General features: G+C 31.5%; 7 protein-coding genes across 10 annotated transcripts; 1 reads left to right on the forward strand and 6 right to left on the reverse strand.

Moving 5' to 3' along the window:
* Positions 1-385: 385 nt before the first annotated feature.
* LOC113855369 (clavaminate synthase-like protein At3g21360) lies at positions 386-1,870 on the reverse strand. The gene is made up of 2 exons (XM_027486991.1): positions 1,187-1,870; positions 386-954 (listed from the first exon to the last, which is right to left on the reverse strand). The coding sequence occupies exons 1-2, from the start codon at positions 1,783-1,785 to the stop codon at positions 594-596; spliced, it is 960 nt and encodes a 319-aa protein (XP_027342792.1). The 5' UTR covers positions 1,786-1,870; the 3' UTR covers positions 386-593.
* A 319-nt stretch (positions 1,871-2,189) lies between these two features.
* On the forward strand, positions 2,190-12,889 carry LOC113854786 (MMS19 nucleotide excision repair protein homolog). Of its 2 annotated transcripts, XM_027486002.1 has the most exons (20): positions 2,190-2,304; positions 2,405-2,467; positions 2,619-2,673; positions 2,976-3,073; positions 3,645-3,803; positions 4,134-4,193; positions 5,225-5,413; positions 6,003-6,056; positions 6,257-6,343; positions 6,467-7,181; positions 8,697-9,076; positions 9,264-9,337; positions 9,572-9,677; positions 9,815-10,668; positions 10,911-10,986; positions 11,132-11,243; positions 11,638-11,714; positions 12,139-12,219; positions 12,466-12,545; positions 12,647-12,889. In XM_027486002.1, the coding sequence occupies exons 1-20, from the start codon at positions 2,233-2,235 to the stop codon at positions 12,678-12,680; spliced, it is 3,426 nt and encodes a 1,141-aa protein (XP_027341803.1). In that variant the 5' UTR covers positions 2,190-2,232; the 3' UTR covers positions 12,681-12,889. The 2 variants fall into 2 exon arrangements, 1 of the variants encoding a protein (XP_027341803.1); XR_003502797.1 differs by lacking the exons at positions 10,911-10,986; positions 12,139-12,219; positions 12,466-12,545; positions 12,647-12,889.
* Positions 12,890-13,511: 622 nt separating this feature from the next.
* LOC113854787 (histidine-containing phosphotransfer protein 4) lies at positions 13,512-14,883 on the reverse strand. The gene is made up of 6 exons (XM_027486003.1): positions 14,827-14,883; positions 14,348-14,478; positions 14,172-14,240; positions 13,930-14,001; positions 13,671-13,743; positions 13,512-13,562 (listed from the first exon to the last, which is right to left on the reverse strand). The coding sequence occupies exons 1-6, from the start codon at positions 14,881-14,883 to the stop codon at positions 13,512-13,514; spliced, it is 453 nt and encodes a 150-aa protein (XP_027341804.1).
* Positions 14,884-17,400: 2,517 nt separating this feature from the next.
* On the reverse strand, positions 17,401-20,755 carry LOC113854834 (transcription factor MYBS3). The gene is made up of 3 exons (XM_027486090.1): positions 20,360-20,755; positions 19,190-19,398; positions 17,401-18,725 (listed from the first exon to the last, which is right to left on the reverse strand). Exons 1-3 carry the CDS (start codon positions 20,625-20,627, stop codon positions 18,192-18,194), a joined length of 1,011 nt encoding a protein of 336 aa, XP_027341891.1. The 5' UTR covers positions 20,628-20,755; the 3' UTR covers positions 17,401-18,191.
* A 3,139-nt stretch (positions 20,756-23,894) lies between these two features.
* On the reverse strand, positions 23,895-30,015 carry LOC113856130 (NADP-dependent malic enzyme-like). 3 transcript variants are annotated; one of them, XM_027487813.1, is made up of 21 exons: positions 29,854-30,015; positions 29,560-29,630; positions 28,919-29,196; positions 28,330-28,450; positions 28,167-28,241; positions 27,649-27,800; positions 27,409-27,514; positions 27,240-27,305; positions 26,865-26,960; positions 26,679-26,750; positions 26,490-26,573; positions 26,305-26,403; positions 26,013-26,060; positions 25,842-25,895; positions 25,658-25,756; positions 25,476-25,565; positions 25,307-25,384; positions 25,139-25,213; positions 24,955-25,045; positions 24,314-24,442; positions 23,895-24,224 (listed from the first exon to the last, which is right to left on the reverse strand). In XM_027487813.1, the coding sequence occupies exons 2-21, from the start codon at positions 29,587-29,589 to the stop codon at positions 24,136-24,138; spliced, it is 1,932 nt and encodes a 643-aa protein (XP_027343614.1). In that variant the 5' UTR covers positions 29,590-29,630; positions 29,854-30,015; the 3' UTR covers positions 23,895-24,135. The 3 variants fall into 3 exon arrangements, with proteins under 3 accessions (XP_027343614.1, XP_027343613.1, XP_027343612.1); XM_027487812.1 differs by lacking the exon at positions 29,854-30,015 and adding an exon at positions 29,727-29,826; XM_027487811.1 differs by having other exon boundaries at positions 29,560-29,910.
* Positions 30,016-34,332: 4,317 nt separating this feature from the next.
* LOC113856484 (ABC transporter G family member 35) lies at positions 34,333-44,905 on the reverse strand. The gene is made up of 23 exons (XM_027488315.1): positions 44,705-44,905; positions 44,025-44,388; positions 42,445-42,654; positions 42,208-42,292; positions 41,918-42,077; positions 41,456-41,532; positions 41,314-41,367; positions 40,752-40,842; positions 39,751-40,052; positions 38,956-39,554; positions 38,358-38,518; positions 38,166-38,272; positions 37,921-38,074; positions 37,663-37,815; positions 37,376-37,548; positions 36,959-37,291; positions 36,564-36,854; positions 36,394-36,477; positions 36,170-36,303; positions 35,855-36,082; positions 35,584-35,755; positions 35,232-35,486; positions 34,333-35,137 (listed from the first exon to the last, which is right to left on the reverse strand). The coding sequence occupies exons 2-23, from the start codon at positions 44,375-44,377 to the stop codon at positions 34,862-34,864; spliced, it is 4,452 nt and encodes a 1,483-aa protein (XP_027344116.1). The 5' UTR covers positions 44,378-44,388; positions 44,705-44,905; the 3' UTR covers positions 34,333-34,861.
* A 13,242-nt stretch (positions 44,906-58,147) lies between these two features.
* Positions 58,148-58,750, reverse strand: LOC113856006. Its single transcript, XM_027487631.1, has one exon. It carries the CDS (start codon positions 58,748-58,750, stop codon positions 58,148-58,150), a length of 603 nt encoding a protein of 200 aa, XP_027343432.1.
* Positions 58,751-63,172: the final 4,422 nt, after the last annotated feature.

Consider the following 63,172-nt stretch of genomic DNA (forward strand, 5'->3'; position numbering starts at 1 on the left):
AACATCTGTGCCTTTCAGTAAAAATTGTCGGATTTGTTCTGTACTATGCCTCTACATTTCTCCTTGCTTCATTTGTAATTGCGTGTTCGTTAGGTTAACCAGTGCAAGTTGCAACTGGTTTCCGGGGCAATGTCGTAATATCTGTTAAATTGCTGATATTGGCAGTTCTTAGGAACTCTCCTGATTCCATGAGCATCTAAAACACGAGAGCCTCGCTGATCCTATTACGATGGATCTATATCCCCATGATTGTTTATTTAAGGTAAAGTTGATTTGTCCATTTTCTACTGTTATGTTTTATGGTTGGGGACAATATATTTTTCACCACCCAAGAAAATTGAAGACCGTCTAGCTCAGAGTCAAATCTAACAACAGATTTCGCTAAAGTGACCAAAATCTAACAAGACACGTCTTTCTTTCTTTCAGGAGGAATCGGTGGGAAGTTACTGCATTTACAACCATAGAAGTACATACATAACGTAATGGTGGCAGTTCTGCACTACTTGTACTAATTTGTCTCGACCTTTTTATTTATCAGATTGGAAATATAAAAAATATTTCAACACTAACACTGTAGTAATATGATACAAGGGTTACTTGACAAGGGAAGCTAGAACCCTGCGAGGTGGATGAAATGATCTTCTGGAATGAAGTACAGCCCAATTATCAATGAAGAGAAGGTCCCCTTTTTGCCAAGGAATGGCAACAGATTCCTCCTCCAATATGTGGAGACAATCATAAACTATGTGAGCAGGTAATGCCTCCCCATCCCCAAACGTAACAGCCTTAACAGGATCATTCAGTTCATCTTCCCAGCCAGTATAAGCAGCCACCATGCTATTAAACCATATCTTCCGTTTTCTCCTCTCATCATACTTCACACCAGGGATCGGACCCATCACTGTCTTCACTCCATCTTCCAACCATTCTAGCTTCATTCCCAATTTAGCAGCCCTTCAAAATCAAAAAACAATTTTTATTTTATTTTTCATATAAAATAAATAAATAAATAAATTGAATTTTCTATTGCAAGTGCAAGAAGTTATATTAGAAATAATTTTTATTAAAAAATATAGCATTTAATAATCTTAATACATTGAAATTTACAACTTTTAATATAAATTTACTATCCTGATCAGAAAAATGATAAATAAATAAACAATGGGAGATTTTGGATGAATTGCACCTTTGTTGAGCGATGGACTTGTCACTGGTCAAGAAAGTTGACTTCCAGCCACGGCCAATGGGAGAAGAGGGGTTATCGTCTTCTCCTAAAATCCTGGTGTACAACAAACCATGCTTCTCTAGTTTCTGGACGAAATCAGGGTACTTCTCCTTCATCCTTTCATATACCAAATGGCTAAGAACAATGGGGGTTTCGCCCCCACTCGCAGGCTCCACTTCGCAGAAGAAGAACAATTTGGAAGGGAATTCAGGAACCTGAGCCATCTCGTGGTGGAAAGGGATCTTCTGATCGGGTGGGGATTCATTCGCGGTGAAGACGCGCCCCACCACGTTGGTTCGAGGAGCGGCGCCACCCACGTAGGGAAGCTCATCGTAGTCAAAGGCTTCGACGACGTCGTTGAAGTGAGATGCGGTGGTTAAGGGGAAGCCCCTGAAAAGGACGGCACCGGATTGGAGTAGAAGTGATTCGATGAAGGATTTGTTGGTTTTGATGGAGTGCGTCAGAGGGTTCGCAGTTGCGGGAGACACTACTGCAGGGAACGGAACTCCGTTTACAAGCTTCTGCTGAGGAACTTGGATTTCCACAAATGCACCTTCCATCTTTTTTCTTTGATAACTTCACAACAACACAACGCTACAAATTCAGGGTCATCTTCCCCGTAACGTAACCATCTAGACGGAAACTGCGACCAGGTTCAACAGCGCCACTCAGTGGCCCATATCACTTCATGTTTGGGCCCATATATTGGGCTGGTTTTCTTCATGCATGCTTTATTAGTCCAAAAATGAAAGAATTATGGACCCGGCTAAAAACAACACGAGGCCCTTTCTGATGCAAAACAAAAACAATTGTAGAAAATTATCGTAACTTGGAAGAATATAGCCTATAACTTAATAAAATTTTAAAAGAGAAAAGTGAAAAACATGTGTCAGTGGGGACCGCGGGGTGGAGCAGTGCATCAGCTTCTTAAACCCTACACACTAACTACTTTATTGTAGTGTATCTGTGGATTGTGATTGTGAATTCTAAACCCTCAGTTATCTCCCATGGCGGAAACCACTCAATTGACTCGCCACATTGAGTCCTACGTTGACTCCTCTTCTTCTGCTGCTCACCAGGTAACTTCCCTCCATTCCTTCTCCTTACTTGTAATTCCTTCTTCCCTCCCATTTCAATGATCCACGTTGTTGCTTTGCTGATTGCGCTTATGCACTACAGGCTGCAAGTTTGGACGCAATTGCCTGTCTCGTAATCGCTGACGCTTTACCTCTGGAAGCACTGGTACCTTTCACTTCGCTTTCTCTTATCGTCACTCCTTTTCTTTTTATCCTAAACAACCAAATTTACAGAAGTATAACTTTCCATGTATTCGTGCTTGCTTATTTTGTGTCTTTGCTTAACTTGTCTTCGTTTTTCCTGTTTCAAAATTTAGGTTGGAGAGTTAGGGATGTATTTGACCACTACAGATAACGTTGTACGCGCAAGAGGTGCCGTATTTATTTATTTATTTTAAAGCTCAAATCATGAACAAGGGTAGTGAACCGAACAAAATTGTGATGAATTATGTGTCATTAGGAGGTTATAACCGATGTTGCATTTGATTGAATTTTCTCGAGCTTAAATTTATGCTAGTTTTGTACAAATTAACATTTATATAGACAGAGACAGAGGTGTTCTCTAATCGTGCATTTTCATGTATTGGTGTCATTTAGATAGTATGTCTTTAGGGGAATTTGGATTATCTTCTTATTAATGAATATCTGAATGTCTCTTGGAAACATTTCTTCAGGAATTCTTCTTCTGGCGGAGGTTCTTACTCGTATTGTATCAAAACCACTTGGAAGTGCAGCTATACACAGCTTGGTTGAATTCTTCAAGGACAGACTGGTCAGTACGAATATTTCTTCTGCTGCATGACTTTTTAAAGTTCTTGGTTGTGACTTTTTCTAAAATTTTGTTCTATCTTGTATCTGTCACCCGCTTTTTTATTCCTTCTGTTTATTCCTGCAATTCCTTCTCCATTCCTATTTCCATATCATTGGGATTTCATTCATGGTCCAAAGCTTGATTGGAATCGGATTGAGCTGATTTCATGGTGGAGATTGAGGGGCTTGAACTTGATGTTATGTTTATAAGCTTTAAATTACCAAGACTCTTCCTTACGGATAACATACTGAGGTTGCATAACTTTGTTTCATTTATTAATTTGAAAAAATTCAGATGTGTGATTCATTAAATCAAGCTTGATAGTTTTCTTAGTTGTCTCAAGTTTTGACTTTTGATATTTTATGAAACTTTATGCACATTGAGCCTTGAGCATTGCTGATTAAACAGGATCCTTTTGCATTTTGACTTTACAAAAGTGTCGTGATTGGTGATCTACGTTCTCTTTTATCATATCCATTTTTCTCACTAGATTTTCTAATAGCATAAACAATATAATATTATTTATTATCAGGCAGATTGGAGAGCAGTACGAGGTGCACTATTGGGTTGCTTGGCGCTGATAAGGAGAAAAAGTGTTGTGGGTACGGTAACTTGTAGTGATGCCACAGCCATTGCTCAGTCTTTTTTACAATACTTGCAAGTTCAATCTTTAGGACAGTTTGACAGGAAGGTAAATCATTTTTATGGCCAAAAAGCCAATAAATTTAAAGCTTCTGCTGTACTTAGAATTATCCCTAATCAGAAAGGACATTAAAAATATTTTTGAGAGAAAGATAGTTTCATAAAAAGAACTCTGTTAAAAGTAAATATAACCACTTGGAGCAATTATATATTGGCTTCAATTTTCTTACCAATTAATCTGACTCTGACTGTTTATTGTTATGTTATGGTAAATATTTTTCTATGCAGTGCTTCTGTAGTTCTTGCCCTTTTCTGATTGCATTTAGGCTATATTTGCTTGGCATCTCATCTTTATACACTCTTTGTTTCTGTACTGCAGCTATGCTTTGAACTGCTTGATTGCCTGCTAGAACACTACTCTGATGCTGTTACACCGCTGGTAGTCCTAGCTTCCCTAAACTTCTATATAGCAATAAATAAAGCTAAAAGAGAATGAATGTCGTGAACATTTATTATTCTGTTTGATGATATTTAATGTCACTTCTTAATTTCAAATGTATTTTCTGATGTTGGTTTTATTTAACACAACTACTTCCCTTTCTTCCTGCTGCCACTTCTCTGTGCATACAATATATATAACCTGCGAGTTTCTCAGCTATACCTTTAGCTGAAGACAGCATAGTTGTGAAGCTAATGTGAGTGGGACTAGTCTATACAGCAGGTTGATTAGTGTTGTGGTATCTCATATTTTATCACCTTGAGTACTTAAGAAACATCATGTAGATTGTCTATGTTGAGAAGAATTACTTCGTTTATTATATGTCCCTTTTCTTCTCTTTATAATAGCAAGTTAGATCAATTTTTGATTTATGTGTAACTGCACAGATCTACTTCCTACTCTCAAAAGTTTCATTGCAATCCCATTTTGTTATACAATGATTGTTTTCCATGATTGAATATTAATTCATGTTTTTAAAATATGAATTATTTGTAATCTTAAAGACTTTTATTTGGAGTGTGTTTGTGTTATGCTTATTTTGGAAAAATAATTGCTTTTTTTCCCCTGCATTGTCCTGAGAGAACTCAAAAAATTCTCCAAAAATATTTGTTCTCAAGCATACTTGTAGTATTTTAAAAAATATAAGTGTATCTTTCTTGTTTTACTTAACTTGAGGTGCATATAGTGGAACTCAATCTATTGCTTTTTTGTATACAAGTAAATATTATTAGGGGTATAAAATGGTGATGTACAAGGGCAGAGGATAATATATCCAGCTAAAAAGAATAAAAATATGATGGCCAATATCTGACTTACATTCTGTTATCACAAAGATGTAATCTATGTAAGCCAGCTTTTACTCATAACTATCTAAAAGACTTTACAGGTTTGCTGCTGATACCTCTATGACATCAATGGGCTATCTTTTCCCCTGTAATCTAATAACTTATTGCTTCTTTGCTCTATTGTAGGGGGAGGACCCTATTTATGGGATTTGTGAAGCCATAGATGCTGAAAAAGATCCAGAATGTTTAATCCTCGCTTTTCATATTGTTGAATCTTTGGCACAATTATATCCTGATCCATCTGGTCTACTTGCAAGCTTTGCTAAAGATATTTTTGATATTTTAGAACCATACTTTCCCATTCACTTTACACATGTAAGCTTAATCTTTCACATATCTTTCTCATTTAGCACCTTCCATTTATATGTACTGATTTCTGTGCATCACTTAAGCATGTATGTTTCAGACACTTGAAGAATTTGGTTGGTGTGAATGCTTGTAGACCTATTTTGCACTTATGTTGCCATGCCATGTTATATTGATGATGGAAGACTGTAACAGGATGGACATTTTTTGCGTAAATTTCTTATTAAACTGCACTATGCCTAATTCACTCTAATAAGCTTGTTTGATAAAAGGGGGGTTGCCCAACTCTAATCAGTAGTATTTTGGTTATATTCTTAATGTGGAATATCTTAATAAACCACCCTTACATCCAGTGTTAGACATTTGAAGTTTGCAAAATTAGACATTTGTGGGTGGTTTAACATTAAAATTGGATAAGCTCTAATACTGTATTAGAAATGAACCTAGCTTAACTCACTCCTAAAATCTATCTCAAGGGGAGAGGATTGTCCAAGTTTTATAACGAGTATTTTGACCATAATTTTAGCCAGTAAGGGACATCATAACATATCTATTCTCACTTTGTATTATTTATTTGTAATCTCTGTTTCTTTTCCAGCCAATCAGTGGAGATACTCACTTGCTAAAAGATGACTTGTCAAGGTCTCTGATGGTATGTTGAACTATCATTCAGATTTTGTGGTGATTTGCTTTAAATAGTTGACATTGTCTTATAATTAATCATTTAGTCTTTGATGTGAACCTCTGGAATTTTAAAATTATTACTTCATTTTCATTCTCACTCTTGCTCTCATTTTTTAAATTCAAAAAATTGCTTTTATAATATAAGCTAATTATTTTACTTTTCTGCAGTCTGCATTCTCTTCTACTCCTCTTTTTGAGCCATTTGTCATTCCTCTGCTTCTTGAGAAACTTTCTTCTTCCCTACATTCAGCAAAGGTTGGTATTAATAATAGATTATCATTTTATTTTTTATGCTAAATTATCTGCATAAACGCCTGTACACTTTTTTAAAAAAAAAAATTTAATCAGTCATATTTTTCTATGTTTTTCTGCATTCAGATTGATTCTGTAAAATATCTTAGAGCATGCTCTTCCAAGTATGGAGCAGAGAGAATGGCAAAATATGCTAGGGCTATTTGGTCTGCATTAAAAGACACCATCACTACCTATTTGGAGGAGCCAGATTTTTCTTTTACTCTAGCACCCATAGAAGGTATTGGCTTTCCAGAGAATGAAATTGTGATGGAAGCTCTGTCCCTCCTTCAGCAGCTTATTGTGCAAAATAGCAGTTTGCTAGTTAGCTTGATAATTGACGATGGCGATGTCAACATTATTATCAACACCATTGCCTCTTATGAGATATATGATGCTATTCCTGTGCAAGAAAAGAAGAAACTACATGCTGTTGGTCGTATTCTCTTTATTGCTGCCAAGACTACCATTTCTTCTTGCAATGCAGTGTTTGAAAGTCTCTTCTCCAGAATGATGGATAATTTGGGATTTTCTGTTACTAATATCGATAGCTTGGCAAATGGTGATACTTTTCCCCCTTTGAGAGTTAAGTTTGGATTCCTTTATCTCTGCATTGAACTACTTGCAGGATGCAGGGAATTAGCTGTTGCATCTGAGGAAGCAGCACTGCAACATGTTTTTGAGCATGAGACATTTTGCACTATGCTTCATAGTTTTTCAACTCCATTATTGAATGCCTTTGGTTCAGTATTGGCAGTAAGTGCTGACAGATGTCTCCTTGATCCAGATATATACGTTGGAGGTAATTGCTCTTTTTTATTTGAGAAATTTTTTTCCCGTAAGTACTCACTCTTAGTTTCTTTTCCATAATTTTCATCATATTTTGTTCAATTTACTCTGAAATAGCTATCTATGAGAATGTGTCATGAAGTGATGATGTTTTTCTATTTTTGATAAAAGATATAAGTTTTTAGAAAGATGGGAAAGAAGCATATTTGGAGAGGATAAGAAATCCTTCTAACAGAGAAAAATAGCAGCAAGCCAGAGTGGCTCAAAAATGCAGCAAAGCTTTCCAATCTTCATGTCAACAAAGCAAATCCATAAACCCAATCCCATACCATTACAAATCTAAGGTAAAAAGGAATTTTTAAAAATACAAAAATTCCTCTCAATGAAATAATTGTAAAAATTGCGCACTGGCATAAAATCAGAGCCTCCTTATTGTTGTCAAAAGTCAAAACTCAACCTTTGCAATGTATCATGAGAAACTGCTCCAAGATGAAACAACTAACTTGGCAATATTCCTTAAAAAAATAACTATCTTAAATTGCAAAATAAACAGGCTACTGTTTCTGAGCAAGAACATATCACATAGGGGAAAAAGGTGATATTTTTTATGTGATTAACCCTATGAAGTCTCTATGCAAAAGAGTTGACAGTGGAGGGAGTTTTGGATTTCCACATTGGTTTGACAAGGAGAAGACTCTGATAAATAGTTGAGTGAATCAAGTGTTGGAAAATCAATTATATGAGAAAACACCAAAAGAATCCTCTGTTTCTCCTTTCTGGATTGAAGAATAGGCAAGTATAAATCAAGGAGAAGCAGAAGATACTTTCCCACATAATGAACTCCTAGTGTATTACTTATGTGGCCTTAATTATGCCTTGTAAGTTGATTTTAGCGTTTGTCCATTTGTTCTGTATTCAAAGAATACACTTAGATAGGTCATTCTTCCTTGGCTGAACAGAACAATATGTAGTCTGTCAACTCTCAGGCACGTATTCAGTGTGGATTTACCCACTTCCTTCTGAAGCAGTCCATCCTTTGAAGTTGTACATTCATAATTTATCATGGCCTGGCTGTATTAATTATTACCTATTTTCTATTCGACATAATCCATAATTGGTGGTGCATATTGATGATGTACTGAAGTTAAAAAGAATAAGTTTTCAATTTTTTAGTGTCACTTCAGAATCTGATTAATTAATTTTGATGCCAAATTCTTATTATTTAGTTTAGGTGTATAAAATCAGATTGCTGGTTCTGGCAGATTGTTAAACTAAAATTATCTCGTTTTCATTTCTGTAGACTCTATTACGTTTAAATCATTAATTAGAATTCAGAACAAAGTTATAATAACTTGAGTGTTCAGGATTTATGTTTATGTGTGAAATGTATGACCCAAAAAAGTTATAAAATATCCAGGCATTTACAATTTATTATGTGATGCACATTTATTATTTGAATCATGATTTTGTGAGTTTATAATTTCTTCACATTGCTGAATCCTTTTTTATTGTCGGTACTGATATGCAGTGAAGGGTTTGCAGATACTTGCTATGTTTCATTTAGATGTTTTTCCAATACAAAAATCAATATTCGAGAATATTTTGAAGAAATTCATGTCAATTATCATAGAGGATTTCAACAAAACAATATTGTGGGAAGCAGCATTGAAAGCTTTATTTCATATTGGCTCATTTGTTCAAAAGTTTGATGAGTCTGAAAAAGCTATGTGCTACAGGAGTTCTGTTGTAGAAAAAATTGTGGAACTTCTGTCTCTGGACAACACTAATCTGCCTTTTTCACTCAAAGTGGAAGCATTATCTGATATAGGCATGACTGGAATGAAAAATATGCTGACAATTCTTCAAGGTTTGGGAGGAGCTGTATTGGCCAATCTATCTAAGGTTTATGTATGTATATAACTTCAACATTCTATCTGATCCTTTGAAGGCATCTTAGAATATTATTTCACTTTTAGAATGTCCTCAGGTTTATTTTGTCATTGGCTGCTGCAACATTTTTGCTTGTCGTCCTTGTATTATTGTGGATTTAAATTTTTGGATGTGATTGTAACTTTCTGCCATTTTTTTCATCTAGGTCCATAGAAATTTAAGGTCTTCAGAAATTGCTCTTCAGCTTTTGGAGTGCTATTCTTGCAAGTTGCTCCCATGGTATTCAACTCTTCAGGGCTTGTATATTATATTCATTTTGCTGCAACTATTTCAATTCTCTTCGCTATGATATGAAAATACCTGATATTTTGTATTTGAATTAAGGAAGAGCGGACTAGCTTTCAGTTTGTCTAATATTACCAATATAATGCTATTCTCTGTGCTAGGAGCAGGGAGGATTAGCATCTGACAAAATTTCCTATTAATCTGATTGTTTGAATTGAATCTGGGCAGGATCCATGAAAATGGAAGTTCAGAGGATTTTGCAGTACAATTTGCTATGGACATTTGGAGTCAAGCAGGAAACTGCATGGATTTCAGTGCTCCATTTGAGGAAAAGGTTATATAACCGTGACCCTCATCTATTCCTTAAATATTTTATGAATATAATTAAAATCCTGAACTTTTTATTACATACTTGCAATTAAATATAAAATTCAAGTAGTAAATGATCATTTTTTCTATTTTGTGCTTCAGGTTCTTCTTGATGCAATGATGAAAGCAATGAAACTTTCTGTTGCAAGTTGCTCTATAGAGAGTCAAAATCTTATAATTCAAAAAGCTTACAGTATACTATCATCGCATACCAACTTCCGGCTTAAAGAAGTGGAAAGATTACCACTAACTCCTGGAAAATATGACATTTCCCTTAGAGATGAATGGATACTTTCATTATTTGCATCAGTAGTTATTGCAGTTTGCCCCAAAACACACATTCCAAATATAAAAATACTTATGCATTTATTTATAATAACCCTCCTCAGGGGTGTTGTTCCAGTTGCACAGGCCTTGGGTTCCATACTTAACAAATTTGTTTCAGTATCCAACAGTGCAGAGAACCCTAGCGATCTTACTCTGGAAGAAGCTCTGGATGTTATATTTAACACAAAAATATGGTTTTCTAGTATGAGCAATGGAAGTAATGGGAATGAAATGGTTCTTACTAAAATATGCCTGGGCATTGCAAATGATAGGTTGCTTCAAATCAATGCCATTTGGGGGCTCTCATGGATTGGAAAAGGTTTACTTCTGCGCGGTCATGAAAAGATTAAAGACATCACTATGATTTTTGTGGAGTGCTTAATATCAGCCACAAAGACTGCCTTGCCTTCAATCAAAGATTCATTTGAAAATACTGAAAAGCAGATTCAGGATCCTTTAGTAATGAAATGCGCTGCTGATGCTTTTCATATTCTTATGAGTGATTCAGAAGTTTGTTTGAACAGAAAATTTCATGCCATAATACGGCCTCTATATAAGCAACGATTTTTCTCTTCTATGATGCCTATCTTTCAACAGTTGATTACAAAATCTTATTCTTCACTGTCCAGGTAGATTTATTGTGTTCTCACTCAAAATAAAAACTATTTTTTCCTCCTAGTGGCATTTGTCAGCAGCATATTTTTATTATTTTGATGCCATATTGACTAGAATTGTGTACAAGGTCCCCTTATACATACAAACACTGCAGTATTGCCAATTTGCCAATGAGCTGTTTTGACTGAGAGTTTTGCTTTTGTCCTGTCTCTCGCTCCCCAACAAATGTCTAACCTGCTGTTTTGCACAATCTCAGATCTTTCTTGTATCGGTCTCTAGCGCATATCATTTCAGATACTCCACTGATAGTTATATTGAATGAAGCTAAAAAGGTTAGTTTGAGAAATTTTAAACTATTAGCAATTACATATCTTCATTTATCAGACTAATTATTTTCTTTTTCTATCAAAGCATATTGTGTTGGGCTTTCTTGATCAACCAGTTTTAATTCAGTTAGTTCCCTGGCAAATTTTGCAGCTCATACCAATTCTCCTGGATTGCTTGTCCCTGTTAACAGAAGATACCCAAGATAAAGATATCTTGTATGGTCTGTTGCTGGTCTTATCTGGGATATTGACAGAGAAAAATGGTAATTATGATGTTTATAGTACTTAATTTTGTATTATCTGAATTTATAGGGTTAAGACATAATGGTTTAGTGTAATTTGAATTTATTTTCCTTTTGTTTCTTTTTATGATTTATTTGCGGGAAAGAAATTGGTTCATTGTAAGGATCAATTGTGATTTAATAAAAATTTTCACAAGGATAATCCACCATTACACTTGTTGCTAGATTCTGGTCCAACATCTGGTATTTGCAGTTACTAGTTTCCGGAACCTTGCTGCACTTGGCTTTGTATAGCTTCTACTTGTGTTTTCAATTGTGTTTGGGACAAATTTGATAATGATAATGTTATGTTTGGCAAGAAGAACGACTAATCTGTAGATATACTGTCTTATGTAAACTCTATTCATGCATGCAGGACAAGAAGCTGTCACTGAGAATGTACGTATTATCATCAGTTGTCTGATTAAGCTTGTGGACTACCCTCATAAAACGGTATCAAAATTTAGCTATAGAAGTTATTTACTGCCTAAATTTGCTGACTTGAGTTGTAAAGGAGCTTTATTCCCTGTTAGACATGCCAGTTTCTTTCTTCTTCTTCTTCTTTTTTTTTTTTCTGGTCTGGGGGTGGGGAATTTGTGATGGCAGCTTTCAGTCCCGTCCATTTAGCTACATATCCTGCTAGCTACTACTTGAGCTACATTTCGAGGACAACATGACTGTTCGAATAGTCTAGACATGTTGACAATTGTAGACTCATTCTAAATTATTACTTGCAAAGGGTTTCTACTGTAGAATTCCTGCCAAAACCTTTAGACTCCTCTCATCACTTTGTTGTCATCTTATTGTCTAGAGTCTAAACCAATCAAAGTCAAAAATAAAAATAATGTTAATGGTAGATTTCTCCTTATTTGTGCAGCTTGTTCGAGAGACAGCTATTCAATGCCTCGTTGCCTTGGCTGAGCTGCCCCATACTCGTATCTATCCTATGAGGACACAGGTTTGTCATGCTTTTAGCTTAAAAGGTTGATTTTTAGTTGTTGACAAATATTCTTTTTTATCTTTCTATCATGACTTGAATAGAATGCTCTTCTGCTTTTTTCACATTCCATTGTGTTCAATGCTTTGAATCAACGTGTTCAGAGATATATTGTGCGAGTTATTGACCTGTTTTGTATTTTCGATTTTTTGGAACATGGGTGTTAAACGTCTTTTTCTTACTCTTTATGCTTTTCATATCGATTAGGTTCTACGAGCAATATCGATGTGTATTGACGATAGAAAGAGAGCCGTTCGCCATGAAGCTGTCAAATGTCGGCAAGCATGGTTAATACTTAACTGTTTTGGGAATATGTACAAACAATTTTGTTTGGTCGAATAACTGTTGTACTTGCTAATTTGACTTATCTTTGCTTGACTTTTGATAGGGCATCGATGTCATCCAGGAGTCTTCATTTCTGAAGTTCAAAACCAACTTCCAAGGCTTCTGGAAATGCTTTTGAACCTTGTTTTCTGATAGAGATTCTTTCTTCAGATGGAAAATCTGAAATTTTTTTAAATCGTAGATAATAACTTGTAAATATTGTAGGTTATTAATCTTATTGTGCACATCTATATCTGCGTTAACGACTAATAGGTGATAGTTATCAATTTGGTTGTGGATGATGTAAAGGGACAATATTTTTTTATAATTAAAAAATTTAAGTTTAAAATGTTTAAAACATTTTACAATAACAATATAATTTAAAAATAAAAATTATTTCGATATTTTTTTATAAACTAAAACAAAGGCTTTTTTGAATTAAGAACAAAGTTCAATGTTTTTATTTAAAACTTGTTATCCGGGCGAACCGTGTATTATATAGCTTGCATGAAGAAAGGACGAGTTTAATACGTACTACTATTTTTCAAACTACAATAAATAAAATGATGTAAAGAGTTCCACAAGGTTACGAAAAATTTGGTTTAGACAAGGTTTGGCAGACAAGCATGTGCGTCTTTGTATTTTTTGGTAGTATTTTGTCTTGCACATTTGTTCTGTTCACTTTGGGTAGGGATGTGACCCATTTTTCATGTTTTAGATCTTTTAGATCCCCCAAAAAATAAGTAACTGAGAATTGCAATGACATTGCCTTTAATTTGATGGAAAACAGTTCTTCTGTTGCAGTAGTAATAAGAACTAAAAAGCTTTAGAGCAGGTTTCCTTGAACATTTGATAACTAAACAAACATTGGAAGCATAATAATATCCCCAAATGGACAGTGTTGCCCTCAATGCACATTCGTAAACTCTTTACTTGGGTCGAGATGATGTCTCAAGGGGCCCAGCTTGTCGTCTAGCCAACTGCACAAACAAAGGAGCCCAATGACCCAAAAATCAAAAAGGGGCGTTTAGTTTTCCACACGGCTAAAGACAACAAATTCACATGCAAAAGTCGCACTCTATGGTCACCTGAAAATAAGCTTCAAGTTTCTTTTTCAGTGTTTCATGTTCTTTCTTCAGTTGTTGGAAGCTCATCTTGCATCTGTTTATTCACACGCAGCGACAGAACTATCAATATTTAGGACACTAACAAATTGAGTGTCTGGAATTTTATGATCCAAAATTCTACACATGAATGAAATGGTAGTTATTGAGAAAAATAGAGGACGCTTGAGGAAATGCTAGTGTGATCGTTACTGAATGAAAAATAGAGTGAAAGCTAGATTACCCTTTTGCATTTCCTGCCCTGCAATATTCCCTAAACACAACGATTTCTGCTGTCACCTTTTTGGCTCCAATGCTACAAACCCATATCGAAAGAAAAACAATCAAACCATTAGGATTCATTGTAATAAACAAAGCCAACACAGTATGTACTTGATGATATAATATTTCACTCGACGCAACTTATTATTATTACTTTTGTTTTCTCTCTTTTTACTTATGGATGGATTATTCAATTGCGTTTACCTTGAGCTGCTTCCATTAAGCCCGTACATAATTCTTTCCATCTTGTTGAAATCAAGTGGATTCTCCTTCCTGCAACAACCACAGCACCCAATAACACCAACATAGTTTTAAAAAATAAAAATTGAAGCAGAGAATGTAAAGAAAATGCAAAGTATGATGAAAATTGATTAACGTACAGTATCTGCTCCAAGTTCGAGATATTCCCAAGTGATTCGCGGAAGTAAAGGGTCACTATTTTCTCAACAAAATCAGGATTAGCGTCATCCTGTAGTTGTTCCAGTTGGCTAAACTGATCATTCAGAAATCCCTGTAATGGATAAGTATTTGAAATCCCATGATCAACTTGTAACTAAAAACATTATTTTGTATTACGAAATCAATAAATATATATGTGACATTCACGTCTACTACTAGTACTAACGTTGCTGTACTATGCTAACGAAACACCGTGTCATGACTGTTAACAATTCTGAAGTGATCATCCATTGCCATTCTTTCGTTTATTCCTTAATACCCTTAACAATGACGTATTCATCATTAAGACGCATTTCACAAAGTAAAAGGCTGAATGTATAACTTATGGTGTGTGGCAATGGAAGAAGGTGAAGATCACACATCACATGCATAAAAAATGTTGTTAGAATTAGTGAAGAACCTTATCAAAGAGGGACTGTTTCATAGCATTAACCTTGCGTGACTGGTTTGTGTCCATTTTTTCAAATGTAAGAAAACACAGACAATAAAGGCTCGAAATGTTATTGCTGTTGCAGGCCGAAGTGGAAACGCATGAGATGGAAGTGGGGATTGGAGGAGTTTTTATAGCAGCGAAAAGGTGTCCTACGTGTAGGAAGTAGGAAACAGAATATGATGGATTCAATAACGTGAAGAGGGTCACTTCATACGGCACTGTGAAGGAGACTGCAACAGTATCCTCACACTTGCTTTTTCTTACCTTTTGTATTTTCGTTTATACTTACTTTTTTTTTCCTTCTTTTTTGATTTCCTATTGCATTATTTATCTCATCTCTATTTTCTCTCTTTTTTCCTTTTTTTTTCTCTTTACCTTTTTTATCTCTTTCTTACCTACATTCATTTCACGACTCTAAATGGGAGTGTGAAAATATCATTGTTTGGAGGAGTGTCATGGATGGTAAATGGAACAAAGAAAACACACGTTTTACATTTTTCCACACTTATTTTAGAAAGGGTGATGATATTTTGGCATTTCTTAAAGGGGTATTATTTGAGGGTAAAAAAGAAAAAAATAAGAACGGGACAACCAAAAAAGAGTAAGAATGAGATGTAAAAGAAAGAAAATGTGAAAATATTATCATTGTTTTAGAAACTTGAAGGGGATAGGAAGAGAAATGAGTGAGCTGAAATCTCTTCTTTTCAACTTTTATCCTTGTTCCAATATTGAAAGATGTGGATAAGAGGGAAAGTAGTTTATTTTATCCCCCTGAGTATAACAGTATATTATTGATATTTTTCTTTCTTTCTCTTTATTTATTAAAATTTCTTCACTCTCCTTCTCTACTTTCAACTAAGTTAATTTCATGACACCAATTTACAGAAAAAAAATTATAGTAATACTCACAAATAATTTACAAATAAAACATTACTAGCATGAATCGAATTGAACATGCGTCAACCCCTAATAATTAAGTAAAACTTGTTAGCTAATATTTTGTTCAAGTAAATATGCACAAATTGATGGATTACGTACATTTTTAAACAAAGAAGATAGAATGATAACAGCTGATTTAACAGTTAATAGAAGGATTTTTCTAATCTAAGTAAAGATAAAAAATTATATTAATACATTTTTATTAGAAAGAAAAAATTCATAGTAATTCAATACATTATTACTTTTAAATATTATAATTTATAATAAAAAAATATGTATATAATTTCTTATCTTATATAATATTACACCAATATAAAAAATTATATACTTTCATCAAACATATTTAATAGGTAAAGTTAATTTCACTACTTTTACATGACAAGTGTCACATTGTCCATGATTTATATAGAATTAAATACTAATAACTCGTTATTCAAGAAATTAGATTATTTAATTTCATTTTTGTTTAAACAAATTTTGCTTAAATAAAAATAAAATTTTTTACTTTTCCTTCCTTCCCAACTCTCCTCCCTTCAACTCCAACCTCCCTCCTTTCCCTTCAACTCTTTTTAAGTCCCCTCTCCGAATTTTTTCATCTCCTCTTGTACTCTTACTCTTACAATTTTTTTTAAAAAAAATTGATTTTTACTTAAATAAAGTGAATTTGATTAAAAAAAAAATGTTGCGTGAACTAAAATGAATTTAGATATTAGCCAAATTGAATGCAATGATGCAATGGTGAAGACAAACTTGAATTTCGGTTGACTTTTCTACTTGTTTCTATTATATGTTTAGAAACATTGGCTTGATTTATTAATTATCAACGTATTCTGTTAGTGATTCCCAAGTCTAGAGAACCATAGAAAAATGAAAATACTAGCTGTAAGCTTCCTAATTGAAGGAAAGACCATTTGAATGTACGTTAACCTGATAATCTAACAACTTGAAATACATGTATATATCACCGCAGATGCTACAAAAACTTCTCCAACAGCTCTCTTATTGACTAATTAGCATTCTGTTTACGCTATTAGAGTTAACAAGGAAGGGGGAAAATGGGAAAAAAGTTAACACGGAAAAATTTATTGACAGAAAATTTACATCAATGTCATTTCTTTCTCCACAATTTCAGCAAATCAAGATGTTTTGAAGGAGAGAGGTGTGTTAAAGAAGAGATACTCTTTCTATTCTTTCTTTATTCCGAATCCCTTTGTAAAAAGAGTTAAAAAGTCGAATGTCTTGGGTGGGTGAAAGAGGATCACAATCTGGTTTCTCTGTTTTTTCTCTAGTCTGGCAGATTGTTGGTTTTATTTTTTAGTTTTTTTTCTTATCACTCTCTCCTATTTTGATAAGAATCCCACCATGGACAATGCTCAATCTCTATAAGAAACTGATATGTACCATATCAACCAACCCAAATGCAGAATCATTGGTACCAACGTGACCGAAAGAAAAAAGAACAGACAAGTTTACCAAATAAGTACTGCATTTGGCAACATATGATGATTGATGACTTTAAAACTGTCTTTAGAATAAAATTCAGATGTCTTTTAATCAGAAATTATTTCGGCGACGGTAAACTAAAGACTTAGCATAACAGTAAAAATCTCAACACATTCATGTTAATTTTTATACCAGAAAACTTAGCCTTCATCTCCTGTTTCCTACAGCGAGGAGGATCCAATTACATTGAAAGGGACATGATTGCAATGCATAGTGTCCCAAATGAATTAGCTGCTCACAGGACCTGAAAAGCACATCAATTCTTTTCTTTTCTCATCAAGAAATGTGTGCTGATATGAATAATTCAAGCCTGTGGGAATTGATGCGATTATGAATAGGTTAGACAAGGTTGCTTTCTTACTTCTCAGTGGATTTGGGAGGTTATTCTTGTCTGGAAGCATCAACTCTCCTAAACATCTTCAGAATCCACTCTTTGGAAAAACATTGTTGAAATCAACTAGGAATCTAGCATGCCTACTAAAGGCAATTTTTGTTCTGTCTGCCAAACTTTTATTCAAATGCACGAGACAGGATCCTTGTAGCAAACATGGAAAACAGGGAATGATAGGTTATTCGGCGCCCCCTGCTTTAACTTATTTTTCTTTCTTCTCTTGTAAGTACTTGGTGAAAATTATATCCAGACTCACTCTTTATAAAGAAACCTAGAGGAACAGGGACCTCTTGGTGAATATTTGATTATTGAAGCTTTCATTTGTTTACAGTTAGAAAGAATGAATATTTGCCAAGAATTAATCTAACCTGAGCTACATACCACCACATAACTTCCTACAAATTGGAAGATTAAAAAACTAGGGCTCAGAAGGAAAAAAAAGGTATATATGATAGTACAAATGAAAAGATGACCAAAAGAAGGCCTGCTGTCTTCAAGTTCAAACCGCTTGAATTGGATTGTTCTTGCCACTGTTTAAATCTGAACTGCCAACTGGAGCATTTGCATGGAATGCTGACTGCCTTGAGGGCTCCCCTAACAACTTTAAGGAAAGTGGGGAAGGCTCTATGTCAAGTACTTGTTTGTCCCCAATGCTGAGATGCGACATTCCCACAAGTTGATCAACATTCACAGGTTCCTTTGGAATCACCGGGATTGGCTTGAGGACCTGATGTTGGGATTTCTCTCTTCCATTAACTGCTTCAAAGGGAGCTGCAATTGATGGCCATGTGGAAAATTGAACAGGTAAATAAGCAGACATGAATCCATGATGTGCCATTGGTGTCAGTCCATTTGATCCCATCGTAGTTTCATTGGCCTCTTCCATCTTTTCTTGAGAAGTAGTTTCCATGGGTTCAAATTCGGATTTAAGGGAGAGATTTAGTGAAGGCTGTGATTTTCCATTAAAGGGTTGTGAGTTATCGGATGGTGGAAACAGCACTTGTTCTTCTGGCACCGAGGGTGGATCTGAAGACTGACATGTGATTGAAAAAAGTTAGCTAAAGGAAAAAATGCAGATAAAAATTCTACACGACTCATCAAACATCACTCACAATCAATGCCCAGCTAAAAGAAGGATGATCCCATTTGCTTTCATTAGCAAACAAAGGTTTCTGTGAATGTGTCACACTAATAGAAAAGTCTGTCTAAAGCAGAAACCAGTGTCAACGTGCCAAGAAATCCAACACGATCAAGATGTTATCAAGTCATGATATTCAAGCCAAACACATCAAGGTATTCTCCAAAAGTAACATGACATGACATGTAATCAAGAAACATGTAATGGGAATAACAAAAATTTTTAAATTGCTTATAAATTGGAGTTCATGTATTAGCAACCGTGACACTAGTTTGAATTTCCATTTTTTATGAGACAACATATATAGACAAAGGATGTGTACACAATAGTTGGATTAGATATGATAAATGAAGACCAACCATGTCTGGAACCATGTCAAAAAGACTGGAACGTCTCTTTCTCCTGGTAGCATGACTCTGCCGGATAAAATACTTTTGGGCATGACTTGCTACTTGAGTAGGAGTCCTTGATACCACAAACCTACGTGCTATCCCACGCCAGTCTCCTTTGCCCAGCTTCTGGAGACCAATTAAAAACAGCCGATGTTCTTCTTCAGTCCATGGAACACCTAAAACACATAAAAGTATGAATTGAATAAAGCAATCCAGTCAGCAAATACAAAAGGGTACCTAGCTTGCTTAATGCATCAGCTGTACTGAAGAAAATACAATAATCCAAAACAGCAACTAATATCCTTGGAAACACGTCAAATGCAGCACAAAGCTAAGAGGCTGAGACATAAAAAAAAAGAGTTAACAGGTAGCACCAACTCTGTATTAAGGTGTCAAGCTGAAGATGTTCCAAATATATGTAGCCTGTTTGACATATTTACAATAAACTTGAACTCGAAAAAACAGCTAAACAAACAATGCTACTTAAACTAGTTAAGTCATCCAAGAACACTGCTTTTTTCTGGTTTTAAGACAAAAAGGCAATTTGATTCAAGCAACAGACTCTTTTGAGTCTAGTTTTAACAGATTCCATGAGGCAGAAAGGCCACTAATTTTGCACGTTTACTTTTGATGATAATTTCTCACCCGAAATAAATTTAAAGAGGTCATGGTAATGTATCCGAGGTAACAGATTCCATGGAAGAATGCATAATCATCAATAAGATTTAAAACCAATGTAAACATTCCCAAGTTAGCGACTACAAAATTCAAGCTGCAGTGCCATAAAATGTAGGGGGGGAAAAAACAAAATAGAAAAGAGAAAAACATTAAGAGAAAGAAAAAATCTTATTTTGATAAAAACATTTATAAACTGCAACAAATTCACAACACAACCATGGTAAAACAATAAAGCCCAACTTGAGATTAAAGACAGATATAACACGGCAAACAAAATGGGCTACTACCGTTAACCACCAAATTGTTTTTCATTTCCATCGAGACCCAAACTTTGAAAACAATCTCAAATACGAAGTTTAAAAAATTAATAAATATCACTTTCGAGAAACAAAAAAAGAAATGCATAATATTAGAATCGTTAAAATATAAAATAAAAAATCTAATATTTCTTCTTCATACCTTTTTTTCTTTCTCCGCGGCGGTTAGCGAGGGTGGACATATGAGCTGGGTCATCGGACAAATAGGCGTCTCCCTCATGAGGCAGGTCGAAACAGGGTGAACCTGGATTGGAGGAATGGTTGAGGTTGCCCATGCTTGCACTTTTCTTAATTATGGATCCATTTCCTAACCTAACTCCGAAAAGCTTGACTCCTCCGCCGCCCCCTCTTGTGGGACACGTTCGGGAGTTGTGTCCGTTGTTGCTGCAGTGGGAGCACCGCCGAGTCATGGCGATCCTCCGCGTGACTCGGTGGAATACGGTTGGAGGAGGATAAAGAAGGAGAATGAGGATGCGATGATATATAGAAATGGGATTATAGATTGAGAATGAACCAACGGAAAACAAAAGAAAAAGAAAAGTGTGCATGTGTTTGCTTAATTAAGGTAAATGAAGGTGGTGGATAGTTTCGCCACTTTTTATTATCTTGGGGCTATTTCCGGAATTTCACTCTAGTCGAACGCGCTGCATCGCTCATTTCTTTCTTTGCTTCAAATCGCTCTTCAACGCGTTTCATATCATTTCCTGCTTCCTTCCATGCTATTGCTCCCACTTCACTTTATCAACTTTTTTATTTAATTGCATCTTCAAATTTTTTTTTATATTTAAGTAATAATTATATATTCAATCCTTATTTTTATCATTTTTTTTTTAGAGATCATGAATTTCTTATTAAAAATAATATTGTTTAAGTCAAATACAGTTATTATGTATGATAGAATTCTTTCTTTGAATTTTTAATATAATCATATTTAATAAAATTAAAAATTAAAATCATAATTTAAATTACTTCATTTTCTTATTTTTTTAATATTCTAAGCTAAAACACGTAAAATAAATAAATTCATAAAACTTAATCATGATGTCAATTTGTCATATAAAAAAAAAACATAACGATGCATTTTCAGTTAAGAAAACAAAAAAAATTAAAATAAGAATTCAAACTTTTACATTTTTTTATTTTTCCAAATTAAATTTTATTTTTATTACTCTTACTTTTCTTTTATTCTATCAAACAAAATGTTAGATCATCACAAATAACGAAAACAGACAAAATTCTGCCATGATAGGAGCACACTACTTAATATTCTTTTATGTCATTCTCTATCTATATTTTTATTTATCACATTCAATTTTAATACATTTCTTCAACTGAAAATTATTATTATTATTTTAAAAATTTTCTTTAACCTTTTCTTTCCTCTGTATTTACTTCTTATGGTCAAATTTTGACTTGACTTTACCGTGCTCACTGTAGCGAAAAAATTTAATAGTTGGTTTGATATCCATTTAACAATTAAGATACAAATGACAAGAGATTAAAATAAAACAATAAACTGTTTCCTAATTGTACTTAAAAAAGAAATAACTTTTTTAAATAGAAGGAAATCGGTTAGTATTCTAACAAGACGTTACTTTTTAAAGATAAATAAAATTTTAAAGTTATTATTTTTTATTTTTATATCTAACGATTCATTATTGTAAACAGTTTTTCATTTTTATAAAGTTATTATACAATTTAAAATAAATGAATTATCTTATTTTTCATTTAATACATTTAAATATAAATCTTATTTTATAAAATTAATGATAGTAATAATTGATTGTTGACATAACTGATTATTAAAATATTTTTTATAGTTATTTTAAATAAATATTTTATTGATTCGTAAAATAAGATTAAATGACTTTTAAAGAGAAAAAGTGTTGGAGAACAAACGCGGATACAAATTCTATCCTCTAATGGATATTTATCATCAACTAACGTGACATGTATATTATTTTTTTGTGTTTGCTCATTATCAAATATTTTTATGGTTTTATGAGTTTTAATTATTTCCTTTTTATGGTTTTATGAGAGTTTTAATTATTTTTCTTTTAATTAAATAACTACATTTTCACAAATTTTTGTTATAAAATATGTGTTCATAATTCTGACATTTTAAACAAATACTACTTAACACATGTTTAGATAAACAACTATCTTGTTAAAAACAATTCCATCCAAACATTTATTACAAGTTTCTGTAATTTTTATAAAAATTCATATGTTGGTACTTACGTTTTTTTCTTTTGTAAAAAGAAAAATATTATTTCTGTTAGTCCTACCTTTTTTAATTGTGTTTATTTCTATTTAAACAAATACCTTTAGTTTAATATTTTATTTTTTATCTTACATCACTCTAAACAAAAAAGGAAAGAAAATTATTAGATTGAGGTGAACGTAAAAACAAGAGTGTGTATGGGATGGATTTATCCTTATCTTTACCTTACTATAAATATTAATAAATTTTTCATTTTTGGTTTAGATTGGTCTTAGAATAAAAAAAAGTTATTAAAATTGAACAGATGTTTTACATGTTGAATTGGATTGAAATTTTGTAATTCTTTGTTAACTTTTTTAAGGGATATGATTTTAATTATTATTTTTCCCTAATTCAACTGTTCACTGTAAGCCCTTTCAGTTTATGGATCAGATTCATTCAGTCGACAAAACTGTAGGGGCCAGATTGCTCGTTATCTTAATAATATTCAAGAAAAACATCAGCCACTAATAAAATATGCTATCATCATCATTGTTAACCTAATCATGTATCTTCGGTCTTTAAACCACTGTTGGTCTGTTGCATCAGCTCTTCAAAAAATACAATAATCCAATACAGCAATTATATGGAGCTTGTCAACTCTACTGCAACACAAAATAAAGAGACTGTAATAGCACTTATAGGTTGGGTTGTACTGTGACAGATGTGACCAAACGGGATTAGAATCTGATATCCGATTATATGAATAAGACTAAAAAAAATTCATGTAATTGAAAAATCCCAAGTAACACGTGATATTATCCACTTCTTGTTACATTTCTTGCTTTTCTAGCCATCTAATAAACATATTAGAGACAGTCATTGTAAATATTATCTTCATTCCTCTGGCTTTTGTATATTATTCTCTATCTTTAAAATTAGGTAGCGAGTTCGGATCATGTAAGGATATCGATAGGGTGCAAGTTTTATATAATATTTCATCATACCCATCTCTTGTTGGATAGAGACTAGAGAGTAGAGAAATCAACAGTGATTTAATTCCTTATTTTTCACGTGACAAATAAGGGTTGTGTTTTTTCTCTTTTTATCTTTCTTTCTTTTTTTCGTCCAAACTTTGTCTTTTTACCTTCGAAAAAATGTTAACACTATACCTTTATTATCAAATAAATTTCGAGTTAATCTCATTAAATAGAGAATACACTGAACACATAATTAAACAAAATACATAAATTTCACTTAGTAATAGAACATGTGATCCCTGTAGTGACCTGTTTGTTTTTAAATAACTTGATTAGCGATTCTCTTATATTATTTGCATCGAACCAATTAACATAAAACGTGCTCATGCTCAAGGGGGTTGGCCGTTGTGACTTTAACGTGCAATCTTTGATTAAACGTACGTTCCGAGAATAAAAGATTGATCATACAAGCACTTTCAAGCATTTATGTATTTAAAATGCTTCATTTTCTAATTATGATTAGTGTCATATGATAAAAAATTTATAGCATAACACAAATTTGCAAACTACCTTATAGCAGTCCAACTACCAACTACCAACTACCCACACCGTCCTAACTAGCCCACCAATACAATAATTAGAAGAACAAGAAAAAAAATTAAAAAATTGACAATAAAATGATTTGATGATAAAAGCCGAAAAATGAAAAAGAAAAAAATGGGGGCTATTGTGACTTCACCGGTAGCTTCTGTAAGCTGGGGTATACATACAGCTCTCAGCAAACTTAACCAAGTCTTTGGGTTGAGGAAGGCGAGTGGCCAAACCTGAGAAAAACCAAAACTCAATTATATAACAGCTCTAAGGATATATATAAACTAAAAGGGTAGCAAAGGAAAATAAAATAAAAACTGACCAAGCTCATAAGCCTTAGCAGCAACATTGGCAGCTATGTGTGCTGAAATCTTTCTGATGTTGGTGAATGGAGGGTATATGAGTCCCTTGTCGAAGTTCTCCTGTGTCACTTGTGCAGCCAAAGCTTCCGCTGTTCCATTAAATAATATCACATTAATCATCGTATCAAAAACCATGTCAACAACATTGGCAACCGAATGTACTTGTAAAATGTGTACTACTTAATAAAATTGAGAATTCCAAAGAATTTAAGTAAATTTTAGTAAACAAGAAAAACAGGCTCTCAGAGTCGAAAACGAGTACTCAAATTTAAAAATGAAAATAAAAACGAAAGCTAATTCCCTTCTTAATAAAAACTTTGGGCGTATTTCAATGAATTTTAATATAATTTTTTTTATAATGTCATTCAATTATGGAGTATCACGTCAACAAAACTTCTTGATTTTTACAATAATTAACATAAAATAATATTAACAATATATTCTAATTAGTTGACGGGTGTAAAATTTTTTCGTAAATAATATACCAAAATTAGTCTCTATGTTTATATCAAGATACAGAAAATAAGAGTTTAATTTTGAGGTATTACGGGCGTGAAAATTTTAATACTGTTAACTAGTTAAAAAAATGTTGGGCACTTACAGGCAGCCAGAAGCAGATCGTCGTGCACTCGAATGGTCCCAGACATTATTAAACCAAGACCGAATCCTGGGAATATGTATGCATTATTGGCCTGATCAACAAAGGAACATAACATCCAAATTAGACCTTAATTCACACGTGAAACTTTTCATGTTTACTTAAAATCTAAAGGGTTTATATAGACCTGGCCAGGCACAAACTTTTTCCCTTCATGCTCAACTGGGGCAAATGGGCTCCCACTTGCAAAAATGGCACGTCCCTGATGATGATGATGCACAAAAATAAAAATAGTTAATATAGTTTAACGAAAGCTTAAATTCTAATGCAAAAAAACAAGTTGAGTCTATTTTACCTTGCTCCATGAATAAGCTTCTTCAGCAGTACATTCTGATTGTGATGTTGGGTTGGAAAGAGAAAGAATAATAGGTTTCTGCAAGCATTATCATGTAATAAATTGCTTAGCTTATGTGGACATGAAATTCATGGTAGGTACTAGGTAGATAAATAGATTGAAATAGTACCTCATTAATAGAGGCCATAGCCTCAACCACCTCTTTAGTGAAAGTTCTCCCTTGTCCCGATGTTCCAATCAACACAGTTGGCTTAATTTGCTGTAGAAGATTAAGTCGAAAATGTAAGAAAATTGAAACTTCTGCGTTATGTGGGTGTATGGGTATGCAATGAACAGAAAGATCGATCATACATTAACAGCATCAACAAGATTTTTAACAGGTTCATGTTCATGAGCCCAGGGCTTCTTAAAATGTTGGAGTGAATCTTTACGGGAACTGACAATCAACCCCTGCAAAAGTAGGTATAGAAGATTAATTAGATGGAAGATGGAAATGTATTTCATACATGAAGAGCTAAATTGGATTTTACACAACCTTCGAGTCCACCAACCAAATATTCTTGCGCACTTCCTCCAGTGGAGCATTTGTCTGCATCAATAATGGTAGTTTCTCAATAACTCTAAAATATGTGTGCAATGCTCACATAACATTTCTCTCCACCATCCACAAAAAAAAAAAATGCAACACTCTAAAGTAGCTAGCAACCTGTTTTGATGTTTCAAGTGCTATGAGTTCTGCTATTCCAGTGCCAGCCTGTGCAATCACCAGACAAAACATTTAAGCCATAATTACAAAATTGAAATTGATTTTAAAAAATTAGTTTTAATCAGTTCTAATAGGCATCGTCAAGTAGTTCCACTTTCTTGGTTGAAAAAGTGTATTATTTAATTCTTCTTACACCCCCCTCTTTCCTATGTTTTAAAACTGATTAAACACCTCCTTACTTCCCCAAGATTGATGATGAACTGCACATGATCCCAGAATTACACGGACTCACCTCTCCAGCACCAAGGAATAAGAATCTGTGGTCAGCTAAGTTCCCCCCAACCAATTTCAGAGCTGCAACTAGTCCAGCAAGGACCACAGATGCTGTTCCCTGGAACAAGGTAGATTCAATATCAGAGCTAGTTATATGTAAAGTTATCAAAGAACCCGAATTCATTGTTGAAGACAATAATTTACCTGAATATCGTCATTAAAAACCAGATGCGTCGATCTATATTTTTCAAGTAGATCAAAAGCATTGTGGTTTGCAAAGTCTTCAAACTAAATACAAAACATAACAGATACAGAAAACCAAAAAATTGGAATTAGTGAAGACTGTGCAGTCCAATAAGCAAAGAAATGACGTCTCCTAACACTGCTTAATACCTGAATTAGGACTTTTTCCCCATAATTTTGCTTGATTGCCGTCATAAATTCATGCATAAGTTCAGCATATTCCTGGAATCAAAGAAGTTAGAAGAAAGAAATATTATAGTATATTACAAAATTGGAATGGCAGAAATCAAAAATAATTAATTCCACATGACCAAGCAAAGAAAACAAATCATGAACCTGCCCAGTTGCTCGTCTTTGCTTTAGCCCAATATATAATTCATCATTCAGCAACTTCTCATTGTTTGTACCCACATCAATGGTAATAGGCAGGCACTGAAACAATTTTAAAGATACCATTATGGATGTAATAAGAAATGGAAGTTACATCATGCACAATCAATATTTTTAAAACTAATGAACAAATGCCAGGTACATTTCTTAGTTTACAAGACATCAACTCAACTGGAAACCTACAATACTATTCCAACAGACAGCAGTATATAAAACATGATTTGCTGAGTATCTTTTAATTTACTTCATAAACAATGACATTGTTGTAAGTTGATGATATGCATAATTTAAGGTTTATCAAAATGGACCAAATATACTTACAGCGGAAGGACGAACTCCTCCAAGTGCCGTGTATAAAGAGAGTTTTCCCACTGGTATTCCCATACCCTGAGAACAGAACATAGGTCACCAAAGGAGAGACTACAACATCAGATCTTGCGATTCAATTATAACTGTTATTAATTATATAAACAAGTATAATAGAAATTACCTGACAACCAAGATCCCCAAGACCCAATATCCGTTCTCCATCAGTTACAACTATGACTTGAACGTTCTTCTCAGGCCAATTCCTTAGCACTTCAAGAATCCTCCCCCTTTATGTTTAAGCCCCACCCAGGAGACAGAGGAACAATAAAATTAACACAAACAATAGATAAAATATTCAATTGAAAGTAAACATCTACAGAGATTTCTAGGAGGAGAAAAGAGAAGTAAAAGGAAAACTAACTTTTCTTTCAAACTTATATAAAGACCCTGAGGACGCATAAAGATGCTCCCATATTTTTGGCAAGCCTCACCAACAGTTGGAGTATAGACAACTGGGAGTAATTCTTCAACGTGATCAATAAGAAGTTTGTAAAACAGCCTTTCATTTCTCTCCTGCAATCCAGAAAATAATAAAGCAAAAGCATTGAAATCCAATCCCAAAATTTGCCAATCATACCATGCAAAGAAACTTCCACCAAGATACGATTTTACATTAAAGATGACTTTCAAAGTTATAAAATAAAAGCATGACCAAAACCGAACACTAAGAATTTTGGCATCGTTCAAAAAGCAACTGTACAAGTGTGATTGCACACAATGACAGATGGGGCAACAGAAAAATCTAATGACAACGGATTTTTCTTTTTTACAATGCACATGGACAACCAATAAATAATGTTAAAAACGAAGCAGCAGACCAAGGTCCAAAACTGTATTCTTTAATATATTGTTTTTAGAACATTGTTCACAGGGTCACACCTGAAGATCCATCATTGCCATGTACTTCTGCAGCGGAACTTGATACTGGCGTATGTGCTGGATCATTTTCTTCACCTGCCATTAAAGCAGTAGTTTAATTGATGTTGGATAAGCACATTCACAGTCTAATTGCCTTGAAAATTTATATAGTCAGATAGTTAACCTGAGTTTCTTGAGGAATAACTGACGGGGGAAGAAGACCGCGCAAGTAGTGGGCATCCCTCTCTTTTTCAGTGAAGGCCAGCCCTTTGTTGAAGTGGGGATCTCGCAACAACGTATAACCACTAAAAAGCAAGAAGCAAGTTAAAATTAAGAATTTGCATAATAAATCAATCCTCTCTGGCTATAGTTCTGAAAGTAGCCCATCAAATGCATTATCGTCTATAATTGAAAAGTAGAATTGCACTAAGCCATTCAGAGCATCATATTCAACCAACACAGCAGCAAAATACAAATACAACGGTCCAGAAGATAAAGGTGAAAGGAATGCAAACACGTAAGATGATTAAGGACATGTAATATTTATCCGTCACCAAACCCATTTAAGATCTCCCACAACGCACAATAGAAAAAAAAATTGCGCTTCATCCATAACACCAAAACTCGGTCATTCCAATTTGGAAAATTAACCCAACTCAGGGAGTGGCAGAGACAAGCATCCAATTCGAATCTAAACTCAAGAGTTAAGAAATTGAGCATCAAAGTCAAAAACAGTTGAACTGGTGATAAGATTAGAAGATGAAGAGGCTCACCTAGCAACAGAGACATTCCACGGAGTAACAAACTGATCCTCCGTTGCCCTATCCTCGCCGTACACATCCTGCGGGCCACCGGCGGAGATCGGGTTATCGTCCACGTCAGCCACCGTCGATTCCTTTCTTACTTCTTTCAACGGAGTCTCCATCACAACGCTACCGTTTCTATCACTCGACCTGCTGCTACTTGGGGCCATACACACCACCCTGAAAGGACTTGCACGCTTTCTCTGCGCATCACAGAAGCTGTTGCACCCACCCAACCCTGAGTTGCTCTGCGTAAAAAGTTCACAACAAAGGAAGGAGGAGAAGAGAAAATATCAGCACCCAGATAAACAAATCAGCTAATCTCATCGAAATCAGAAGAAAAATCAAAATTTTCACGGCTGAACAAGTAACCCAGAAACTTGGTCAATTTTTACCGACTCTGGATTCTTGTAGTGATAAGTTGTGAACAGGACAGAACAAGACAAAGCCATCTTTGTTTTCTGATTTAGCAGCAGGAAATGGAAGATGCAGGAGAATATAAAAAGGGGATATGGGAGTGAGTTTGAAAATCCTTTTAGTGCAAATCTGGTTAGATGACGTGAGAAAAAAAGTGGATTCAAAAGATGAGTGAGAAATAAGGTTGAGATTACCAGGAAGGTGCATCTGGTGGAGGAGATCATGATGGCGAAGTGAATGCGAGAAAGAGAGAGTCCTGCGGTCGCTGAATCAGAAGGAGAGAGAAAGAAATTATAAGAAGAGAGAAGGAGAGAGATACAGAGAGAGAGAGAGAGAGAGTCTTCAGGGAAGGTGGCCTTGCTTTTCTCTTGAGTTCTTTTTCTCTGTCTCTCCGTCCCTCCCTCTCCCTCTTTACCTGACCAAACACAACTCACACAAGAGAAGAGAGATCAGAAGCAACGTGAGCAAAATACTTCTCTGCAGCTAACCTTAAAAAGGGTACAAATGCATGAACTCATTCTCTCTTGATATTACCGAACTACCCTGGACTTGTTCAAAAAGTAATTCTCTTGTTTTTAATAAATATATTTCCAACAACACACACCAAAAAATCTGTGGGGCCTTCCCTGTGGCAAACGCTTGCTTTTCTTAAATAATTTACTAAATGTTACAAATTTATATGCTCTGCTTTGTTTTGAGGTTAATCAATGGATTTGATTTTTTTTAACAATTTTAGATACTTCTTTAAATATTATTTTAAGAGGTGAGTATATAAAAATAATTATATTAATAGTAATTATTTAAATATAAAAAAGATTGTGGAAGTGGGGTGGCCTGTGGATGTCATGTCATTATATTGACATGTGGCCAATGAAACAGAGTTAAAAGGTTCTCTACAACTACGATGTTGGAAAGCTCAGTGGAGATCATTGTGAGAGTTGTTTGAGACCGTAAGATCATTTGGATCCTTTGAGATTTACACGAGAGAGTGTCTGTTTTCATAAGACTTGGGTGTAAGATTCAATCACCAATTCTTGCACCTGTCGGTAACTTGTTTGGGTTTAGACGCCCCTCCGTGTAACAACAAATTGATGTCCCGTATTCTATTACATCACAGTCTTGTAGTATATCTCGCGTTTTGTGTATAAGGAATTTTTTTTTACATGTCTTTTATAATTCACATTTCTTACATTTGGTGTATACGACAAGTTAAAGTATAGTAGTGATATCTTATTATTAAAAATATTAATGTTATAGAATATAAAGTAACATGCGTATAAATGTGTATTTAGTGTTATTCTGTTCCAATTTGTCTTTGTACGATGGTTGCTTGAACCATGCCAAGGAAAAATGTCATTTATTTTCACCGTGGGTCGTCTTTAATCATATTTTAATATTTTATGACAAGTTATAATAAAATGAAATATAAACTACATGGAATGGAATGAAATATAATTAGTAGAAACTTTAAATTAGATTATAGATAACAGAATGGATTTTTTTACTGGTGAAAAAATAATGAAAATAAGGAATAAAAAATTATAATTTTGTTATTTTCACATTACCCTTTCATGAAATATGCTAAACTTTGACATCACTCCTAAAATATAATTTGATCAATTTAATTTAATTTTAATATTTTCCTACGTGTCTGAACAGTTCAACTCTTCTTTATTTGTTGAATATTCTATTGTTTCATTCTATTCTATTTCTCATGTTTTTCCCATAAATCCAAAAGGATTTGAGAGAAGTGAAAGCTCCAATTCCAAGCAACCTGAAAGGCTGAGAAACAGAGGCTGGTTTTGTGGTGCATTGGATAGATAGGTGTTGGCCATGACCATGTGGGGATAACAATATGGTGGTTGAGAGTAGGCCACCATATTTAAAGAGTACATACAATGTTAAGGTGCTTTTGCCTATGTCTTCTATTTGCCAAAGTGGTCCATTAAAATCACCACAAGTATAATCTATGGATATGGACAATTTGGTTATACTTTGTTGTAAAATGTGTAGTTTTTATCACAATTCGCCGACAATATTGCCAAATAGAAAACCATCATCCCTGACAATTTAAGAGTTCAAAATATTAGTAACGGGGAGACTATAAACTTTAATTTTTAAGCACTGTAAGCACAATTAAACCTATATCCAACTATAAAAATTGAATGATGTAGTGAAATAATTGAGGTCGAAATTAAATTCCATGACTAGATTAATTTGGGTCTAAAATTTGGTGGCCCCAACTAGGATTTGTGTTAACCACAGAATTTTGGGAAACTTGGTAGAGCATTTAATCGATGGTGGCATAATCTGTTGATATTAATGTCATGTTTCGTTTCAACGTCCAACCAAAACCTCAGGCCATTTAGGCACCACACCCACCCACAAGCGCATCAAGCCATACCAACCCTCTTCCTTTGATTAACAACGCGTTAATGCCAAGGACACCCCAAAAGATTTATATGTTTCACTATAAATAATCGGTATCTTTCTAATTACAAAATTAATATATAGTTTTTAGTAAAAATATGTTGATTAAGCATTGAAAATACTTTTAATTTCTTATTTAGTACCTACATTTTCAGATTTTCCTAAGAAGAGATAGAATGATGTTAACATTAAATTTCAGAATCTTTCTAAACATATAAAATTGTTTTTTTTTATTATAATATCATTTATTATATTTTGAATCTTTGATGTAATAAACACTTGTTTTTTTAATTATTATTATTATTATTTGATCCTTAAAGTTAGTTTTAAAAATTAATATTAACTCTTTTAATAAATGTTTACATTATTATAGTTGACACCACTTCTTAATTAAAATTAAAATTTAATTCAATGAATTGCATGATATAAATTATTAAATACAACTTCAATTTTAATAAAAAAAAAATATTTAAAACTCTTACATCTAAAACACCTAAATTTTATTTGTTTGAAATTGAAAGGGTAACGGGAAAGAGATGGTACTGATATTTGCCAAAGCTCACACGGATTTTATTTGATTAAATAATAATTTTATTACCTATAATATTACATAAATTAGCTATTCAATTAACGATATTCTCTTAATTATAATTAACGCAGAACGGATTTTACCATAAAATTAGTATAATTAATATTTTTATAAACATTTATATTTTACTGTAAGAGTTGTGTTTGCAGAGGAGTATGGTCATCGTCTCTCTTGATTCTTGAAATTAAGAATTTTTTTTTACGTGTCACTTAAAATAAGCTAAAAATATACTCTCCAATATAATTTTTTATTAATAATTAAATTTTATAAAAAATTAAAAAAATATTAATGTATAAATAAAAATAAAATAAAATATAGTCAGTTTTATGATTTTAATAAATTTTAACTAATAATAAAAAATACATTAAAAAGATTAACGCTTTTGAAAATAAATTAGCTTTTGAAAATTGAAAGTGAAGAAGGGTCTAACCAAGTGGTGGTAGCCACTAGCTGTAGTAGTTCGGTAGGTGGGTGAACGGGACAAAAGAATGCATGTGCGTAAACAACTTTTTCCTCATTGCAATTACAAAAGGGTTTAAATGTATTTTTATTGCTTATACAATTTTTTTATCTAGTCCTGTATTTATTTATAAATATTGTAAATATATAATCATAGTTTAAAAAAAATTTATATCGTAAATAAATGAAAATTTGATGATTTTATTAAATATATATCTATGAAAATATATCTGTTTATAATTTTTAATATTTTGGTGGGTGAGGATAATTTGAAAACTGAACATAAAGGGTATTAAAAAATAATTTTTTATCGATGATATCATGTTTAACGATTTTTATAATATATTTTTTAAAAAAGTAGTGTTTTAAATATAATTTTGTGGGCAGGGATAAACCACGTTCTGGTCGCCGCGTCCTGAAAAACGTCAGAATAGTGGGCCATAAGCCTACAACTAAGTGCACACCACACGCTTTTGCCAATTCAATTCCCTCTTTTCGAAGGGCTGTTTCGGAAAATTATTTTAACCACTAAGTCCGTTCACTGTAGTAATTTTGGTTTTTATGACAGACCAATCTTTTTTCTGTAATTCCTTTGATATTTTTTTTGTAAATTTCTAAAGTTTTTTTTATGCTACGGGTATCATTTTCTTAAAAAAATTGTTTCATTTCAATAAATGTATTGTATAAATCATGCAAATTTAACCTCATCAATTTTTTTTAATTTAAATTCTTAAGTTCTTTTAAGGGGCAAAAAGTTAAAAAAAAGGGGAGGGGGAAAAGGTATGAAATAAGTATTATAAATAATACATTATCTTGTGAATAACATGACTGGGCTGATATTGAGCTGGGTATTGTTGTGCTACATGTTGGGCACAACCTTTGCTTGACCCACTAGCCTAACCTAAGTTCTTTAGAATTATGTTGATGAAAATGATCTAGCTCATCCACATCATAAATGATAACTATTATTTGGTGATTTCTACAACCCAATCATTAGCGTGTCACATATTTAGGGTGCAAGAGTTTTTTAAGTACTAATCCTAAGAAATGTTCTACACTTTCCATGGTTGCAATGCTACAAAAAGTATTTTTCATGTTCTATAAAATCACTGAAAATCTGATACCTCCCGTTCTACATCCCTATATTTTTAGCGCACATCACTTTGTATGTACATGTAACTTTACTTGTCACGAACTGGTTCTTAAATCGCTCAACTACCTTTTGTTGAAAAATGATTTTCTTTTCAATGTTTGTAGCAAATATTACATGGTAAAGGCAGCGAAATGTCTAATGTTATTGTCCACTAAAAAACAATCACTCCCAAAATTGGTGTTATACTTACTGTTGGCACATTTATATTCTCCTCAATCTCAGAGTTTCACCGTATTATGTCACCAAAAATTGGTTTTCTACTTCTTGTCTTATTTTCTTTATTGAGAGTCTTTTGAGTAAAAAAATTACAGTGCCATACTTTTTTTTTTCGTTTTTGAATGTACTGCCTAATTATAATAAATGTTCATAGAAGGTAAGGTAGTTTCACTAACTTTTCATAATCTCAAGGTCAAGAAAATTTGGATAAAAATATTCTTACTACTTCTACATACGCATGTAACATGGTGGGGAATACTAATAATTTTTGGAAAGGCAATAATTATTTAACAAAAAGGGAAAACGCATGTGTAAAAGAAAACAAACCATGATAAAAGATAATTGTAATGCTTATTAGTCACATTCAAAGGGTTAATAAGAATGAAAAGGATTAAATTACTTTTAAAATAGCAAAAAATATAATGATAGCAATGGTAACGAGATAATTGTTGCAAAATTGACTACATAAATCAACATGATTTATATATACTAAATGACCCTCAAGACTTGCTAACAAAACTATCATGGTGGTTTATAATCAAATATAAATTTTTCTATCCTTAGATATACAGATACATAAGGTGCATTCACTAGAAAAACTTGTAAGAATAGAACTCCATATTTCACTAATTTACCCTTTTCTTCATTTTTATCTTGTTTGGAAGTTGAGTACTTTGATGCAGAAGGCAAATACAAAAGCAAAGAAGACAGTGAAACCAACCAAAACAGCAGCAACTGGCCCCATAAAGTCTGGTTTAAACCCGTAATGATCTTCGATATATTGCTTAATAGGAATAGTTTGATTATCCAAGCCAGGCACACTAATGCGGACCGTAACATCTCTATACTGTGAGACAATTAATCCATAAACTGTCCATGCTACAGGACAAATCCAGTAATACCAAACCCACCATTTAGGAATTTTCTGAAATGAAAAATTTGGTAAAGCAATTATATTAGTTAGAATGACAAGTAGTTCTTGTACTAATGCAAAATAACCAAACTAGAATGCTACTTACTGGTCTTGGAATAAAGAAACCAGAGAAAAGATTAAAGAGTCCATAAAATGCTGCCCCTAAGATTGATGCCACTTGGTGGTTTGGTGTAATAGAAACGGTCATCATCCCATAATATGTGAAATACAAGAAGGAGAAAAAACTGATAAAGAAGAACCAGAAGAATTTGGCAACTTTCCATTCGAAGCTCACCATAGCATACACTATGAATGCGAAATATATAGTTTCAGAAAACACATATGGGATTTCAACAACAACCTACAAAAGAAACAACAGTGTCAACACAATAAGCAATATACGTTGAAATTAACAAAGCACCATAATTTATTTTATAAAATAAATTATATCCTTTAACCTGTGCAAGGGCATAAGGTAAAGCAGAATACATTCCAGCAGCCCTTTCACGATAGAATACTGTTCTCTCAATGGCTACGACTGGTTGAACAGTTTGGCAATTGTTAACACCAACAAAAAACACAGAACCATACAGTGCTCCAATAATAGTATTTAGATCACTTGAGTTTTCCCTGTAAAAATATGATAAGAAAAGCATTAGCTAAAATGTGAAGCTAAATGTTTAGAGAATGATATTATATATCTATTCACCAAAAGAATTAGTTGCAAACCTTTTCTTGCCAACCCTCCAAAATATTGTCCCTACCATGAGAGCTGCAGCCAAGGTGAAGAAACATCTAACAAGGTTATAATCTGGACTCCTCCAATAAGTCAACCATTGCTTCCACAGACAAGATTTGAATTGTTCCCAAGTGGATTGAGAGTACTGAGTGGGGAAATACAAGTCTTTTGCTCCTGCAGGAGGTGTGCTTAACTCTCTTATAAGAGCTTTATTTCTCCTGCACGTAATATTGTATGTTAACTCAACCCAATAAAATAAGTACAAAATCACTTAACATTGGTATCATAGTTGTTTGTAGACATACTGGTACAAAGAAGATGATTTGTAGTATTCAGCAAAGTCCATTCCAAGCCGAACTTCAGCCGCTATGGAGCTCACCTCTAACATCCATGTTGCTGGGTTGTACTTATCCTTAATTTTTGAGACCCCTGGGATTGCCTGCGATCAAAGGGTTATGGAATCAGATGTAGAACTTGAACCCTTGTTACATTATTTGATCAAAAGAATATAATCAATTTGTTATGATACCTCAAAATATTCTATAATCTTGTGAGAATTCCTTCCTAATGGTCCTGAGTATATCACTTGTCCTCCTCTCTTCATCAACAGTAACTGGTGCACAAAGAAATATTTATCTACCAAAAAGCCATAGATATAAAGAGAAGCACATGACATGCAAATTACAAGTTCATCGGTACCTCATCAAAAGCTTCGAAGATATCAATACTAGGCTGGTGAATTGTGCAAACAACTGTTCTTCCAGTGTCAACAGTGTTTCTTACGGTCCTCATAACAATTGCTGCTGCTCTAGCATCGAGACCTGAAGTGGGTTCGTCCATAAAAATGATTGAAGGATTAGCAACAAGCTCAACAGCAATTGTTAGCCTTTTTCTCTGTTCAGTTGACAACCCTGTAACACCCGGAAGACCAACTATAGCATCTCTAAGATTATTCAACTCAACCAACTCCATTACTTCATCCACAAATTTCTGCACAGATTAAAAAATTGGAAATAAAAATTTTACTCTTTCATGTAACTTTTTAGGGACAAAATGAAAAGAAGGATATAAATTATATAATACTTAGAACTTACCATTTTTTCTTCACTATTGACTTCTCTTGGTAACCGAAGGAAAGCTGAATATATTAAAGATTCTCTAACAGTAACTTGTGGTGAATGAATATCAGTTTGCTCACAATAGCCAGAAATTCTTGCAAAGGTTTCTTGATTCTTAGGGTATCCAGAAATTCTAATATCTCCTTCAATGTACCCGCCAGTTTTTCTTCCTGCTAAAACATCCATCAAAGTTGTCTTTCCAGCTCCACTAACTCCCATTAGAGCAGTTAGAACTCCAGGCCTAAAGGCACTAGTTACTTCCCTAAGTAATTGTAGTCTATCTTCTGTTACTCCTTGCTCCTTCATTTCCTATCAATGTTAAAATTGCATTCATAAGTACCATTGATTTTGAACGGTACAAAGTTATAATGAAAAAGGTGATAGGGCTCTTACTGCAGGCATGTCCACATAGTAATTAACACTGTCAAAAGACATTGCAAGTGGTTGAAAAGGTAGAACCATTCCTCTCTTGGGTGCAACTCTAGTTGATGACTCAAGCGCTGGATTAGGACTTCTTATTCCGCTAGGATTACCTTGACTGCTCATTCGTTGCATTGCCACTTCTCCTAAAACGATTCATGCAAAAGAAAAGTTTAATTAGAAGCACTCCCTATTACATCAATAAAAATACACTTTAATCTAAATTATTCGAAGTTGAAAATGTCTAGTCTCGCATTTACTTGTGTTGTTTCCATCAGCAAAAGATGATTCAAAGGCCAACTCTCTATTGGGATCTGGCCTTACAAGTCTGGGTTCTTCCTTTGAGTGTCCTCCAATATCATCCATTTCATTTGCTTCTTCTTCAGATATAATTGCTTGTTTTTTTGCAATAGCTAGTAAATTAAATAATAAAAGATAAAATAAAAGCATTGTTAACATTTAACAACCAGTGAAATAAGTAATTCACTGCAAAGTTTGATAAGAATGTGAGCTCTTACGATTAAGGTACATAAGCGCAAAGGTGAAAAGAACATTGAACAAAATAGTGAAACCCAAAAGAACACCTGCACCAATCCAGTACCATCGTTTTTCCCTAAAAACATCGAAGTTATGCAACGTAGCCAAACCCAATGTGGTTGTACCATCCGAGGACTACAAGTACAAAAAAGTTCAAGTCAAACAGGTTTATTGTTAAGCCATTGAATCTCATTTTTATTTGCTATTGAAAGCTTGTGTCACTTACCGGTTTGCTCCACCTTGGAGCAAACAGTTCATTCACAGCAAAAGCATTGAATGCGTATGATAATGGCGAAACCCAGTAACCCCATATCCACCAATGTGGAATGTCATCTGTTAATGTTAAGATTTAAGCTTCGAGGTGAGCACATTTTTTAACAAATTACATAATAGATTATTTTGGTCATGATTCACTCACTTTTATGAAGGATGAAACCTCCAAGTAAAAACACAAGAAGAAGCATAAGGGCTCCACCCGTGTTAGCAATGATCATTGTCCTACAAACTCCAGATATAACCCTAAACATACCAGCTGCCATTTGTTGGACAAGAAATACTAGCAACAAGTGTTTGAAGAACCTGAAAGTTGGATAAGCCCACAAAATGCTCAATTAATGTTATAAACACATAATTTACTATTATGATCATGGAACCTTGATCTTCAATATCAATGATATAATAATAGTTTGCTCAATTTTATAAAGAAAAATGGAACATAAAAAGGGGTTGAGATAAAAATGAGAAAAAAATAGAGTGAAGGACTCAGTTTAGTTCTTTAAATTATAGGCATCGTTTATTTTAGTTTTTAACGTTACAAAACAAATTTATTTTAATCCTTTTTGTACAAAATGACAATAAAAAATAAACTAAAAAAAGATTAAAAGGAATATTTTTTTAAAAAAAGATTGAAGACTTAGGTGAGATTTTTGTAAAGTCAACGACCAAAGTGATACTTATAATTTGAAAAACCAAAATTTCTATATATTTACTTAGAAAAATAATGTCATTGAGCTTACCTACTAGCTTCAGGTGCTAATCCTACTGTGTAGTACGTAATAAGCACCCAAACAATAGCCTCAAATATAGAGAAAGGAATCCGAAGTAAAAAATTTGAAAGGGTGTAAGTCCAAGGAGGATGGAAAAGGTGGTCTCTATGCTTGTAGAATACGGGAAGCCTTGCAATTGTGAGGGGTAGCTCAGAAAAACCATTGAATGTGTTCATAATCATGCTAAATAATATTGCACCTATGTAAAGAGCTGCATCATCCTCATTCCTTCGATGCATTTTGGTCCTAAAGAACACAGTTGCGGTTATGACAGCAATAATGCATATTTGAACTGTCTTGAATATATAGACAAAAGAGTTTCTCTTGATTAGCAACCATTCCTTGTCCCAACATGCTTTAAGAAGTCCCGTTGTGGGTACTGTGTATTTCTTGAAAACAAGAGCTGCTCTATGTCCTGTTGATTTGTCAAATGCCACAGAAAGCTCTTGCTCAAGCTGCGATCCAACATGAAAGTGCTTGAACCTGTTTGCAAATTCGCTCACTGTAACATAACGATATGGTAGGTTTCTATTTGCCCAATATTGTTCTTGATCTTTCCTTGAAGTAACCTGTACAAAATTAACAACTTTATCCTTTTTGGCATTTTGAAAATTAAAAAAAAAACTTTTAATGAGATATTTTTATTTGTTAATTTTTGACCGAAGTATTATTTTTTATTGAATAAATATAGAAAACAGGAAGTTTGATCTTAGTTTAAGGTGTGAGGAAGAGTAATGTGTAAGGGGTGATGTTATATGACGATACCTCTTGCAAGAAATCCGCAGTTCCTTTTCTGTCAGGGCATCTAAATCCACAGGATTCAAAGAACTCAAGGATGTGCTCACGTGGGCCCTGATAAACTATTTGCCCCTCAGATATTAAGATTATATCATCAAAAAGATCAAACGTCTCTGGAGCAGGTTGGAGTAGGGACATGAATATGGTTGCTTCAGTGAGGTGCACAATTTGTTGGAAGCATTTTACTATTTGATACGTTGTAGAACTATCAAGGCCCGTTGATATCTCATCCATGAACAGTGTTTTCGTGGGCCCAACAATCATTTCCCCTACACCATATCAAAACCCATGTCATTCATTGTAACTTGTAAGGGAAAAAACAATTCATTGCATGCACTAATGACAAAATAAAATTGTACTAATACTATGTGGGTGGGTTACACTTGAACCTTGGCTGCTGATATCGGATCCTTCCAATATTTTGTTTATATGTGTGCTTATTAATTTATCAGAAAGGATAGAGACATTTTATGAATGAAGATGTCAGATAATTATAAGTATATTGGACATTAGCTAAGTTTAGGAGATGAAAATCATGTATGTAATAAGCAAGGTATTGGAAATTATAAAATTCGGTACACATAGGGTGAAGAAAGGACCAAGTCCAAATAAAAACATTTAGTCGACATAGTATATGTGGCCACATCTTAACCTTATGGAATATTTGAGTGGATATGCAAGTTTCTGTCACCTTCAAATGAGATGATTAAACGAAGCCTATTCAAATATAAAGTTGAAGTTTGGACTTGAAAAATAGTAGGGAAGAAAACGAAGGCATCAATAATTGGGAATAAATTTTTTTAGGAAACAAGGGTTATTTGTTTGTTTTACTTCGAGAATTACTTACAAATTGTGGTTAAATTAATTTAAATATGTATTTCAATTATATTTAATAATTTAAAATTAATTTTATAAAATCAAGTATATTCAATTTTAAAATAAATGAAAATATAGTATGTTATTATTACCTGTTGTTACACGCTTCTTTTGGCCACCAGATACACCTCTCTGCATGTCATCGCCCACAATAGTATCTTTGCAAATATCAAGTCCCAATATCTGTTTCATACAGCAAACACCAAAAAAGTCAAATTTTTATGACATAATCAAACCATTAGTCCGGCAATTAACAATAATAACTATGTTGTCTACCACTCACATCAGTATGTATTCGAATTAATTTATTTCACATTGAAAATATTTTATGGTAAAAAAATTTTAAAAATTAAAAAATAATCAAATTCAAACTTGCTCTTGAAGGGTAGTAAATAGATGATCCAAATAGAACAAGAAGTTCACCCACTGGACCCACTTTAGCCTCTATGATTGGGTGAGTATAAGTTTTTGGCAAGGAAATGTTTGAGAAGATTGCAAAGTCATGAGATCATGATTTGGACTTTTGAGGGTGGGGATAATGTTAGAATCTAAAATGAGTGGTGAAATGTGATCCTTCAAAGTTCAACCACGTGTGTCCTTTTTTTCTTCTCTCTCTAACCTTAAACAGAATTGTTGAGAAACATAGTTACTTACTTTTAGAGTGTAGTCAGTAATGAGACTGCTTTCTGTTCCTTCCATTGCAGTAGCCTAAAAATGATGAAACTGGTGATTACTATTCCATGAATTAACAAAGTTGAGAAAATTATTCATTGTTTAGTCTTTGAGACATTAATACCTTCATGAAGAGGTCAAGTTCTGCCTCTGGAAATATGCCAGCTTCCTTTTCCCTTCGAGCAAGCTCGGCCAATAGGTCTACAATCACATTTTAAATTTTTATTAATATATTCATATTTTATAATTAATGTCTAAATGAGCAAGCGATGCATGATAAATACAAAAGAGATATATAAAATGTATGAAAGGAGTGAATAAAGAAAGCTATTTTTGTCATGCAAGTTTTCCTATTTATAAATACTCCTATTAGAAAATTAGTTAAGGTAAATGAAAGACACAAAGAATTATGAGTAACGTTGTAATTTTTTATTTTTTTTTGTGCAAATTTATCCAGAAAAGTTTTAGCATTGTAATGGAAGAGGATTTGCAATTCTTTTGTCTCAGTTTGTATTGTAAATGTGTATGTTGATGTTATTTGGCATAGTCCCATCAAAATTTGACAGGTAAGTGTTGATTAAATTACCATATCGTGTGCCAACTCCTTGGCATCTAGCTGAGAAATCCAAGGTTTCTTTTACAGTCATTTCTCCCAGATGTACATCATTTTGGCTGATGTAGGCTGAAGTCTTTCTAGGGACAAACTCATTAAACTTGTACCCGTTGTAAGTTATTTCTCCATTAACCTGTAACATTCAAATTTTCAAACCACTTAATAACTCTTCTGCATCACCACACTTAGTCAATTCCACGTGATGGAGTTTCATTTTTTCTGATTACAAATAAAGTCAAGAAAATAAAAGGGCTAGAGTCTACCCTCAAGTCACTATCCAATTTTCCAGCCAATGCCAACAAAAGGGTCGTTTTCCCAGAAGAAGGGGGTCCTAGCAAAAGGGCCATCCTGCACAGAACAATATGAATGAATGGTTATACTTACAGCGACCCAAATCATAATAATGAACAAATAAACCTATATAAATAGGTGAACTAGCCTTCAAATGTTTTTTTTACTAAGGTAGTTCCAACAAAATGATGATAAAAATTTTGTGGTACCTTGAAGGCTTAATAATGCCAGAGACATTTTTAAGAATTGTGAGATTTCTTCTCTTGGCAGTAGTGATCCCACACAAGCTAAGGCCTGATTCAACAATGTTCAATGCAACGTTTGGTAGGGTGGGCAGAGCTCTGCTGCCAACGTGGGAATCAGCCTCAACAGTCAAATTTTGAAACCTCACTTCCACTGTTGGGAGTCGGATACCAACCCTGCAATCGGAAGAATTGAAAAACACAAGGATAATATTTGTTACATACAAATGTGGGGTGTGGCAACAATATGTTGGAGAAGAGTGTATCTATAAGCATGTTCGATATGGTATCACTAAATAGCTTTGACTTGTCTTCTGAATAGTTATTTGCATAAGCTTCTCCCACCATTTTCATTAAAGCATCGTCTTGATTTACAAAGTTATATATATATATATATATATATATATATATATATATATATATATATATATATATATATATTTAAAATTTTTAAGATATTTGATTGAGTAGACTATATACACCAAGCGGTAAAGACAGAGTTGAAAGTTGAAGGAAGAAATGATAACTAGCCCAATCATTTCTAAGACTCTAAAAGAAACAAATGATTGTGATCAAAACAATTTTAAAAGCATGAAAGAAGAACCCAGCAATTTTCAGTCCCATGATAAGTTCCTTATTAATTCCTTTGATGGTTATTGTACATTTGGACGAGTGTGTGGTTCAGGGTGCTCAACTACTGATCCAAATCTCCTTAATTTTCAACCCTGACGCTGAATTAGTTTTTCTCTTATTTGTTCGTTTTGAAGAAATGACGAAGACACGCAACTCAATTAAAAATCAATAGCCACGTTACGTGATCACTTAAATAAAAACATTTATTGCAACTTGGTTTGCAGGCCAAAAAAGTCAAAGAAGTTTTTCTAATAACCTTCATTTTTGTTCTTTTTGGACATGTAAAAGAAACCAAAACTAAATTACATTTAAAAGAAAATATCCATTTAGTCATGACTGTGCAAGCCATAAAGAGTGTTCCTTAAATTTAAAACTTCAGCTATATATACTTTTAATTATACAAGGAAACTGTGAAATTTTAATTATTTTTAAGTAAAAAGATGTGTAAAATAAAATATTTTATAAATACAGTTAATTTTATTTTATTTTTTCATTTTATATATTTTCTACCTTCACTTAAGGCCTGTTTGTTTATTTTCAAGTTTAGACCAATATCAATGCAAATATCTCCACTGAAAATCAAATTTTGTCAAAGGAGAAAAAAATCAATAATAACAGAAATACAAATAAACGCTTAAATGCATATTTAAAAATATAAAATATAGTAAAATCACGTTACAATGTGTTTCAACGTGAAAACTATAACTTGTATTTAGAAAAATATTAAAAAAACTTCTAAACGTGTGTATTCAATTCAGAAGTAATTAATAACGTTAAAAATATAAATTCATATGTATTCTGATGAAAAACCAGATACGCTATTATCCACATCCAAACTTAATGATCATGCCATGCTTGTGAGCTTTGTTAGATAAGATGCAGAAGGCGATATATAATAGAGAGAAGGAACTCACTTTTCAATTCGGTTTCTGAACTTTCGCAAGTACTTTTCATTGTCTTCTTCAGCAACCTTGAAGACTTTGTCAATGAACTGTTGCCTTTCATTCATGTCTAACTTTCGAACATCGACTTCCTTGTGTTGTAAAGGGGTAGGAAGATCACCCTCAGCATAAGTTTGAAGGATACTTGTTCTTAGCCTATCATAAGTGGGCAATTTCTCTATGGCAGCCCACTTGAGAGCCTCTTCATCTTCATCAACATTTGAAGTCCTTCTTGAATACCTCCCACTCGCAAACACTCCCTCCATTCCCCAACTTGACCTGCTTAAGCTTCTACTGATGCTTCTTGTTAAGTTCCCACTATCCATTTTCCCTCCTTCTGCAGTCAAAGATCAGAAAAACACAAAGGATATTACTCAGACTAAACGTAAAAGCTCCATGTTTCTAATAGCTTGGAAGAAACTAAAACACAGTGGATGATTTCTTCGCGCTTAAAACTAAGCGTGTGTTTGAAAATAGTTGGAAGTACTATAAATATAAATTCAACGTAAAAGTAATAACTTGTAGCGTTGAAATAAATCGTGAATCCACTGTCTTGTAAGCATGAATGTAAACATGCTATACATATGCAAACAAAAGATATTCAAATTATCCAAACATGAAAGATCAGGAAGGTGCTGAGTGCAAATCCTTACTTGAATGTGTTGGATTATACTCAATAAAGGGGCGGTTGGTTGTTTGGGCTTGAAACTGGAAAAGGTATCACTGGCCTTTTGACTTTTTTAGTGCATATGTTACTATTCTCTGCAAAACTTTCTCTCTTCTTTTCTTTCTCCCTATCCTGTTTTCCACTCATGAGAGAAGGTTTGCAACCAATAGATAGACCACTGAATTGAACCGAATTTCCGAAAGTGCTGTATTTATATAGTATAAGATAATGTATTATGTATTTTTAAAAGATAATATTGTGTGAGATTGACAGAGAGGGAGAGAGAGGTCCTGAAGAAAAAGATTGGTGTGGTGGCTGAATTGTCGTTAGTCTTAATCCTTTATTCAAATGAGACACTCGATGACTAACTAATTTAATAATATTATTCTCTTCAGGGTGTCACCGTCTCAAATTCAAGGAACAGAGTTCATTCAAACATGAACATTGAACAAAGGACAACATCACATCACCTCTTTCTCTCCGATTTTTATGGAACGAGAGCCCTATTGTGGAAAAATATAATCCTTCTAAATTTTTCTCATCTGAATTCAATTCAGCACATTTTTCATTTAAGCTAAACAAGAAGAAAATTTTGAAAAATAAAAGCAAACAACATTTTTTAGTATTAGTGTATTGTTACAGTTGCAGTGAAAAATTAAAGCGGAATAAAATTTTGGCTAGTAATTTGGCCAAGTAGAATATGAATGAAATGGATTAATTTCCGTATTCAGATAAATTTTCGAGTTGAAATAACAGAAATTATATAAAAAATTTGAAATAGTAGTGATGGAATGAGCAATTGTCTTCCCCCTCATCTCATTGTTTAAGTCTCCGAATGGTATTTGAGGACCTGGTCAAATGCAAGTAAGAGCAACAAAAGCCAAGAGCACAAGAGTTATGTACATTGAATAACTTGGCATATAAACTATGCATATTGAAATTATACAATGTCTAATGTCCCTGCAATTTTTAATTTAATAAGATGGAGAAACTTTATCTCTACGAAACCTGAAGTTTGACCAAGTTTCATCCTTCTCTGCTGACAGTTAAACCAAAAATTAAGAAAGGAAATACATTAAAAACAAACTTAAGCATCGAGATTGTTAGTGTGGTATATAATTAATTATCGTTTAGTGATTTGAGATTATTTTAACTACTGTTTTGGTTAAGAAACATGCATTTGCAGATACAAATATATAATATTGTGTGTATATATAGCTTTTTTTGGTTTTGTGAAATTCGATCGACATTGTTTCACTGCACCATTCTTATGTCAATTTGTTTAAACAATAATAAAATTTAAATGTACATTTCACTACATTTTCTGTTTAATACCCTTTCCTAAACAATATATAGCATATAAAAAAATGATATGAAAGAGTCATTTATCGTATAAACAATAAACCCGGTAAGAAACCAATGCTTATTGTTTATCCAACAAGATTTTCATGTGTTTCAACATGTGCAAAACTATTTACTTATTCTTGAAAGATTCTTTATTTTCAGTTAACAAAAAGTTTAAATTCAAGTGGCTAAATACACGCAATGACAAACTGTTATGTGTTTTCATGTCAGAAATTTCTTATTTAGAAATGTCACCCTAGCCTAGATGTAGATAATATACAATACATTAATATACCACCTCAACTACTAATATGAGGTAATGGTATGTCTAGATACATGACATATTGTCAAATATATGATGATAAAAAATATTCTATCCATTTTAAAATATATTGATATAAGTAACATATTATAATAATTAAATTAATAACTTTATTGTTTTGGCATAAACATTTTCTTTAATGCAAGAGTAACTATTAAGATTCTTTAACGAGAACGCCGATTAAAATTAAGCAATTTGACTTTGTCTCCGGCAACCAACCGCATGAAAGGCAACCATTGGTTGCATAATTTGTATAAATTTTTAGACGTGTTTGCTTACTATTGGAGGACCTTAAGAAAATCGAAATACAAGAATGCACAAAGAATGCAACCCCGTAACCTTAATTTATTAGGGTAGATTTTGGTACTCATACGGCAACTTTCATTAAGAGGAAAAACATAGTTAATAGTTGTAAGTGCACTTTCACATACGGGCAAACATATATGATACTAATATGACAACTTGGTCGACTTGTTTGATTCATTCCTTATTCACGACAACTATCTCATTCTATAATTTATTTTAGCAACAGCAATAATTTCTTATGCTTTCTTAAATGAAGAAAACAATAACTAGTAATACATGTCCATATCACTCTTAATGTTTTCTTTCTTTCTAGAAACCCTTTCGTCATCGTGCTTTGAATTTTTATGTCCATTAAATGGTCGTTTTGACCAAAGTGTTGGCACAGAAACTATGTCGTGTAGTATTATAGGCTATAATTTTTTATTTAGTAAAATTTTTAAAAAGTGTTAAACTATCTTAACTTTATACTTTTCATAAACAACTATTATACTTCTACATTAATTTACTCATACGCACAATTTCTACTCACCTCTCTTTTTTATAATCTTTTCTTCTATTGTGTCTCTTATTTTAATTCTCTTTTTATTTTTATTTTCTCCACCTACTTAGTATCCTAAAATAAAGTATCATTCTTTTAAAAAAGAAATTTTTAATTTTAGCCTCGTGTGTATATTATATATAAATTATAAAATCTAAATTGTAAACTTTTTTATTTTAAAAAAATATTATCAACTTTAGTGATCGCGAAGTATTTATTTCGGTTGAGAAAAAAAAATAAAAGATAACTTATGTAGTTGAAGAAAAAGAAAAAACATAATACAACTCGCGTAAATACCTTTATTCTCATTCGAAGAAAGTGGAGAGGAAGATATTTGATTATATAACCATTATTTTACTTTTATTTGCCGACTTTATTATTATCATATGAATATAATTTAAATTATTAAAAATATATATTTTAACACTATTATTGAAAAGTGAATCGACATATGAACAAGAATAAGCTCGATTTTTCAATCAAATAAATAATCAATTAAAGTTTTTTTTTTTGGGAGGGTGAGTATTAATTATGCGAATCAGCTGAAATAAGGAAACATGACACTAACAGTAAAGATTGAAACAAAAATCCAATGATAAATAGCAGTAAAATGATTTTTAGAGAAAATTAGAGTAAAGAAACGTAATCAATCAAGATTTTCATTTCTTAATTATTTTACATCTAATTTTCACTTTCTTTTATCTAGACACTCATCGTCTCTGTTAACATTAAAATTGCAGAAATAATTACTACCACTAATGAATTATCAAGTGTGGTGAATGAATTTTTTTTTTTTCTTCCTGAAATGGCACAACTACATATTTTATTTTATGCATAGTTATTTTTACTGGGCAAATTATTTTTAGTATTTTTAGTATCAAACAATCACTTTCTCTTTGATGAATGAATTCCCCCATTGCCACCCAAACATGCACTCACGTCAGCTTTAGAAATTGATGAGAAAAATCATGAAAGTAGTGAATCAGTGTGGTAAATAAATGAGACAATTGTCAACCCTATGTCCTGTCCTGAGTTGCCCACTTCATCATTCCAAACCAGAAAACACAGAAAAATATTCAGTTAGACTAGTTAACTCTTTCCTTTTTTCCTTTAATGAAGGAATTCACAATAACCACATCACATAAACTTTGAATTAACAAATGTAATTAAGACACTAACCTTTTATAATTTTTATACAATTTTACGGTGATTTTTAATGAAAGAAATAATTATCATACAAAATTGCTAATTGTTATAAGTCACAATATGATTACAGTTTTAATTTTGAATGAGTTTATAGAGAGACTTGATTAATCTTAAAAGAATTTTAATTTCGGTACATTTATTTTTTTCATTTTATATATTTTCCATTTCACCTCATACACTAAACATGTACTCGTCTTTATCCTTTCAGAAATGTCAACGCAAGGGAGAGAAAAGAGTTCACAACGCAGACGGCAGTATTCGATAATTAATGCCTCAAATCTGGAGCATTTAAAAGTGTAATTAACATTTTTTTTAACGTGTACAGATCATATGAAATATTAAACAAAGTTTGTTAAATATTTTAATTATTATTATATATTATATTTTTTAATTTTTAATATGTATTTTTTGAAACCTACTAAAAAAATACATAATTAACAATGCTTAGTCAAATTTCAATCTCCAAGATGGGGGAAGCAAGATCCCTGATTTCTTTTCTATTAAATGATTGGCGTGGAAAATTATCATTGACGAGACCTCAAAAAATTAATGTCATTTTTTGGCCTTATCTAGGGAGGTGCACAAGTGTACATTTAATAAAATATTTTGTTAACCATTATTTTAAAAATGTTAGTTAAAAAATCATAAATAATTATTAAATTATACTGAAATATAGTAAAAAAATATTAGAAATGGTTTTATGTTCATATTTTTTTTAATAAAACATTTTTAATTCATTTTTTATGAATAAAATAAAGATGTGTCCTTGAGACATTGTATAAAGGAAAAACAATAGTAATATTCGTATTATGACTGGTCAACATTACATGTAAACCATAGATAGGGAAGAGTAAGTTGTACTTCTGACACTTTATTTATGCACAGAGCCACCCAATAGTTAGGACTTGACTTGAGACTGACTCCATCAAGCAAGCTACACCATCTTTTAGGATTTTGGAATATTGTGGGAAGTGTAAGTTTAAGTGATATTTTTTCATATTGTTTTAAATAATTTGAGAGTAAAATTCTTTAGTTTATTTATTTTTTTATATATATTACTATATTTTATATCGTAAGAAGATCCATCATGTTCATGCATAAACAAATGGAAGCATGAGAGTTGAACTTGTAGCTAGTAAACTTTTTATTATAACGAGAAGACGAAGCTTTTTATGTGAATACACTTTGCATGTTAATATCATAATCCACAGTGAAACGCTGAAGGACGTAGGCAAGAATGGTCTTTTCAACTTATGACTCCAAATATTCAACTTTGGCATCCTTCTTATCAATTCTCGATGGCGTTTGGTCAGCAGTTCAACACAATTTTTCTGTCAACTCTTTACATTTACGTGCAAGTGAAATTAGTCTCTAAGTTTAAAACATGTTTTATTAACTTCTCCTTGTAAGTTGAGTTTAAAAATTTCAAATATGATTTGGTTTATTAATTAAATTTTTTTATATCTCTAGTCAAATTTGCTTTTCGTGTTTTGTTTTTTTTGGTACCTACGTTTTCATGCGTTACATTTTCTTGCCACTGCCACAAACAAGGCCATTCTTTCATGAGATTTTGGGTTGGGCCTATGTTTAGTTTCGGAGAAACTGGGAGATAGTGTGATGTGACAAACAAAAAGCAATTTTGCATTCAATTAAGCAGTGTTAAAAGAAAAGTACATTTCCCTTGTAGCAAAAGTTTATGAATATGTTGATAACAGAAGGACAAGACCAAGTAGAACCTAATCAATGCAATAACCACTGAAAATAAGATGCCTCATTTTAATTATGTTGGATAAAATGCTGCACTTGTTTAGCTAATTTAGCTCGATAGGATTTGAAAATATTAATAAGCATCACCCTGTGCAGTAAATAACAAAGATGTCTGCCTATAGTCCAACAAGTTCAAATGTCAGTGTCGTGCATTCCAAATCAGAATAAACATATTGTTTTCCATAACCTTTTAAAATAATAGGAGATTGTTCGACACCAGCACAGAATTGATACCAAGGCGAAAAAAATCCATCAACTATATATTAGAATAACTATGTTTTTCTCCACTGCCTTTAAAAAAATATATATGCCATTTCACTTGAATTTGTTAAAACTTAAGTTATAGTTTAAAATCAAAGAGATTTAAATGTAAAGCAAGACTGTTTGATAATTTGTAATTTAAAAAAATTTTAAAATTAATTTTAAGTTAAAAAATTTTAGGTAGTACATTCTTTAATTTTTATATTTAAAATAAAGAATCAAAAGGAAAAATAATAGTCGATAGCTATTAAAATTTGGTTTAAGTATGTACTTTTTTTATAAGATTATATTTAGTTTTAGTTTTAGGTTTTGATTTTTCTAAATTCAATATTTTTTAGTCTTTAGTAATAATGTGGTTCAACAAAAAATTGATATGTGATAAGTTTTTAGTTAGTCATGTTATTATTAGGGATTAAAAACATTAAATAAAAAAATTAAGTGACAAAAGTTTTAACAAATTAAACATAAAAATCAAATCTCACAAAATAAAAAAAATAAAAAATATATTTAAGTCTTAAAATTTTAAGTTAGTAATTTAAAAAAAATAGTTTACCCTTATTTTAAAAAAACTATAAACTCTAAACCCTTGAAAACATTTGGGCCAACAACCCTTAAAATTTAAACCCAACATTAAAAGTGTGCATTCAAATTAGTGAGCTACGATCCAAAACTTGAGCACACTAAGATGACATATCCAAAGTGTGCTGGGCTAACACGTACAAGTCCAAATCAATTGTTTGGGACAGGAAAAATAAAAATCCAAATCAAATTTAAACCCAACATTAAAAGTGTGTCCAAAACTTGAGCACACTAAGATGACATATCCAAAGTGTGCTGGGCTAACACGTACAAGTCCAAATCAATTGTTTGGGACCATTGTCCTAGAAACTCCCCAACCCCCAAAATTACCTAAGACAGGAAAAATAAAAATCCAAATCAAATTTAAAAAGTAAACTGAATAGAACTAATGTTTTACAGTTTTCGATAAACAGCATGTAGGGAAAAAAAAAAATCATATAAGGACATTCTTATTTTATCAAATTTTTAATTTTTTAAAAAATAAATAATATATTTTGAAATTTTATTTCATTTAATAATATTTGTACATGATATAAAAAATTATTTATTTATAAATAAATGAGTCAATAAGAGTGGAACCACGATTATTGTTACCAGAAAAAATAATTATAAATATTTGTACACAAGCATAGATAACAAGATAAAGCACCAGAATACGTGTGTGTCGATGTGATTATTGCGTTGATAATATACTTTTGCTAAGTTCATTGAGTGTAGCGAATTTATATGATTAGGATGTGTTTGCCACTTAGAGAGACATTCTTAACGAAGAGTTAATATAGATTCTGAAGATAATTATAATCGTTACTTTATGTTATGATAACAAAAGAGATTGCGAGATATGTATTCAACAAAACATATTAGGCTAAATTAGATAAATCTCTAATGGATAAGGCTTTATTTTATCTACTCCTTTCTCTCTATAATTGCCAACTTATCTATATATGGATGCTTTGTCATGTCTCAAGATACAACGTACGCTAACATATCCTTTTTAAGATACAAATTTTGGACCCAAATGATTCAAACATTGTTTTAAATAACTCATTTTGGCTGGACAAAAGAAATAAAGTTTTAACCAATTCTTTTATTTAGATAAATTTCAAAAATAATTGTTACTGTATGTGCTGGAACCGAGAAAAACTCATCCCACAATGAATATACTTGGGGTTGTTCAATGGTTGGTTTAGACTAACCTGTTCAACTAAAAATAAACATATCAAATTAAAAGTTACTTTATTTTAGTAATAAATTTATACAAATTCTAAAATTAATTTATATTTAATTTAATATATAATATTAAAAAAATATATAAGCATATTTTATTATTAAACTAATTGGAAAAAAGTATAGATATCACATTGAATAATGTTCCAGTTTCGTGTTGGGGCATAGCTTAGAACATGGCGACTTTGGTTGGAAGTTGCCACCTCCAAGTCCAACAGGCTTCCTTAGGTAACCAAAAGATTAATTTCCTTAGCCTTCACCCTTTAATTGAGCACTAGTTTATGGCAACTATATGCTTTGCAACAACCTTTATTTGGTTGAGTAAACAATTAGAAATGGCCAAAAGCTAGAAGCCAAAGCACTTTTGTCTTGCATTATATATAAACAATTTGTTCAAGTATTCAGGGTTTCACCGTTTGGTTTCAATTGTTTCTTTTTGGAAAATATAAGTTATTCAATTTAATTAAATAACTTTTTAAACTAATAAAAGAGAAAGACATCCCTCACTCCCATATTCATTTTAGGCACTTTATATTTCAAAAATCTTGCAGAAAAAACACAGATGAGAATTGACAGAAGGTTCCTTTCTTGGCAAAATCAAGTAAATCTAGGCAATTTGCGCATGATTTTACCTAATGTAGATTATAATGGTAAAACGTACATATATATTTGATTTGATAATGCTACAAGTGCAGTAAACTATACTTTTGATGTTACCTGCATATTCTTTTTATCTATATCATGCATTAAGTCTGCATATACGTGCATGATATATACCCAAGTGTCACAAATCAAATGGTTTCCAGGCAGCAATTTTATAATTTAGCTTTGTGTGACATGCAATATTATCTTAATCAAATAAATATAGAAATTAAATCTATAAAGGTCCACTAAACCTAAAAAAACGTGGCTGTTATAAACATTGTTGCCGTAATGGAGAAAGAAAGAGAGGATGATAGAGATATACCGGAGAAAAACTACAAGAGTTCAACTGAAGACTTCAACTTCAATAATTGAGCACTGAGTTGCCTTGTAGCTGCTTTTCCCTTTATTGTTATTGTTATTTTAAGACCAGCTTTTTATAAGAAGTAAGAACCCAAATATAGAATAGGCACATTATTGTAGTATATGATGAATATCCAATCATGTAATGTATGAATGAAAATTCAACTGAGTTAAAGTATTAATTTGATAATGTCATGGTCTTGAAGATTTTCTGTTTTTAATATATATATATATAAAATACAAAATGGGTAGAAAATTAGATAAAGTAATTGCCATTATTCAGCTATTCAAAAATAAAAAAGTATGGCACATGATTAATGAGCATTATGAAGAGCGCGTAGGACACGCGCAGACACGTAGAGTGGGAAACCTTAGGTTTTGCAATTGGGAAATTACTAATGGTAATGGAACTGTGAGAGCATTGTCATAGTGGACGAATAGGAGAAAGCTTAGCTTCAAAGAAAATGAGCTTTTTATTTATCACTTTTCCTAACCCCACCTTTCAAACTATTCCCCCAAGCAATGCCCCAGGTTTCCAGCTTTTTCCTTTACTCTTCTTATTTATATCTTCACCAATTATACTTTTATTTGCCTTGTCTTCATATCTATTAAACTAATACCCTTAAATATTTAATATTTTACATATAATTTATTATCATTCATGTTTATGCATGGGTTCATATGTACATTCTTAACAAAATAAGTTATAAATTTTAGTTTCAGTTACTCGGAATATAGTTTTTCAACTTATAAAATTACGTGAGAAAAAAATATTTAAATAAAATCAAGTTTGTAGATAAATTATTGTAAAAAAAGAAAAATAATATAAAAAGTTGATAAAACTCTTTTCATAAATTAAAATTAACTTATATTTCTCTATTTTTTAAAAGTTAATATCATTTAATTTTTTAAAAATTTGGAAAGATAAATTATTTTTAGTTTATAAAAAAATATTTATTTTTTTATTTTACAAAAAACTTATCCATATTTATTTTTTATTTCATATGAGTATGTAAGCCTAAATTATTTATTTAACACATTTGTGCACAGATTTTATTTTTTATTTTTCTCCCAATATTTAAATTTTAGCGGTTCCTTAAATCTAACGAATGACGAGCCTATACCAAAAATTGATAAAATCCGAGAATAGTTTTAGGACAAAAGTCCAATTGATTACTAGGCTGTATGTGCACATCCTTTCAGAATTTTATTCTATTTTTATTTTTAAATTTTGTACAAAAATAAAACATTTATTTTCCCTGTTTTCTAATATCTAAAATAAAATGATAAATCTGCAATTAAAAATAAAATAAAAAACTTATTTTAAAGTCAAAAAACTCCTAAACTTAATTTTCAATTTCACCTTGCTTTAAACTTAGCTCGAAGAACCAAGTGAATTAATCATCTTCTTATTGCAATACACGGCAGATTTAAGTAAATAATTACGATTATAGTTTTATTTTATATACACACAATAAAAGAAAAGAAAAACTAAAGTCTATTCATTAAACCAAAACAATATTATGTTTTTCTACTATAAATAAATGTCGTATTTACAATTGACTGATTAATATATACATATAAAAAGCTTGATTTATGGACATATATATCACCTCAGGGATCGCTCCAAGAAGTGGAACAATGATTTGTCCCAAAAATATAAAGTTGGGTGTACAAAATGACAGGGTTACGATCTTAAGTCATTGATTTAAATGCGTTCATTTCAACATCAAAGTGCAGGTTAATAAATTAAAAATTTAATGAAGGCTAAATCATGAGTGTTATGGTTGCTCCATGATCGATGTCCTCTACATTAAAATGATTTCGACCGATAACCACTTCCAATCATAGAAGACAAAAACAACGTAAAAACAAACATTCCATTCCAAAAAGGACATGAATGTATTTTACGTTCAAAGCGTTTGGAAAAATATATAGTAGAATAATACACATCAACTCCAATAATTGAATTGTAATCAGTTGCTAGATTCAGATTGTGAACAAAATATCTCTTCTACAAGAAGCTTACAGATAAAATAATTGAGTCCCCATTCAAATGGCGACTTAATTGTTATATGCGTGGAAGAATTTAAGCCACATATATACTCATTTTATGGACTAATTATACGACTTTTTCTTCCTTCTTTTACAGATACATTTTTTTTTTAAATTTTGATAATGGGGAAAGTTTAAGTCAACCAATCTTCATTTTTTTCTACTTAATCATAAACAATAATTTTTCACTGAAAACTAACTGTTAGAAACAATGTTTTGATACAAAGTGTATACAAGCAAATTAAAATCAGCTTTTACCAAAGGTCGTAGAAAAACTGCAGATGGCACATTAATTCGATTTTCAGCATGTGGAGTTTTAGACAAGTGAAACTTTAACTCCTTCTCATGCTTTTCCATGGAGCTAAAAGGATGGTTAGTCACGTTTAAAAAAAGACATATATAATTTTATGCTCAAAACATTGTTGGTAGACTGCTAAAAAGTACATATACGTACGGTTAATTGATTATTAATCGATGGACGCAAAGGTAAATAACACTACAAATAAAAATTAATAAGTATTGATATACTCTTTGTTGATAAAATTTTTGTATTGTTAGTATAGATTTTGGAAAATCATATTAATAAATGATGCATTGTACTAAATGTATTAAGAGGATTTAATAATATTTTTATTAATAAATTATTTGTTATTATAATATATCATATTATTAATATAAAAAACTTATATTGGTAATTTTTTTTTGGTTAAACAAAACCATAATAATAAAGACTATCTTAGTTTTTCTTTGATAGTAATAAACAAAATCTTTTGTAGTGGAAGGACAATATTAAAAAAAAAAAAAAAACTTCAATGTCGAATTTTTATTTTAGTTTCCTTTTTTATTTGCACAATATTGTTTCTTTCCTCATAAAACACATCCGATCAATTAATTCTAGTAAAATATAAACTTGTTATTTATTAAATAATCAAAGAAGATGTCCGTTTTTAACAGTGACAATTAATGTATCTTAGCTTAGTTAGATAATTTGTTGTTCTATGTAATATTAAATTTGTTTTTTGAAAAAAAAGCAGTGAAATTTTAATCCCCATATAAACATATTAAAATGAACTTAGTATATCATATTGTGATTTCGTTTGATATAGAGGGATAAAGTTGTTTTACAATCTAAAAATTTCTATATTGAGCTGAAAAAATATATATTTCTTTCCCTTTAATTGGATAACATGAAATATTCAATCTATAAGAAAAATGTCTTTTAAATTGTTATTTTTTATTTTAGAATTAGTATAAATCGGGATAGATTTACATTTTTTATTACAGTAGGCTAAAATTAATTGATATGTATATATGAATTATATGAGTCGTAGTTTTTCTTTTCTACTTTAAAATATAACATAATAAAGCGATAGATAATCCTAATACAGAAGATTGTGGCAGCATGTATGAATTGATTACACGTGAAGCATGTAAAAAAAAAAGAGAGAGAAAGGTGATAAGTTCTAAAAGCGACACATGTCTCCCCATTAATTAATCTCTCACATGCATATCCTTAATTCGTAGTTTCAACAAACACTTACCTAAGCTTTTGGCTTTTCGAGCTACCAACTTTCACTGTGATTGAAAAAAGTTAAAACGACGGGTCGCTTATTTAGTTTGTTCTCTCTTTGCCCGCAAGAAACAATAAGAGCCAGGTATCCACCTCACTTATTTCACTGGTTTATTAATTAATTAAGAAGTAATGGCTTATACTCAAAATGTATTATTTTACTACAACGTAACGTGCTTAAATCGCAGCCATATGCCTGCATTCCTAATCCAGAAATCAAAACCATTATATCACTTCTTCTCATGGCATAAGAGTGGTAGCTTAGAAAACTTTAAAACTCATTAATTTAAACTAAAGAAAAAAGAGGAAAAGTGAGAGAGAGGAAAAGTTGAGAAAGGCAACAATATTTTGGAGGGGCCAGCTATAGTTTCACGTCGAGATGTTAGTGGAATCACACGAGGACAACGGAGTGGGAGTGGTGGCATTGCTGTGAGCCCGTTTTACTTTAAACCAAATCACACCAACCAAATGCTATAGGTCAAAATCTTTCAAAATTTTGGCACAAACACATAATATACACCGGAGCGTGCGCATATATACCATACCATGCAAATTCTATTTTAAATATTTAACAACATTCATGCGTTGGAAGGCTTAAAACGAGTCTTGCAAAAGAAAAAACATCAAGAACGATGAAAAACAAGTTAGCATTTATAAGGGTAAGCAAAGGAGAAAACAAAGCTTGATTAATTACAAACCAAAAACTCTGCAAAGTAGGACAGTGCTGATATGAATTATAAATTCAAGGATTCAATATATTCTCGAGTACAAAGAAGCGTACGAAGAGTACCCAATAAAGGTTTCAATAATGTTCCCCAGTTAGTCAGTGTGTGTAATATATATATATATACACACACTAGCAAATTAAATCCATATTTTATAATTTCGATTAACATTAATGCAAGAAGCCTGTCCTTAAACCTTTTACGCACACTAATTTTTCATATATAATTTCCTCAACTTCAACTATTCTCCTTTTTCAGAAAGGACTGTTTAGACTCTCATGCACGTCTATCGACGACCGTAGACAAACAAAAGAAAAAGATAAAGAAAAAGTAACGGTTGCTGGTAACAATAATAAAAAAAGATTATTCATTTATTGTTTATAAGCAAAAATTAAATTAAACAGATGCGTCTTAAACATGATGAAAATACATATCCAAAAATGATGGTTAAATAATTGAGATGGATGATGAACTGAACACATTTTTATTATTAACAAAAGAGAACTAAAACAAGGTTAAATGAATTAATTCTGCTTCCTCAAATCCTTGTAAAATCTCTTTATAAACTCTTCCGCCGCCTTGTCAACCTGGTTGTCTTTCTCATCCTCCGTGTCACGCAGAGGAAACGGCGAATCCGTGACCCTTAATTGCCTCACCATAGGGCTACGCCCAAACCCTGGCAGTGCAGGGGACGCTTCTACGGTAACCTCATTGTTCAGCATCTCAAGCACCGCTTTCACTGCGTTCACCGTCACCACCTCGTCGTCACGCGTGGGAGGCGCGTGGGCACACGTGAAGAAGTGACCGTGGTTGTGGCCGTGACGGTGGCGTTTCCCTATGGGGAAGAAGTTGTTGGGAGTGTTGCTGCAGCTGAACTCGTACTCCCTTGGAGCGGAGAATTGTAAGTGTGAGTCGTGCGAGCGGCGGCTTGAGGTGGAGCCGCCGTGGTGGTGGTGGTGGAACATTAGGTTGGCAATGGCTTTTCCGGCAATCTTTCCGCGGCGTTTGAGCATCATGTTTAGGTCCATCATTAGTTTCCCCTTTGATATTCCTTTTCTCAACATGAAGAAAACCACGCGTACCATGTTCCACACTTTCTTCGCTAGTACTGGTATGTTGCTTTCCATTGAGAGAGTTGTTTTTAATTGGAATAATGAGAGAGAGAGAGAGAGAGAGAGAGAGAGAGGTAGAAGAAGAGATGAATTGAACACAAGAGGGGAGGGATATGGGTTTATATAGTGGGGAAGAGGAAAAGAAAAGAAAGAAGAAAATTGTGTTGATAATTAATTTGATATTGAATCCACTTTAGAATTAGGATGACCCGTGGGTGTATGAATGTTCTGTGTTACTTTATGTCTTAATTTTATAATATCTTTGAGCCTATCATTATTCATTTTTGGGGGGGAACGTGTGGAATGGAAGCACTGCTTCCTTAGGAGAGGAGAAAGGAGTATTAGGTGGAACCTTAAGATAGCTAACCCAATTCCCAAATGCCAAATTTGTGCACCCTCCAAGGTTACTTTCCATATGTTAGTTTATAATTTATTTAATACTTTGTAGTGTATATATATATTTTTAATTAAATAATAGAGTTCATTAATTACTATACAATAAAATAAATTTATAATATTTGAAATAATTGTTAAAAATTTGTTAAATTAGTATTTGCTTTATAATTTAGAATTATTAATGCTTTATTTGTTTTTAAATAAATTACACATAAATATAAATGTTAAATTGTTTTCTCTTTATTTCATTATAACATTACATTTACATATCTTCTCTATATTCTTTTATGATGTAAGTTTATAATTTATTTAATACTTTAGAATATATTTTAAAAAAATTAATTTTAATTCTTAGGATTGAGTATTAACAATATTTTATTAAAATATTTCTTATATTTTTATAATCTTAATATAAAAAATACATTTTTAATAAAAAATTAAATTTTAAATGCTTAAATTTAACTTAAGTTAACAATTTTTTTTTAAAAAAAATAAGTTACTAGAATCATTTTAAAAACTACAAAATAGAGAAAATTTGTAGTTTTTAAAAATTAGTTTTTAAAAATTTGTGGTATAGTTTGTATGAACAATTTTGTTTTAACAAAATAATAATAATTTATTAAATGTTAGTAAAATATTTAACTCTATTAAGTATCGTTCTTGAAAGTGATTTATAACAAAGGTTATGTGAAAATTAATTGTATATTTGAATTGGATTAATGATCTCTTCGCATATATTGTTAATTTCTTTTAGAGTTCTAACAAGTTAGAATACTTTTTATACTTTAAATTTATCTTTAATAAAATATTGATATTTAACAAAAAAAAATTATAAATTTATTAAAATAACATTCATTTAATAGATACCAATATAATTTAATTTAATTTTTATTCTTATCATTTTAAACAAAAAAATATTTTTATTATTAAAAATATATTTTTAATAAAAAAATTAAAAATTTAAATGCTTAAATTCAACTTAAATTAACAATTTTTTTAAAAAAAAATTAGTTACTAGAATCATTTTAAAAACTACAAAATAGAGAGAATTTGTAGTTTTTAAAAAATTTGTGGTATAGTTTGTATGGACAATTTTATTTTAACAAAATAATAATAATTTGTTAAATATTAGTAAAATGTTTAATTCTATTAAGTATCGTTCTTGAAAATAACTTGTAACAAAGATTATGTGAAAATTAATTATGTATTTAAATTAGATTAATAATCTCTTCGCATGTATTGTTAATTTCTTTTGGAGTTGTAATAAGTTAAAATACTTTTTATACTCTAAATTTATCCTTAATAAAATATTGATATTTAACAAAAAAAATTATAAATTTATTAAAATAACATTCATTTAATAGATACCAATATAATTTTATTTTATTTTTATTCTTATCATTTTAAACAAACTACTCACAAGCACAAACTCTAATCAAATCATTTTTTTTATTTTTAATATTATATTAATTAATATAATTTAACGTAATTTTTAATCATTTAATATATTTTACCTAATTTTATCAAATAAGTGAATTTATTATCCCTTCAAAATGTTTATTTTACTTTTCATTTAAGATTTTTTTATTGAAATAATAATAATAATAATATTATTATTATACATTATCAATTTATAGTTGATTTTATTAAACAGAATCATAATTTTTTAATATATTTCAGCAAATGATTATAATTTATCAACTACAAGTTATAAACTCCTAACTAATCTTAATTACTAAACAGAGCATAAATGCACACGTTTAAGATTTTGTTATACAATCTAACTATGTTCAATTAAACAAAAAAAAAGTATAATTATAAAGTGTTTTAAAAATTTTATGATGGTTGATTTTTTTTTTAAAAAAAATAGTTTTGTATTTTTTAATTCAAAAAATATATTTTTAAAAATACAAAAATTTCACCATAAGAAATATTGTTAGGTTTATCCAAAGACACACCCACCCCAGGTTGATCATATTAACATCAATCATGGACTTTTTAATTAACTTAACTCATGCATGATTGAAATGGTTGAAAATGATGTTAGAAAGGATCATTATGTGTGCAAATAAAAATTAAGTCTCTTTGTGCAGTCATCCCTTTTTTAATTTTCTTATCCTTTCTCTCCTTTTCATAAAATTTATTATAAGACTCTTTTTAAAAATAAATTATTTTACAATCAAAATTATAATTTTTATGTTATTTGGGCTAAACATATGTAAATTTTTGTAAGAAAAATAATTCCTCCCAAAACTTCTAATAGCATTTTTTAAGGAAACCTAATTTATCTAAAGTTAGAAGCTATATATAAAATAAGAAAATAAATTTAGTTGTGATTTAAATTACAATATGTTATAAATATAATAAATAAATTTATATTTTTTTCACTTGTTAGGAAAATTAAATCCTATTTTAGAATGTTGTGGTGGTCCTGCGAGGACCACTCCTGGACTTGCCTGGTGTACAAATGTGACATAACATATCCTTAATTTAAGCATATTAAGCAAGTTTAAGCAAAGTTACATTACACAACTCTTACCTTATTTAATTAATAATCTATTTCATACACATATCATAATACATATATAAATTCCTGCGCGAACTAAATGTTAGCAATTTTTCTTAAAGAATAAAAATGAATAGTGATCTTTTTCTTTTTATTTGTTTGATTTTGAAAGAATATATAATTTTTATTTATCAGTCTATAAAGAAATTTTAAAAAAATATTTTTTAATGATTATAGCTTCAGCTTTATTTAATTTTTAAATATTTTACATACTTATCATGAGAAAGAAAGTATAATAGAGGCCTTGCTAGAAAGTTTAAAATAATTTTTATATAAATAAAAATATCCATTATATTTCTTAACTATGTATTATTCTGATGAGTAGATGAATTAAAAGAATTATAGTGAGTGTATGTTTGCAGCTGTACATGCAACTGAAGGTGAAGGATATGTGAAATCTTGCGAAAATATTGGTCTCTACAAGTAATGTTCTTTATTGATATGAACAAGAGAAGTAACAATTGTGCCCTCTTTAAATCATTTCATTAATTTGTTTATGTTTATAATTGAGTAGCTTCTGGATATATGTGTTATTAAGTGGTATATAGGCATTATTTTCAATAACCGTGGAGTATAGTATTGTTTCAATTTTCTTTTTATGAATAATTCACTTTCGTAACAATGATTTTCTAATAACAAATATGTTATTGATAATTAATAAATTTTTTATTTTGTATTTTCAAATAGAAAATATTTTCTTCTTATTAAATTACATAATTTTTCTTACATTGAATAATTGTTTTTATTTAGTTATTCTAATGTAAATTTTTAATATATCGAACTAAATTTATCTTTACATATAAATAAATTTTAAAAATATTAATAATTTGTGTCAATATTAATTGGAATACTTTTAAATTTTGTTTCATTATATTAACAAAAATCTTGTCCTTTGATTTTAAATAAAACATTTTTATATTTTTCTCAATTTAAAAAAACTTTATACCTTTAATCTATTCTTAGTTAATAAAATAATAATTATTAATTAAATGTATTTAATTTATAAATTTTATTATTGCATATAAATCAATCTACGTTAGATAGTTCGAACTTAATTTATAGTCTTAAATTTGAATTCTTAGTGATATAATTGTACTAAATTAAATAAAAAAATTTATCAATCGTAATATTCTTATCAGAAATAGTAATAACTAAGTAAAATAATAAAAAAATATTACAAATATTTAAACACTAAAAAAATACTCATGTAACATATAAAAACTTTTATCATTCTTTTAAAAATTAAATATATTATTTATATAAACAATCATGACCAATTTTAAAATTTACTAAATTTTTTAAAAATTATGAATTTTATTTTAAATTTAACAAGTTTTATTATCATTTTAATAAATATATTTTGTAATTGAAAGTACATTAAAAAAAAAAAATAGTTAGCACTCTTCTTGATTTAAATATCACAGACATATCAAACATACAAAATACCTCATGTAATTGTCTTACAATGAAATAAA

This window comes from Abrus precatorius, unplaced genomic scaffold (assembly GCF_003935025.1).
Source record: "Abrus precatorius isolate BTA unplaced genomic scaffold, Abrus_2018 Scaffold11, whole genome shotgun sequence".
In the NCBI taxonomy this organism is placed as follows: domain Eukaryota; kingdom Viridiplantae; phylum Streptophyta; class Magnoliopsida; order Fabales; family Fabaceae; genus Abrus; species Abrus precatorius.

Coding starts and splice junctions, on each gene's coding strand:
- LOC113856484 (XM_027488315.1), bottom strand. CDS start 44,377: ATGGATAGTGGGAACTTAACAAGAAGCATCAGTAGAAGCTTAAGCAGG. Junction 37,292..37,375: donor ACTATGTGGACATGCCTGCA/GTAAGAGCCCTA, acceptor TAACATTGATAG/GAAATGAAGGAGCAAGGAGT. Junction 35,138..35,231: donor GTTTCTTTATTCCAAGACCA/GTAAGTAGCATT, acceptor TTTTCATTTCAG/AAAATTCCTAAATGGTGGGT.
- LOC113854834 (XM_027486090.1), bottom strand. CDS start 20,627: ATGACTCGGCGGTGCTCCCACTGCAGCAACAACGGACACAACTCCCGA. Junction 19,399..20,359: donor CCGCGGAGAAAGAAAAAAAG/GTATGAAGAAGA, acceptor TATGTGTTTTAG/GTGTTCCATGGACTGAAGAA. Junction 18,726..19,189: donor TTGACATGGTTCCAGACATG/GTTGGTCTTCAT, acceptor ATCACATGTCAG/TCTTCAGATCCACCCTCGGT.
- LOC113856130 (XM_027487813.1), bottom strand. CDS start 29,589: ATGATCTCCTCCACCAGATGCACCTTCCTG. Junction 27,515..27,648: donor TATATAAGTTTGAAAGAAAA/GTTAGTTTTCCT, acceptor TTAAACATAAAG/GGGGAGGATTCTTGAAGTGC. Junction 27,306..27,408: donor TTGGGGATCTTGGTTGTCAG/GTAATTTCTATT, acceptor TTCTGTTCTCAG/GGTATGGGAATACCAGTGGG.
- LOC113855369 (XM_027486991.1), bottom strand. CDS start 1,785: ATGGAAGGTGCATTTGTGGAAATCCAAGTTCCTCAGCAGAAGCTTGTA. Junction 955..1,186: donor AAGTCCATCGCTCAACAAAG/GTGCAATTCATC, acceptor TTGATTTTGAAG/GGCTGCTAAATTGGGAATGA.
- LOC113854787 (XM_027486003.1), bottom strand. CDS start 14,883: ATGGACACAAACCAGTCACGCAAGGTTAATGCTATGAAACAGTCCCTC. Junction 14,241..14,347: donor TCGAACTTGGAGCAGATACT/GTACGTTAATCA, acceptor TGGTTGTTGCAG/GAAGGAGAATCCACTTGATT. Junction 14,002..14,171: donor CTTAATGGAAGCAGCTCAAG/GTAAACGCAATT, acceptor ATGGGTTTGTAG/CATTGGAGCCAAAAAGGTGA.
- LOC113856006 (XM_027487631.1), bottom strand. CDS start 58,750: ATGGAAAGCAACATACCAGTACTAGCGAAGAAAGTGTGGAACATGGTA.
- LOC113854786 (XM_027486002.1), top strand. CDS start 2,233: ATGGCGGAAACCACTCAATTGACTCGCCACATTGAGTCCTACGTTGAC. Junction 2,468..2,618: donor CTTTACCTCTGGAAGCACTG/GTACCTTTCACT, acceptor TTCAAAATTTAG/GTTGGAGAGTTAGGGATGTA. Junction 12,546..12,646: donor GTCAAATGTCGGCAAGCATG/GTTAATACTTAA, acceptor GACTTTTGATAG/GGCATCGATGTCATCCAGGA.